The 72,089-nt window shown below is 38.4% G+C and overlaps 3 protein-coding genes across 8 annotated transcripts in view; 2 read left to right on the top strand and 1 right to left on the bottom strand.

Moving 5' to 3' along the window:
- The window catches only part of LOC137049484 (zinc finger protein 568-like), a 10,860-nt gene extending 3,111 nt beyond the window's left edge, over positions 1-7,749 (bottom strand). The window contains exons 1-2 of the mRNA XM_067428006.1: positions 7,709-7,749; positions 6,965-7,112 (exon numbers count right to left, since the gene is read on the bottom strand). Coding sequence (XP_067284107.1) covers positions 6,965-7,049 — 85 coding nt within the window. The 5' untranslated portion in view covers positions 7,050-7,112; positions 7,709-7,749. The remainder of the gene's footprint in view (positions 1-6,964; positions 7,113-7,708) is intronic.
- A 25,574-nt stretch (positions 7,750-33,323) lies between these two features.
- LOC137048846 (zinc finger protein 84-like) lies at positions 33,324-43,068 on the top strand. 5 transcript variants are annotated; one of them, XM_067427159.1, is made up of 4 exons: positions 33,325-33,372; positions 34,631-34,796; positions 35,737-35,981; positions 40,367-43,068. In XM_067427159.1, exons 3-4 carry the CDS (start codon positions 35,903-35,905, stop codon positions 42,037-42,039), a joined length of 1,752 nt encoding a protein of 583 aa, XP_067283260.1. In that variant the 5' UTR covers positions 33,325-33,372; positions 34,631-34,796; positions 35,737-35,902; the 3' UTR covers positions 42,040-43,068. The 5 variants fall into 5 exon arrangements, with proteins under 5 accessions (XP_067283261.1, XP_067283260.1, XP_067283257.1 ...); XM_067427156.1 differs by having other exon boundaries at positions 35,840-35,981; positions 40,367-43,067; XM_067427157.1 differs by lacking the exon at positions 33,325-33,372 and adding an exon at positions 33,472-33,624 and having other exon boundaries at positions 35,840-35,981; positions 40,367-43,067.
- A 6,412-nt stretch (positions 43,069-49,480) lies between these two features.
- LOC137049491 (gastrula zinc finger protein XlCGF8.2DB-like) lies at positions 49,481-65,731 on the top strand. Of its 2 annotated transcripts, none has more exons than XM_067428015.1 (3): positions 49,481-49,568; positions 55,262-55,396; positions 61,845-65,731. In XM_067428015.1, exons 2-3 carry the CDS (start codon positions 55,312-55,314, stop codon positions 62,660-62,662), a joined length of 903 nt encoding a protein of 300 aa, XP_067284116.1. In that variant the 5' UTR covers positions 49,481-49,568; positions 55,262-55,311; the 3' UTR covers positions 62,663-65,731. The 2 variants fall into 2 exon arrangements, with proteins under 2 accessions (XP_067284116.1, XP_067284117.1); XM_067428016.1 differs by lacking the exon at positions 49,481-49,568 and adding an exon at positions 52,887-53,019.
- Positions 65,732-72,089: the final 6,358 nt, after the last annotated feature.

Genomic DNA, 72,089 nt, shown 5'->3' with positions numbered 1-72,089 from the left:
GATAACGATATATATTGCGATATTTACATTTTTTATAATAGAACCATTTCAGAACAGATTATATAGACCCTAAGGAAAGCCAAACTGCTAAATACTTTTTTTTTAAGAAAAAAACGTTGTATGTAGTTTGAGAACATTTATTGCGCAAAACTGTAATTATACAACATAATGAAAAAGCTTAAAGGGATAGCTCACCCAAAAATGAAAATTCTGTCATCATTTACTCACTCACGTTGTTCCAAACCTGTAAGAGTTTCTTTGTTCTGCATGCTGAACACAAAATAAATATTTTGAAGAATGTTTGTAAGAAAGCAGATAGAGCACTCATTCACTGTCATAGTATTTTTTGGTTGCTCTATCTGCTTGGTTACAATCATTTTTCCAAGTTTCTTCTGTGTTCAGCATTAAAAAAAACACATACAGGATTGGAACAACTTAAGGGGGAGTAAATGATGACAGAATTTTCATTTGTGGGTGAACTATCCCTTTAAACTGATAGTTCTCCCTGAAATGAAAATAATAAAGCCATCTTTTACCCTACGTCCTATTGGACATATTTGGCCCTTTTTCGGACCTCAAAAACATCCTGCACTCAAACCTTCCTATAATTGCAGTGATTAGCGACCAGGATAAAACTTTATGAAAAGGATGCTTAAGTATCGCGCAATGATACAGTGAGACGAACGCCACATATGGAAAGTGTTCAGGAGGTATACTATAAGATTTATTATTCAGAGAGAAATATTATTCAGTAAAAACATTGAGCTTCAGATAAATGCGAGCATGTTCATTTATAAGCATTTATGATAAATCATATAGCACGTGTAGGCAGCATTATAACTTGCTCTGCAAGTTACTCTGCAAGGCACCTAGGATAAGCACGCGCGCACACATATACACCATTTGCCCCACACTCTAGTCTACACAGTATAGTTTGCTGCTGCTCGTCAGACCGCTTAAATCCAAATAATGGATGTTTCACCATCTTCTCCGTTTCGCTTTCAGCACTGTTTACTCAAGATGACGAATACGATGATGCGTCAGTTGAAGCTCGTGGCTCTAAATTTCGCGGGAAGATTGTGTAATCAACACGCAATGTTACGCGATTAAAATCTCCATCGTAGGCTCGTAGTTCGTACTTTTTAAGGTTTTAATTTTTCCATAATGGATTATCAACTTTTAATACTTTTTAAGACCCCACGGACATCCTGGTTTAAATATATGACTGTCACAGCAAAGGGTCTGAATACTTGATTATAATACTGATTACTGATTTCCAAATGGATCCAAAATGGATTATCAACTTTTAATACTTTTTAAGACCCCGCGGACATCCGGATTAAATATATGGAAGGCTCCGTGCTAGGATCAATGCCATTAGGAAGCATGGCGTTTGTTTTCATTGTTATGCTGACGATACTCAGCACTATATTTCTTCACGCCCTGACGGAAACTTACCAATTCACAAGATTAATGGAATGCATAGCTTATATAAAAAATAGGATGACTAGTAATTTCCTGCAACTTAATTCAGAAAAAAAAAAAAAGAATTTTTAATTATTGGACAAAAAAGCTCCACAAGTAGTAACCTAGAATACTGTCTAACACTTGATGACTGCTCTGTCAAGCCCTCGTCGTCAGTCAGGAACCTGGGTGTGCTCTTTGATACCAATCTTTCATTTGAAAGCCACGTTTCTAGCATCTGTAAAACTGCATTCTTTCATCTTACAAATGTCTCTAAATTACGCCAGATGCTTTCAATGCAAAATGCAGAAGAGTTAGTTCATGACCTCAAGGCTAGATTTTTGTAATGCTCTACTGGGTGGTTGCCCTGCTCACTTAAAGCAAACTCTGCCGAATTTTTAAGTTTATCTTGATCATTATATCTTTGTCAGTACAGTCTATAGAAAAATATACAAACCGGATTGGTCCTTGCAACACGGAGTTATTACAGTTAATGCCCAGAGCCCCCACTCAGCTAAAACGGCAGTTATGGGGGCATAAACGTAAAGGGTGTCTTTGTGCCTCTTAACAGAGACAAAATGCAATTAAAGTGTCTGTCCAACATAAACAAGGCCCTTACATGACAAGGACATGCGTTTAGCCACTTAGCCATTGTTTAAATTCACCTGGTTTAGATGGCTAGCTGTATCTCGCGCTGAAGAAAATAGTAAAAAAGGCAAATAGTCCAGTTGGGAAGAGCGTTGTGTGTATGAAGTGGCTCTGCTCATCGGCTCTCCGTATTGAATGTGTCCAAAAGAAACGGTTACCGATTCTGTACTGCTGATCCGAGAACCGCTGCTCGTTCAGTTACACGCGCATGCTCAGTATTAGCTGCTCGTGAGTTCATCAGCTCTCTTAGCAAAACATGCTTCATTTCAGTGAACGGTTGGAGTTACAACATATAATTCAAGACATTAGTTTATTTCTATTCGGAGGGACTGTCACTCATGTCAGAAAGTGAGCAACTAAAGTAACTTGTGGGATCAGCGCTGATTTGAGAAGCGAACTGTTTAAAACGCTTCATTCCGATTTGGTGAACTGGTTCGATGGATCATAAAGTGATGATCCGATCGGGCACACAAATGAAGAAGAAATGGTTCACGTTTGTGCCTTTCCGAATTGTGGCAACAGAATGAGAAAATTTGCAGTGAAAACTTGACTAACTTACACAGAAACAAACAAAGCGGGGCCGGTTGAAGAAAAATGCCATTCTGTGGTTGAAGACGGGTGCAATCACTGTGGAGGTAATGTAAACTTTATCCTTCCATTTGGGCACACATGGTTTGAGGAAAGATGTGCAGTAATAAAATAATCATGCTTTACACATACGACGCTCTTCCCAACTGGACTATTTGCCTTTTTTTTCCGGCTACCGCTGAGTTCCCACAGGCCTTCAGCGCGAGATACAGCTAGCCGTCTAAAGCCCTATTCGCACGGGATTATCTAGGGACCTCTGGTGATTTGTAATAATTGCAGAGAATGTCTGTGATCTTAATCCCGTGCGAATTGGCCATGTCTGTAATTTGTAAATTAAAAATTCCCCCGGAAATTACCTACCATATTTCACCGAACACTGTGATAATTATTCCCGTGCGAATCGACATCTCTGTGATTTGGCCAGGATTAGGCGGTTTGTATATCATTTCTTCAAGATTTTTGTTTTCTGTGCGCATTTCTATCTTTATCTTTCACAAAGTATGGAGGCTGCATTCAAAATGCACACCGTTATGAATTCTCGCACGGATACTTTCACTTTAGAATGAGTACAAATTTGTGAGCAAATTGCTTGAATGGTGTGTTTAATATTAATATCAATACTATTCTTAATAAAAAACATAACAACAAAGCAGTACAATGACTAGCTGGCTTAAATGGGCGCTTTTACATTTAGCTTTGAAACTGAATCTTCTGCTGTATATTGTCACCTTCTCACGGATAGATGAAATCTGATTCATGCTGTTTGTGCTCAGTTCAGTTTTTTATTGAAGCATCTTTAAACTGAATGAAATTATTTTCATTAATATAAAACTATCAAAACGATAGATACATATGACTGTGTATGATTTCATACATCTATATCTACAACGAAAAAACATTTACAAGTCTTGACATCATATCTGGGAAATAAGTCAGTAAATTCAAGTAAAATCACAGGAGTAATTCCTAAATCACTGATGTCCCTAAATAATACTAATCCCGTGCAAATAGTGCTTAACACACTGTTTAGGTGAATTTAAACAGCGGCTAAGTGGCTAAACGCATCTCGTTGTCATGCAAGAGCCCTGTTCAGGTTGGACAGACATTTTAATTGCATTTTGTGTCTGTTAAGGCAGGGGACACACTGCAAGCGTGCCGTGAGCGTCTCGGCTGCGTGGCGTGTCCGTTTTTAATTCGGCTCCCATGTTAACCTGTTAGAGCTTGCATACTGCCTACATCTCATGCGCGGTCCGAGCCGCACGGAAAACGCGTGCACCCTTTACGTCTATGCCCCCATAACTGCCGTTTTAGCCGAGTGGGGGCTCTGGGCATTAACTGTAATAACTCTGTGTTGCAAGGACCAATTCGGTTCCTTTTTACTTCTTCTTCTATAGACTGCACTCACAAAGGTATAACTATCAATAAAAACTTAACAATTCCCCAGAGTTGTCCTTTAATGAATAAACTGCAGCAGGTCAAGTTCTTACTAGAAGCAGGAAGTATGACCCATTTCTGTCAACACTGCACTGGCTCCCTATTAAGCATTGTATAAAATTCAAAAATCTTGCTTATAACTTACAAAGCACTAAATGGTTTAGCTCCCCAGTACTTGAGTGAGCTCCTAACACACTCCATCACATCTGTTACAGTCTCAAAACTCCAGCCAGTTGATAATACCTAGAATACCAAAATCAACTGCAGGCGGTCGATCCTTTTCGTATTTAGCAGCTAAACTCTGGAACTTCCTAGCAGTCTTCCTAGCACTAGCTGCGTTTCCATTACAGATTTGCGAAAAACTTTTGCGATATTTCTTAAATGTCGATAAAAAACTGTTGCGAAATGACAGCGTTTCCATAGCTGCAGTTATGCGACTAAAACATATTACTTTCCTCTCGCGATAGGTCATTCCAAAATGATGGCACTTGGTAGGTTTGTATATCCCATCCATCACACTAGCCATTATTTTTATTGGAAGGAAACATATGTGTTATCCAAGCATTAATGGCAAGGAAAGCCCCTTAGGTTACTTAAGCGGCACGGATATGAGGTGTGTGTGTGTGTGTGTGTGTGTGTGTGTGTGTGTGTCAGATCTGCTTCAAGGTCTTCATGATAATGTGGCATTTCTGTGTTTAGCATCCAGTATTACTGTAATCCTATTGTCTTTTATGAGTTTAATAAAAAGCTCCGTCTCGTCTTCTCTCCAAACCGAACCATCATCTGTAAATAATGATCGACTTTTACGCGCGCCAGGTTGACGCGAGTAGAGCGAAATGTTTGAATTTGCATGGTAACTCAAATGTTTGTTGGGTTTTTTTGTTTTTGTTTTTACCACTTTCGTTATTTTGGCTAGATATTTCATTTGATGGGCATGTGAATTGAATTTAGAAATGCTTTGGAAAAGAAAAAAATGGCATTTAATAAACGAAATATTTTTTTTTAAATAGACTTTGGAGTGAGTGCATGCAAAATAATTAATTCCCTGAGTCCACAAATAAAAATAGACAGTTTATAGTTTATAATTATGTCTTGAACTTATCTGTATAGCTAAAAATGACAAGAGTATTGTGAATTGTTTCATCTCTCTTAAAGGAAGAAGGAAAAAATGAGAACGTCGGCGCTTTTATCGGCCGTGGGTTAAAAAAAACATAGCCTAACTACGAAACTAAATAGGCTACGTTTAGGACTAAACATTAGCCTGTTATATTATTATTTTAATTTATATGTTCATTATGAAAAGTGAGCAGCATGAGTAAGAATCGCAATATGTTTGAGACCTAGGGAGTCACATGATTTTGATCACTTCGAGTTTTATTTTCTAGAAAGTCTTTCTTAATTTTTTTTTTTCGTTTTGTATAAATTGCATTTTTATTTTTTATCGATGTTTCATCAATTAATTGCCTGTTTATTAAATAAGAAGCAAACTAAGATCGTCTGGAATGGATTGACGTGCGTAACTGGCCTGTTTCCTCGGCCTTTGAGTAAGGCTGAAAATACAGACTAGCTCTTTCTGTTTTAATACATTTCTTGAATATATGTCTTAATTACAGTATATATAGCCTGTAGTCCTTATTAGGAGAAAATATATGTCCTTTTAACTACATTATCTTTACGGTGTGGAATTGAGTGGAAAATATAATATATTGGCCCTATGTTGCAGCAATGCGTCACCGCAACAGGTGACCTGTAAATGCGAAAAAACCGTTTCCATTGCAGTTTTGCGAAAATGTCCTTTTTCGAATTGCCTGAAAAACCACCTCATGAGAGCGTAAAAACTTTTTTGCGATATATGGGAGTTTTTGCGAAATTGCAGCGTTTCCATTAGGCGTGTTTTCAATTCGCAATTTCAATATGCGCAATTTGAAGGGTAATGGAAACGCGCCTATTGTTTGTTAAGCAGACACACATTGTCGGTTTAAATCTAGACTGAAAACACATCACTATGTCATCTTTACTATGGCATACACATAGAACATTATCAATTTATATTATTCAAATCAGTTAAATGATTGTTAGGCTGCATTAACTAGGTCAGCCGGAACCGAGAGCACTTCCCATAACACCTGATGTACTCGTTACATCATAAGAAACATGCCATCGCCATTCACCTTTTTAGGGGTTGCGGGGGAAAATGCTGTTGCCGTGTGGATGGGGTACAGAACGCATTGAAGGTTTTCTGTTTTAATTGAAGATGGTGTTGTTTAAATGGCACAAAATTAAATAACTAATCAGCTTTTACAATAGAAATCAAAAACTTTTCTTCAAAAACAAAATGCATTACCTATCATCACTGTAAAGCTGCGTTGAAGCAATCTGTTTAGCAAAAAGCACTATATAAATGAAGATGACTTAGTAAAAAAAAAAAAAACCTGATCTGAAGTTTTATAATACTGAATAACCATACGTCAATTGGCTGGTATAAAATATCCCCCAAATATTAGACATAATAAAAGCACACATCATAAATCGTCTTTCTATGAAGACAGTGGCTATAACAAAAAAAAAAAAAAGCAACACACTTTGCTATTGTCAGTGATTTGAGAATTGTAACACTGACATGTCAACTCCAAATTTGCTTTGTAACATGTAAATAATGAATTAATCCCACTCCTACCGCCCAAGAGAATACCCACTAAACATCAAATTAAACTGCTTTAAATAGGACACTCATAAGACATTCTTAAAAAATAAGAATCATTTTTTTATTAATTTCTGTAGACATCAACATTTTAAATGAATTGAGTTCAGCATTGAAAATGAAACTAACCTATTTTTTCCTCAGTATCTTCTTGTTTCAAACTGAATACTTCTTCAATCTTTATTTCTTCATTCTCCTCTTTAATCAACGCCATCTTGTATGTCAACTGGGTCTGAGTCGCTTCACCAGGAGTTTTTCTGTGTTCGGACACACTGTCCTGTTTAAGAAGATAATTTGTCATGAAGAAAAATAAATCCAAACTAAATCTCTGTCTCCATCAGTTTCCAATTCCCTAGTTTTAATATCATTCTGCCTAATTTGTTAAAAGAAAAATTAAGAAAAAAGTGTATATTAAATAATTAGTTACATATGAACTAAATAACTATTATGTGCATTATCATAATTATGATAACATTATCACATTAATGTGCACTGTCACCTTTTGCTGCAAAACTAGTTTTCCCTAAGGGGAACAATACAAGTAAAACAAACAAACGAGCTGTGTTGTGATCCAGATGCACAAAGGAAAAAGTTAAAATGTTATGTTTGAAGACAGAAAAAGTAATTTCCACAATGAAACCCGTTATGCGCATTGCATGTACATTAAATTATTTCACATCAACTGTCTCCCCAGTTATTAACCAAGAAAATGAGACGCATCTTTTCTTTTACTTGTGTGGATGCGCTTTATTACACAATGCATGTTAGATTCAGCATAACAATTTTAAGTAATTTTACAGCGCTTCAAAAACTATAACATTGCCTGAACGGTTTGTATCAACGTAAACACTTTAAACGCTTAAAAACACAAACCTTCTGCCTCAGCAGGATACAGGAGCGCTGCGGCGCAGCCTTATGACGTGTACTTCTTCTACTGTGGATTTACTGGCGAGTTGCAAACCGACATTAAGCTGCAGAGCGCCACCTAATGTGCTGGAGTGTGACAAAGAGGAAGATTTTTTTGATTATATTCTGTTTCATATCATTTATTCTCAGGTAGGAGAGAGTGGAGTAAGATGAGCCAGTGTACGTTGACCCAGCCCTTTTATCTTGGCCACTGTGCACTTTTATTGTCATTTGACTATATATTTTGGAACCACCCATCATTTCTAACACACTGACAGACAGAACAGAGCCTTTTAATCAAACTCCCAGTGAAGGGTGAATTGGTAAGTAAGCTAGTTTTATCCAAAATGGCAGCTATGGGGCAAAGTGACCCAAATGTTGTGGGGTAAATGGAGCCAGTATTTTAATTTACCCCACAATAATAAAGCACTATAGTATATTAAATGTGAGACTTATTGGTTTAATTTATTATTTTCAAAAAAAAAAAAAAAAAAAAAAAGTAAATTAGTTTAAGGGCGGCACTGCTTGCATCTGATTCAACAAATGTCATTTTGCATTTCTCTTTGCATTGCATTGTTTTGCTTGCTTTTTGAACCCTTAGCAATAATGCAAATTTTGCATTTAGTTGTACATTCAAGTTTGTTTGTCTCCCCCCTGTTTTAATGGGCGTGTCAATATTTGCTATGTAACCATAAGAGACTGCATGAAAAATAACCACTTGTAAACGTGTGTTATGTAAATTTGTAATAGTTGATGTATAGCTGTACAATGGTGGACACTTTCACTGCTACATAAATCTGCACTGATATAGACACACATTAAACTGACATTATTCAAAAGTCGTAGTAATGGTGCGGGCAATGATTTATTTTAAACAATTACAAGGTATATATTTTATATTAACTTTAAATGCAGTATTATAGTACAAATATAAACAGGTTTAGTTGGATCTTTGTAATCTAATCAGACAAGGATCAATATCTTGGCCATGTTTTACAGAATATTAAGATAAATAGCCTAATATTAGTAGTAAAAACATAGCCATATATAGCCATGGTTTCTTTTCTTACTATCGTATTTCAATTAAAACCATATAGTAAATCTGAGGGGGAAAAAACATGGTTTCAGCGAACGTTCCAAAGCAGACCAAATGTGGACGTCCTCTAAACGTCCGCCAGCGAACATTACAAAGCAGACTAAGTGCGGACGTCCTCCGAACGCTTAAGATGGTTGGCTGGTTTTAGCTGGATTAAGCTGGAAGTAGCTGGTTTTAGCTGGTCTCCCATCCTGGTCAAGCTGGTCTCCCAGCCTGGTTTAGCTGTTCAAGCGGGTCTCCCAGCCTGGCTTAGCTGGTCAAACTGGTCACCCAGCCTGGCTTAGCTGGTCAAGCTGGTCACCCAGCCTGGTTTAGCTGGTCAAGCTGGTCTCCCAGCCTGGTTTAGCTGGTCAAGCGGGTCTCCCAGCCTGGCTTAGCTGGTTTTAGCTGGTCTCCCAGCCTGGCATAGCTGGTCAAGCTGGTCACCCAGCCTGGCTTAGCTGGTCTCCCAGCCAGGTTTAGCTGGTCTCCCATCCTGTCTTAGCTGGATTAAGATGGAAGTAGCTGGTTTTAGCTGGTCTTCCAGCCTGGCTTAGCTGGTCAAGCTGGTTTTAGTCACTTTAAAGCATTTTAATGGCTAAAGTCTGATTACACTGTATTCAGCACAAACATGGTTACAGTAATATGTGAGTAACATATATATATATAACAATATATATATATATAAATAAAAGTTTGTAGGTTTGAGAAAATAATGTTTATGCTTAGTTTAAAAAAAAAATAAGTCACTGAAATCAGGCCATATAACACACAGTAAACATTTGTTTACAAGGTTTTTTACAACAGGATGCTCACTCTTAAAAATAAAGGTTCTTAAATGGTTCTGTGGTGGGGTGTATGGTTTCAAGAAGAACCTTTAATACCTAAAGAACCAGTTTTCAGCCAACGACCCTGCATCAGTCTGGAAAGGCCTGAGGAACATCACCAACTACAAGTCACCATCCCCCCGAGCTGTAGAGAATCCACAACTGGCTGACGATCTGAATGCATTCTACTGCAGGTTTGAAAAGCCCAGTCTCACACCTCACACCCACCCTGATCTGCACTTCACACCCTCACCATCACCTCCTGCACCCCCTCTCCTCCCCCCTCCTGCCATCCAACCTGAGCTTAAGGTCTGTGTGGAGGACGTGAGCCGAGTCTTCAAAAAACAGAAGACCAAGAAAGCTTCAGGCCCAGAAGGCATCTCATCTGCTTGTTTGAAAGCCTGCGCTGACCAACTGGCCCCAGTCTTCACGCAGATCTTCAACAGATCATTGGAGCAGTGTGAAGTTCCCAGCTGCTTCAAACGCTCCACTATCATTCCCGTCCCCAAAAAAACCAAAATCACTGGACTAAATGACTACAGACCTGTTGCTCTCACGTCTGTTGTCATGAAGTCATTTGAAAGATTGGTATTGGCCCACCTAAAGGACATCACTGGACCCTTGCTGGATCCTCTTCAATTTGCCTACAGAGCAAACAGGTCTGTGGATGATGCAGTCAACATTGGACTGCATTATATCCTGCAACATCTCGACAGACCTGGGACCTATGCAAGGATCCTATTTGTGGACTTCAGTTCGGCCTTTAATACCATCATGCCTGATCTCCTCACAGCCAAACTGACCCAGCTCTCCATACCATCCTCAATCTGTCAATGGATCTCTAGCTTCCTGACAGACCGGCAGCAGCGAGTGAGACTGGGTAAACTCACATCCAGCACTCTTACAATCAGCACTGGTGCCCCCCAGGGGTGCGTTCTCTCCCCACTGCTCTTCTCCCTGTACACCAATGACTGCACTTCTAAAGACTCCTCTGTCAAGCTTCTGAAATTTGCAGATGACACCACTGTCATCGGCCTTATCCAGAACGGTGACGAGTCTGCTTACAGACTGGAGGTTGAACAGCTGGCTGTCTGGTGCAGTTATAACAACCTTGAGCTGAATGCGCTCAAAACGGTGGAGATGATAGTGGACTTCAGGAGGAACATCTCAGCACTCCCCCCACTCACCATCATGAACAGCACTGTGGACGCAGTGGAGTCATTCAGGTTCCTGGGAACTACCATCTCTCAGGACCTGAAGTGGGACAATCACATTGACTCCAATGTGAAAAAGGCTCAGCAGAGACTGTACTTCCTTCGTCAGCTGAGGAAGTTCAACCTGCCACAGGACCTGCTGATTCAGTTCTACTCAGCTGTCATTGAGTCTGTTATATGCACCTCCATCACTGTCTGGTTTGGTTCAGCTACCAAATCAGACATCAGGAGACTGCAACGTACCATCCGGACTGCAGAGAGGATTATTGGTGCCAAACTGCCAACCCTCCAGGACCTGTACTCTTCCAGAGTGAGGAAGAGAGCGGGTAAAATCATCACAGACTCCACTCACCCCGGACACCTCTTGTTTGAACTGTTACCGTCAGGACGGCGACTCCGATCACTAGCCACTAGAACATCTAGGCATAGGAACAGTTTCTTCCCACAGGCCATTTCCCTCTTGAACAGTTACCCCCCCCAAGGCAAATGCCTGTAAGTGCAATTATTCCCACTTTTTAGTGCAATATCTCCTAACCTCAGGTGATTACTTATATTACTTATATTATTTATTATTTATATTTATTCTCTCCACCCAAATACTGTAAATGCTCATAATCTATGTCTTCTGACTAAACGTAACCGTGATCTTATACTGTTCATATTTTTCTTCATATTTTTCTTCTTAGAATTTTTTATTACCGTGTTGTATTGTATTGTTTATGTGCACTGGAAGCTTCAGCACCAAAAAAAATTCCTTGTGTGTGAAAGCACACTTGGCAATAAAGCTCTTTCTGATTCTGATTCTGATCATTTGAGTTATAGTGGTGTTAAATTTAATTGGTAATTTCATGGTTTTCCACAATTTCAGGAACACTTGCTAATTATAAACCAGTGTATTGGAACTGAACTTTTGCACAGAAGGTAGATCTCCAGAAACAGGTTTGGGCACACTTGGTTATTTGTCTTGTATTGCTATATATTGTTATGATAGTGACAGATTTTTCTCTGTATCTGTCTTCCCTATTTAGATTCAGAGATTAAGACATTGAGAGTCTTGGATGCAAATCAGCATCATCCGAACAGCTTTCGCCCCATTTTATGTCATTAACCAGCTCCTCTGACTGCAGACATCGAAGGGCTTTTTGAGATTTGCCCATCACAAAAGGGAAGCAATAAAAGGGTGTAAGAAGAGGTTGTTGTTCCCTTTTGTCGATACCAAAATGACGCCATTTCGTCGTGGTGTGTGTGAATTCAAGATGGAAAAATTGTTTTAGCAAGATCTGCGGAAATTTTACCTGACATTTACCTTTTCATTGTTTCTTTGTTTTCCCCCCGAGAGACTATGTGAGCAGTGAAAATCATTGTTTGTTTAAAAGACTTAAAACACTTTTCTCAAGTTAGCAAGCTAGTTTTCTCACTCGTGCTGTGGACATCACCGCGTGTGAATCCCTAACTGTCGAGTTTAACTGACATTTTGTCATCTTTTCCCTCCTAATATTTCTTTTTCATTCGAGGAGCTGTTGTTTGGAGTATAAACTTTGTTTGAGCCTCCGGCCGCGCTTCCAACTGAGGAGTAAGGATTGCGCGAATATGGTGAGTGCAATAATTTAACGACTGCGTTTTATTTAGACGCGGCTATTTATTAAAAGAGTAAGTTAAAGTCAATTAATGGACGTGCTCCTGTTTTTTCTAGGTTCATAGCCTGATATCTTCAATGGGCAGCAGTCTAGGATGTTGGTGTCTTCACAGTTTGCAAGGTTGTCCCAGACGTGGTGACTGCAATCTGGGAATGTTAACTGGATGAATTCATGGCTATGCCCTCCACAGATGAATGAAGGTCCATTGCAGAGGGTTTCAAGGAGAGGTAAAACTTCCCGCTCAGATGTGGAGCACTAGATGGCAAGCGTGTCACGATAAAAGCACCCCCCCCAACACACCGGATCCCAGTTTTACAACTACAAGGGAACTTTTTCCTTAGTTCGCCCTGCTCCTGTTGTGGATGCAAGGTATTACTTCTGAGTCACCGGGTGCGCTTACATGCACGTTCTTAAGATTATGCCTAATAAGCCGACAATGAACATGGTCATGTAAACGTGGTTACCCGTTTTCTTTTATTGGAGTAAAGTCATAAACGGCGTAAGCATAAACCGGTCGGAACAGGGTTTTTTTTGTTCTGCCTCTTACCTCGGATTTCACGCTGCATGTAAACATATTAACCTGCTTTCTGTCAGCTTATTGAAGTGTGCATGCGCGATAGGTGACAAAAACAGAAACTTAGAGCAGATTTAAATGCTTCCAGACAGAGCGAGCTAGCATTTTGCATGAAATAAGGACATATATCACAAATGCAGGCTGTTTTAAGACCCAGAAAATTGTAAAGATGTGTTCTCTTCTCATGCAGCAGAAGTAGAAGAGGTTCAGTCAAAACGCTGCATATGAGACATAAATCTTCCGCCGATACGGGGCACTTATTTAAAATCACAACTGACGTAACATTTGAAAAACTCAGAGTCAGATACGGGCATTATTGACGTCACTACATGAAAATAACCCAGTTTATTAATAAAGTCATGTAAACGCGGTTTACTTGCATTGTCAGTTTACTGGTTTGCATGTAAACGGGGAAAACTGATTATTTCAATAAGCTGATTTTTTTGAGTTATCAGCTTACTGGTGTGCATGTAAGCACACCTATTGATGTCGGGGGATATGGACGGATGAGTTTTTGGCCAGGCACTCCGTGGTGGCACCCTCCATCTGCCACCTGATCGTACCCACTCCCAGGAGCTGACCACAGGTGACCCATGTCTTTGTGGCAGATGAGGCTTTTCCCCTCAGGAAAAACCTCATGAGGCCATTCCCTGGGTGCACACTTCCCCCGAGAGAGACAGGTGTTTAATTACCGTACTGTCTCTCCAGAGCCCGGCTGGTTGTGGAGGACTCCTCCGGAATCCTGTCCTCAAAGTGGAGGATGTATTGTCGCCTCATAGAGGTTCAGCCTGATTTTGCAGAGCAGTGTGTCCTCCACAACTTTATGAGGAGATCTGCAGAGGCACCTGCTGCAAAAAGAGGCGGTGCAAGGTGCCGAGGACTCGCTGCAGTCTCGGTCGGGTTGCAGCCAACCCAGCCAACACGTGTATGTGGGGCCCACGTGAATTAAACATGGGCTACAGGGGTACAGAGTGGGCATGGGCTCAAAATGGGCATCTTATCTGGGGCCCACTTGGGTGAACCAAGTAGGTCCCACATGGGCAAACCCAGCTGGGCTCCTCATGTGGGACCTAGTTGGTTCACTAATGGGAAATGAGAACATGGGTGGAAAATGGGCTATTCAGTGGTCTAATTCATTCACAGTCAAGACAAGTGCAAACACAGTCAATTCCAAAGGTTGATTACATGGGTAGATAGTACACAAATATGCACCCTTGAAAAAAATGTATTGTTATTTTGAGACTTGAACACAATTAATGTGACTTTAATCTAGTCAAAATTTAAAAATTCCAACACAATAGCAATTTTATTTTGTTTATTTTGTGATCACAGAGCAGTGCCATCCAGGGACCATTTTAGCTTTTATTATAAAAGTGTACACATTAAGTGAAATATTTCCTTTCTCAATGTTTAATTTTGAACAAATCTTTAATAAATTTTATTTAGGCACAGAACCACTAGTTTCTGATTAGTAATGGCTTTAGAATAATGTTCCAAATAAGTTGGAATGTCTTCAGGGTTAGGTAATACTGAGTCATTGTTAATAGGTTACACCAGGGTCTTTACTTTATACTTTATACATCCACTTGTGATTCTTATTAAGTGGGTCATTTTCTTTTTTCTTTTTTAGGATTCTTAAGCTAACTGAAGTCTTTGAGATCCTGACACCTTGCACTTCTGGAGACTCCAGGTAGGTTGCAGTTCTGGAAAATGGTGGAGCTGGAGACTAAAGGGTTTCTGATGTTTTCACACTTAAATCTTCACCTTAATTATTTTGCAGTTTGTGTCATTTCGTCGCCATCTGTTTTTGTCTGACCCTGCTGACCATGTCATCAAGACCAACTAGATGTGGGGCACCAAAAAGCTTTAAATGTGAAAAAGAGAATTTAAAAAAAGTGACACAATGGTTGATTATTTTGAAAAAAAATTCAAAGGGCTGTTGGGTGAGCGATTATGGGGGAGTGAGGAGCTGCACAGTTTTTATATTTTTGTTTGTGAAATACATAAACTTTAAGTGTACAGATGTACATATTTAAACAATACAAGTTTTGTCAAATTATGTCACTAAAAAAATTACTTTTTTTGTGGTACTTTTGTCAAATAAAGTTGTAACTGTAATTTAGTCATTTTCAAATTATTCTAAATAACCCTTGCATTATAAAGTACAGCATGAGCTACCGGTTTCTACATTTTAGTGTAGTTTAGAGCAATGGTTTTCAAACCTGTCCTGGAGGACCATCAGCCCTGTGTCTCTCTCATTTATCACACCTGATTCAACTCATCAGCTCATTAGTAGAGACTGCAAGAACTAAATTGGTGTGTCTGATAAGGGAGACATACAAACTTTGCAGGACTGGCGGTCCTCTAGGACAGGTTTGAAAACCACTGGTTTAAAGGATTACATGTAATGTTTGTATTACGGGGTTCACTATAAGATAACTCACACAGAAACTATGCTAGCCCATCTATATATACCCGTTGTAGCCCATAAGAGCCCTACATAAACCCTATCTGGGTCCAGTCATTAACCCATATGGGCAGACCCATGTAGGCCCCAAATGGCTGCGACCTGGGTTACCCATATCAGCCTGGTATGAGCCCATCAAGAGACCCATCATTAACCCGTATGGGCAGACCCGTGTACGCCCCACATGGGTGCCACCTGGGTTACCCATATGGGCCCAGTATCAACCCATATGGGCAGACCCATGTAGGCCCCAAATGGGTGCGATCTGGGTTACCCATGTGGGCCAAATATAAACCCATATGGGCAGACCCATGTAGGCCCCAAATGGGTGTGACCTGGGTTACCCATATCGGCCTGGTATGAGCCCATCAAGAGACCCATCATTAACCCTTATGGGCAGACCCATGCAGGCCCCAAATGGGTGCTACCTGGGTTACCCATGTGGGCCCAGTATGAGCCCATCAAGAGACCCATCATCAACCCATATGGGCTAACTCATGTAGGGCCTCCATGGAAACTGAGGACAAAATTAGCTGGGTCCCAGTTGGGTAGCTCAGGTGGGCCCCAGATATCAGCCCATGTGCAGCCCCTTTGGGCCCCACATGGGTGTGTTGGCTGGGTATCTGACTAACCTATCTATCTTTACTTCTGCGAGAGGACTTAGACCAGAGGGCAAATTTCTTCTTAAGATCCCCAGTGCTTGCTTAAAGACAAAGGGAAATCGGGCTTTCGAAGTGATTGGACCCACATTATGAACCGCGTCCACTTTACCTGAATTCAAAACTAGCCTACTTGTATTGCAATTGTACTTCTACTGTTGTACAGCACTTTGGTCGCCCTGTGGTCGTTTAAACGTGCTTTACAAAAAAACATAACTTGAACTTGTCATCGTTTTCACAGATTCACTTTTTTGTTTACACCGAGAAAATGTGCACTTTGAAAAAAATGTGCAAGGTTTCAAAAGTTTGTGTTTTCAGGCACCCAAGACGCTATTGTCATGTTAATGAATGGCCAAAACTCATTAAAAGTTTTACGTTTTTAGTTGAAAACTGTGTCACGTAAACAGCCCCTACAAGTCCATGAAAACTAAACACACTGGTGAAAATTATAGACTGTGAATATGTTTATTTGTAGCCCTCATTGTTTATAAATTGGAAATGCTCAATTCTCTATATTCTCATATCATGATCCATCAGTACAACCTGGCACGGGGTTTTATTGCGTAAATATTTTACACATATAATATGAGCAGTCAAGACGTAGCTCAACTATCTTATAGTGTGAACACATAAATTGTGAGCTTTGGTTTTACATTGCATGTAATCTACTTGTACAGTGTGAGTTGGGAACCGTAATGAAATAGCACATGAATCACACAGTGTTTGGCAAGGCTTAACCAAGTGTTTTGTGTCTTGTCCAGGACATTGAGGATGCAGAAAATGTAACTGCAAACACAGTAATGGGGACTACACAACCCAAAGGGTTGATTCTACAAGAAAAGAAGACCTAGGATCACAGTTGAGATCGACGATGGCATTAAGGTTTTGAGCAACCTAGACTGCATGATCTTGGTGTTCATATTAATACAGTTAACCAATAATTGGTATGAATTCAGTCAGGTTCTGGTTTTGGCTGTAGGGCTGAAAAGTTACCAGATGATAATTATGAATATCCAGTTAACACTGAGGAGGACTTTATGGACTGTGAATCATCTTTCCCTGAGGAGTTAGATTCCCTACAGTCTGATGACAGTAGCTCTGTTGAAGAAGAGGAAGCTTGTCTGGAAAGTAGATTGGCAACCTGGGCATTGGAAGAAAATATAACAGTACATTGAATAATTTATTGAAAATTCTAAAGTGACATAATCCATCATTGCCAGCTGATGCAAGAACAATACTTATGACTTCACGGTCAGAGTCAGTGGTTATTCAGGAAAAGGCTAGTGGGACATACCATTACTTCTGAAGTCAATGAAGACCACTTTGGAGGCAAATAAGTGAAGCTTGGCTAGTGTTGTATGCCTAGAACTTAAAGCAAATGTGGATGGTATGCCAGTTTTTAAAGGTTTTTCCATCCAGTTCTGGTCAATTCTTGGAGTCATCAAGAACCTCCCCCAGAATCAGCCATTTGTGATCAGGCTTTTCTGTGGTACCAGCAAGCCAGCACTCATTGCTTACCTGGAAGATTTTGTGGCTGACGTTGTTACAATGTAGGATGGATTTACAATTCAAGGAATTACCATGTGGCTCCAACTGTGCTCTATGATGCTCCAGCCACAGCTTTTGTGAAAAATATTAAAGGACACACAAGCTACTCAGGGTCTGGGAAATGTATGCATGATGAGGAATATGTGAACAGTAGAGTGATATTCCCTCTGCACCGATGCCCGCCTCTGCACTGACAAAGACTTCAAATAATAGGCTGATTGGGCATGGTCGGTAGGTTTCCTTTGGACTACATGCATGGGTGTCATGAGGCGACTCTTGTACTTATGGCTCAAGAGTCCACTGGCTTGCAGGCTCTCAGTTTAACAGGTGAAGATTCTCTCTGAGAAGATCAGAAAACGTGTTCCAGTGGAGTTTGCACAAAGGCCAACACCTTTGAATTAGGTAGACTGCCTCTGAATTCTGCCAGTTCCTGCTATTTACTGGTCATGTGCTCCTTAAAGACTTCCAGCATACAGTATACCAGCACTTCTACAACTGAGGTCTACATGGGTCTACAACTGATGGTATTGCTTTCCGGTGTGCAACATTTTTAACTGTTTTCTTACTATTATGGCATTTTGTTGTAAGGTTAACTATCCATAGCCTGGCCTTACTCACAGTAGCGCTCCCACTGTCTAGTTACCAACTACTAGCTGTCTGTCTCGTACAATAGTTTTGCCAGCATTGCTGCATTTTCAGATTAATTTAAATATTGTCCTGTGCAATAGCAAGTTGTCCCACAATCCTTTATTCCCATCTTCACTGACCTGCTTTTTTCAAAAAGTTATTTAGATACAGAAGTTGACTATTAGCCTCCCCTAACAATGAGGGAGGAAGCACATTTGACAGCTTGTTTAAGGGTCAATGTATTGTGCTGTTATGTAGACATTATGAGGCATAGTTTTGTTTGAAAGTTTTAAAAATGTTATAATGACAAGTGAATACGTTAACATAAAGAATTAAATGGTGTTTGTAAAGGTGTGTAATTTGCAATATGTGTGTTTAGCCTCCACTAACCAAAGTTTTTATTGTGCTAATAATTTTGTATTAGGTGAACATGCACTATTGGAAAAGGAAAGTAAAACTGGCTAGTGGCAAAGGAGTGGTTTTCAGATTACCTTGCTTGGTGGCCCCCGTTTAGGGACAAGTTCCAGATTCTAAGAAGTCCAAAAAGGGTTGTCCCCGATCCATAAATGGACTGGAAACAATTTGCTGCACATGTGCTCTATGAATCAGGTAATTTTCAATGTTGAAATGTGCAATTGAGTACTCCACCATCTGTTGTTGCTTTGTTATTTAGTTGCTCTGTGTGGCCACCTCACCACATTCTGATATTGTCAACTACTAGGGCTGGGTATTGACACAATTTTCAAAATTAGGATAGATTCGATTTTTATTTACAGGCTTGCAATTCAGTTTGTTTTTGATTCGATTCAATATATATAAAGGCACAATACATGGCAAATTTTCTCAAGGAAAACAAATCTCTTAAAGGGGGGGTGAAAAACTCAGTTTCAGTCAATCTCATGTCAATCTTGAGTACCTATAGAGTAGTATTGCATCCTTCATATCTCCGAAAAGTCTTTAGTTTTATTATATTTATAAAATAAATATTGGCTGTACCGAGTCTTTCCGGAAAAAACAGAGCGCGTGAAGGCGTATCATGTGGGCGGAGCTAAAGAATGACGAATGCACACAAAGCGGTGACGTCCTCAAGCGTGGAGAAACCCATGGCTATCAATCTCAGCTAATACAGATATGATCCAGAATCAGATTCGGAGGCTGAAATAAATTGAACAGGAGAAACCGCAACAGCAGGACGTCTGTCTCTGTGGTATGTACTGTATTTAGTGGCCTGTCAACATTTGTGTGTGTTTACTCGCAGTTTATGAGGACATGATTCGGTTTATGCACTATTGTATGCGACTAAACCTTAGCAGTAGCAAGCAAAACGGTTTTGCATGGAGGATGCTATTCAGACTTTAAAACTGCACTTTATTCCTCGACGTAATGTTGTTGCTGAGCGTCATGCATTTAGAAAACAAATTCAAGCATCAGGGGAAACAATTCTGCAGTATGTTGCTTCTCTTCGGGACCTAGCAACCACATGTGAGTTTGCATCTAATGATGATGAGATGTTGCGAGATCAATTAGTGGAGAATGTAAACAGTCATCGTATCAGAGAACGTCTGCTATTAGAACCTGATTTGACTCTTAACAAGGCTATCACTATTGCTACGCAAATGGAGGCTGTTGGTGAACAAGCTAAACTTTTTTCCAATCGGAATTCAGAACCTGTTCAAGCAATACAAGTGACTGGTGTGCCTGCTGTTGATCGTTATAAAAGACAATCACCTTTGAAACCTCTGGCTGTGCCTTCAAAGTCGTCTGCTACTCTCTTGACTTGTGCATGTTACCGCTGTGGATCTACCAGGCATCTTGCAAATGATTCCAGATGCCCTGCAGTTTCTGTAAAGTGCAATAATTGTCAAAAGGTGGGACATTTTTCCAGAGTGTGTCGTTCACAGCAAACACGTTCTGTCCATGAGATTGAATTGCCTGAGCTTCAGATTCTTTACATGCATGATTCAGTATCTAATAAGACAAAGTGCATTACTACTATCATGACTGCATCAGCTTCTGTACCTGTGGAGTTGATTGTGGATTCTGGATCTTCAGTTTCTATTCTGCCAAAATCTTTGTATGAAAAACACTTCAAGCAAGACGCCTTGCTGCCTCCTGCTGTTAAATTGGTGACGTATTCACGAGATCTAATACCAGTGCTTGGCTGTCTACCTTTTACTGTTACCAGAGATGATATGAACTGTAATACGTCAATATTCATTGTTGAATGTGGCACAGCTCTTCTTGGAATGGATTTGATAAATGGATTGCATCTTAAGTTTGAAGGTTCTTCTATTCTTCCAGGACATGTTCAGTCTTCAGTCCCTGTAATACGACTTTCTGCTTCTGTGCCTGTTAGCAAGCTAGGATGTGCAAAAGGCAAAAATTTCTCCAGATGTGAAACCTGTTCGTCAGAAACTCAGAAGGTTACCATTGTCTGTTCGAAATGCTGTCAGTAATGAACTGCAACGTCTTCTTGACCTGGGTGTTATTAAACGAATGGATGCTTCGCAGTGGATTTCTCCAGTTGTAGTTGTTCAGAAGAAGACGGGTGGCATTCGTATGTATGTAGATCTGCGAGAACCAAACAAAGCTGTTGTTGCGGACTGTTATCCGTTGCCCCATATTGAGGAGATGATGTCTACGCTGTGTGGAGCAACTTTCTTTTCTACAATTGATTTAGAGAATGCTTACTTCCAGCTTTTGTTACATGAAGAAAGTCGTGATCTGACTGCATTTATTACCCATGAAGGGTTATTCAGATTCTGTCGAGTACCTTATGGCCTTGCTTCAGCTCCGTCTGCATTTCAGAAAATGCTAGCAACTGTACTGCAAGGGTTGCCAAATCTGGCTAATTATCTGGATGATGTTATTGTCTGGGGACGCACAAAAAGTGAACATGATCACATGCTCAGATTGGTTATTCAGCGTATACATGATGCAGGCTTACAGTTGAATGATTCAAAGTGTCACTTTAACAAAAGCAGTTTGCGCTTTCTTGGTCATACTGTATCTGCTCAGGGTATTTGCCCAGATGAGGATCATCTTAGTGCAATGCTTCATGCTCCTGTTTCTAATGATGTACATCAGCTCCGTTCCCTTCTTGGATTGTTGTCATGGTACAATAAGTTCATTCCAAATTTTGCCACAGTAGTAGAACCATTGCGTGCTTGCATTAGACAAGGTTCTGAGTTCAGTTGGTCAGATGAAGCTCAGAAGAGTTTCAGTACTGTAAAGGAGTTATTGTTTCAAAGCCCTGCTTTAGCATTGTTTGACCCTAACTTGCCCACTGTCGTTTCAACAGATGCATCAGATTATGGACTAGGTGCTGTATTCTCTCAAATCCATGAAAACAACACAGAGCGTATTGTTGCGTTTGCTTCAAGAACCTTGTCTACTTCTGAACGAAAATATTCAACGATTGAAAAGGAAGCTTTAGCATGTGTCTGGGCTGTTGAAAAATGGAGAACTTACCTCTGGGGTCGAAAATTTCTTCTACGTACAGATCATCAGGCCTTGACAGTGCTTCTCTCCTCTAAAGGTACAGATCGCTCTGGAATGAGGATAGCGCGTTGGGCAGAGCGACTCTTGTGTTTTAACTATGAGGTTAATTATTATCCAGGCTCTAAAAACCAGGTTGCTGATTATCTTTCTCGCCTACCCTTGTCGGCTTCTGATGAGGATCTTTCTGATACTGAGCCTGAGTTTGTTTCATCTGCCTCTGCCTCATGCTCAGAAATGACTGCGCTACGTGCTCAGATTGTTCGTGGATGGCCTTTTTCATCAGCGGCTGTGGATGTTGTTTTACGTCAATATTTTCAAGTGCGTGATGAACTTGCTGTGCAAAAGGACTACGTGTTTAGAGGGTCACGTCTGGTTGTTCCTGTTTCATTACGACATGTCTTGATGAGTCTGGCCCACGAAGGTCATCAAGGAATAGTACGTACGAAGCAGCGCATTCGTGAACTTTATTGGTGGCCTGGTATTGACTGTTTGGTTAAGGAGCAGATTAAGAATTGTGAAGTTTGCTTGTTTTCTGATAAGACTACAACTGTCTGTGTTGCACCATTACAACCTGTACCTTTTCCATCTGTGCCATGGGAAAAAGTGGTTGTTGACATTGTCGGCCCATTTGAAACCGCTACTTGGGATTGTCGGTACATTATGACATTAATTGACTATCATAGTAAGTGGCCAGAAGTAGCATTCACTTCTTCAATTACAAGTAAAAATGTGATCAACTTCTTGACATCAGTCTTCAGCAAATTTGGACATCCTCATTACATTGTGTCTGACAATGGATGTCAATTCAAGTCAGTGGAGTTTGCAGCATTTCTGAAAGAGAGAGCTATTCAACATCTACATACGTCAGTGTATCATCCAGCTGCAAATGGAGCTATTGAAAGATTCCATAGAGTACTGAAGAGCTCTATTCAATCAGCGATTCTGTCTGGAAAGCCATGGAAATCAACAGTTACAGCATTTCTTCAAACTTACCGTGCTACTCCCCATTCTGTTACTGGACGGTCTCCTTCTGAGTTGCTCTGTGGCAGGAAAATGCACACTCGCCTTAATGTCCTTCCTCCTCCTATAATTTGTAAGAATGCTGATGTGAGTCAGAAAGTGGGATTGTCCCAAAAGATGAAAACATACACAGACCTCAAACGAAGAGCTTGTACTCCTGAGTTCAAACCAGAAGATTGGGTGCGTATAAAAATTCCAGTTCATGTTCCTAAAGGACATCCTAGATTCTCAAAGCCTCTGAAAATTGTGCGTCAACTTGGTCCATGTACTTATCAGTTGACAGATGGGAAAACTTGGCATGCGTCTCATCTGTCTCCAGCTTGTGCACCTGTGGAAAATGGCAGTGAGAGTGAATTAGTGTCCTTGCCTCTTCAGTCTGTCCCTTCCTCTACTGTGTTGCCTAAAAATGAACTTGTGAACTTGCCTACTCAAATTGCCTCTCCATCTGTTCCTGAAAGATCTTCATCACGAGTAAAACGCCCTCCACGTTGGATGCACGATTATGTCACTTAAAACCTTGATTACCTTGTGCCAAATGAGAAACTATTTATAGTTCTGATATGTATGGTTACAGAATGTAGAATCTATTTCTACACTAATTGAATTTGATGTAACTATTGTATTGGCTTTGCCTATTGCACAAACTTTGTATTTTGGGGGGAATTTACAGTTCTAAGTAATGGGGGAATGTTGTGTTGGTGTATTTGTCTGGAGATGGCGCTATAGTTCACATGTTGTTACCTATAAAAGGTGTAGAGTAAGAATGGAAGGGTGTTACACCCGCTGTCAATCATGTAACCATCTGGCACTGTTGCTTTGTTTGTCCTGCTTGTGGACTGAATAAACACTTGAGAATTGGGAACTTTCTTGTCCTCATGCTTACCTGAAGCTAAACATAACAAAAACGATCAAGATTATACGCTTCTGTTAGTAGTTTGAAACAAATATGTTATTTAAATAATTAAACTACAGAGAGCGATCAAAGAACACTCTTTTATAATGTTCGGATCTGTCCATCAGACTCATCTGCAATGCACACTTGTCCAAACTGCCGTTTGAATGACGCTGCTCTAGTAATTATGCTCAACAGAAGCTCACTGTATTCACGTCGATGTCATGTTTGCTGTTAGCTGTGGTGAAAGCATTTTGTGAGAGAAATAACGTTGCAAAGTTCACTCGTGTTTAATTAGAGCTCTCAGATACAAACAAAAACTCGCCTCGTGCTCTCAACGGAACAATTACACTTCCTCAGCAATCTTTCCCCAGTTTAGTCTCTCTCTCTCTACTGGCAGTGAGAGACGGAGTGCTCCTCCGCGCATGACTAAATCACGCCACCCTCTGCACGTAATCTCATTTCAAATGCAAAGAACTCAGCCAATCACAACAGTGGGTGTTTTCACTGAAGACTCACAGCAGACATGCCCCTTGAAACAGAGCATTCAAGCCAGAGGGCTAATATCAGTATAGAAAAAATGCCTTTATTTCTAAATTAAGATTTTTTTAATATATATAAAAACCATAACAAGATAAGTACACATCAGGAAGCATTATAAAATAATAAAAGAATCCATGTCATGGGACCTTTAAACCATATTTGTTGACATATTTGTATCTTGAAGCAAAGTCCTAACTGCTTTTTCACCATATTTTTCACTGTTACAGGCTGCCAGAAATAAAAATAATACTTCTACTGTGGGTCTACATTGTTGATGTTCCTTTTTGATCCTTTTTCTCCTGGAGCTCTTTTTGTGTTATTAAAGTGTCTGAAGAGGTGAGATGGAAGTTGAAAATAATTTAATAGTCAACTGTTTTACATTAGAAATGTTAAATGACACTGATGCAAACTACTCAACTTTTTTTCTCAAATATGGCCATTTTGAGGGATGAAAACTGTGTGTGTGTGTGTGTGTGTGTGTGTGTGTGTGTGTGTGTGTATTATACTATGCGTCTCTCTCTCTAATTCAAAAACAACGATTTTAACTCCTCATTGAGAAATATAATGTAGCGATTCAGTACAGTATCGAAGCTATTTTATGAATAAAACACATAGCTTTTTTAAAACGCTCTCCAAAGCAAACAAATTTGAAGACGCCGTCTTCGCGTCGTAGTGTGGACTAGAAAACGATGACGCATGTTTAGTCATGTGACGCATATTGTACCAGGATGATTCTCCAACTAGCAGCACTTTTGGCACTGTGAGCTTATGGAAAATTCTCTCTTAAAACACACTTAAGACAATTTTCCTAGCTTCATTAATTTGTCTTCTAACACAATATAACACTGGGCAGTTTTAGAAATCCATGGACTATTATTATTTTTAACAGCTTTTCTGAAGAGCGCTTGATGTAATTTTTTACCACTTTTCAATTTATGTATTTTATTACAATACAATATTGTACAACTAATCATGGACAGTATAGTGTGTGCATACACTTACATACACTCTCGGGACTAAATATAAAATACCTTAAACTGTGTTCCAAAGATGAACGGAGGTGTTGAATGATGAGCGGCAAGGCAAAGATTCGTTTAACAGAGTATATCTTTACTAGAAGAGATGCAGGAGAGATTACATACAGGTGCGTAGCTTCATCACCCTATCACATACCGGCGCATGAGTAGAAGCCAACTTTTACAACTTGGTCTGTTTGGATTTAAAGCTACAGAGTACTATGTTCTACAGGAGGTCTTACGGGTAGGGTTGCCACCCGTCCCGTGAAATACGGAATCGTCCCGTATTTTTAGGAAAAATGATTTGTCCCGTATTTTACATAGGTCCAATCAGAGTCAGCACGGCCAATCAGAGTCAGAAGAGAAGGGGACCCCGCCTCGCCGGTTCTTTTCTATATGGGCAGAATCCATTTGAAACGATGGCGGAGGCAGGTCCAAATAGTTTGTTTTTCATTGTCATAGCTGTGAATTATACTAAGTGCATCTGTTCACACTGATTTCAATAGCAGATATCCTATTATAATGTCCTTTGGTATCAATCTTAATATATATACAAATTATGAAAACATGTTTTAAGTTATGATGTACCACCACTGCACTGGCACACCATCGGGACTGGTCATCGTGGCCCCGAGGGGTGTGGCCACCGCTGCGGCAGGCGTCCCTTATTTTTCTGTATTGAAGGTGGCAACCCTACTTACGGGTGTCAAACGACATTAGGGTGAGTCATTAATGACATAAATTTCATTTTTGGGTGAAATAACCCTTTAATAATGACAATGTATTTGTGCATTTGTTTGTTTGTTTATTTACATAAAAAGGCCAACGACACACAAGTGCCTGTAGTTAATTACCCCCCCCCCCCCCCCCCCCCCGATAGATGTATGTTGATCCCGCTATTGTGCCAGTTATGTGCTGTTCACTTTCACACAGCTGCTAAAACATGTTACTTCGCACACTTCATATCACAGTCCTGCAAGGATGACAGAAAATGTACTTGCATTTGCTGTCCTGCAGCAAAATATGAGTGGAGTTGCGTATTAGACCAAACATATTGATTTTGACCAAGTGCGATCTGGACGCATCAGTGAATGATGAGATATTTTGCTAAATAAAATTTTCCTGCTAGAAAATTGTTTGATAACTCTATCTATCTCTAGCTAATCTATCTATTGTGTGTATATCATCTCAATGAGCTTTTACGCATGCGCAGCAAGTTGAATTTGGTGCTTACTGACATTTCAGTGTGGATGAGAAACCTTTGGAAAACTAGTATGGATGAAGAGCATGTTTTCAAATCTTGAGAAATCCGTTTTTATTTTTCCAAAACACTGTATACCTTATCAATGATTCCCTCAGTTGTATGACAAACAACAAAATATTTTTTACTTATCAGTTATTTAAAGAAATTCAGCATCTAAAGATCATTTAATTACCTTCCAATAGTTACAGATTATAATAAAATGTTATATTGTGAATCTGTGGTGTAACAGTATGAAGCTACAAAAATAAGTAAAATTCTGTATGTTTTTGTACCTGTTCTTGATCAAAAATAGAGATCCGTAGCCTCTGCTAAATTAATTTACACCGTAACTTGAAATTTATATGCTGTACTACTCACTTGTTTCCTGTCTTTTGATAAATGCAGGCTTTTATGTCTTGGGCCATGCAGCTGTCGGCCTCTATTTCATGTTCCTCTCTTTCTCCACTTGCAGTCGGAAAGTCCTGTCCAGTACAGTCCTTTATATGTGTTTATGTCCTTCATTATGTGTGTATTCTGAGTGGCAGATGTTTTTTCTGCAGATGATGAGGTTATGGTTTGTGACAGCATATAAAATACACAATTGAGTTTGTCTGTACATTAGATTATGTAAAAACAATTATGCTTATGAAGGCCAAATAATAAACAGTATAGCCCTTTACTGTGTTAAAAGGAAAAAGTGACAAAGTCATTGGATAGCTTTAAAGGGGTGGTAAAACACGGGGCGCTCTATCAGCTTCCTACTTCAGTAGTAAGGGCACTGATAAGCAAGTCAACCCATTGCCTTATGTCCTAATCAGTGGTCTGACTAGTGGACTAGGAAGCTGATTGAGACGCGCCCATGATTTCATTTTTCTAACCTTATCTAGTGTGTAATGTCGCTGTTGGAGCATAAACAACATCTGTTTATACTCCCCTAATTAAACCCACTAATTATTTCTTGTGGCCTGCGTATTCACAACGAGTATAAATAGCAATGCACATTAAAGGTGCACTATGTAGTATTTTTGCAGTAAAATATCCAAAAACCACTAGGCCAGTGTTATATATTTTGTTCAGTTGAGTACCTACAATATCCCAAATGTTTCCAACTATTTGTAAATTGTGAGAAAATTGGTATTTTACCAAAGGTCCAGCATAGCGTCTGAGGAAGTCGCCTGTCGATTGCGTCATATCTGCGCTACCCTCGGTTTCGGGTTTTATTTGGCAGAAGCGCTTTACTCTTAGCAGTGTGAACAAGTGAACGCATGGAGTAACGTCATAACATCATTTTCAACACACTTAAACGGATACTTCACTGCCTTTTCATATTAAACTATGTTATTCCCTTAACTTAAACGAGTTGATACATACCTCTCTCGTCTCAGTGCGTGCACTTAATCTCTCTGACGCGCGGTGACGATCTGATAGCATTTAGCTTAGCTCCCTAAGCCCAGTTAAATACAGTTACACGAATAGTTGAACGATCAAGTATGGTGACAAAATAAAACGTGGTACTTCTCTAATCGGATTAAAAAGGAGAACTATAATGTATGGCGGATTAGCACTTCTGAGAGTACTTCGGTTCGGCGCAGTAAAAAGTCCCGGCCGAAACATCTTCCCTCACATCTCCCGATAGAGGGAATGCACGTGACGTCATCGTCAGCTGGAGTGACTGTGACAACGCCCCGCTGAGTGGCAGAAAGACTGAGAGGCAGCATTGGTTTACAGCGCAAATGCAGCGAAAACACACAAAACTAGGCCCTGCGCCAGAAGGGGGGTAGGGGGAGGCTTGTCCACGGACCGCATAGTCATCGCCGTTCTGAGCTTGAGACGGACTTGATAATGTGCTTCATAAAGCGTGTAATTTTCTCACTCAAACCACTGCCACCTGCTGCTGCTTCTGCTTTTAGAATGAAAAGCTGCCCATAACTGCTTGTCTGTGATCTGTAATAATCCTCTGTAAGAATTCGCAATAATTGCATATTATCAGCGAAAAGGAGCTAGCAAAAGATCCAGTGTCTATCTGTATTTGCACTCGTCAAATAATTACATTTCCAACGTGTTTTCGCCTCGGTGAGTTATGTAGCCAATCACAGACATGTTTGTAGACTTCTACAACGGAATTGGCCAATCACAGGTGTTGAATTTGGAATCACTCACCGCTCGAGTGTTTGTCCAGGTGCTGTTCAGTTAAACACGCGAGGCAATCCTCTGTAAGTGCAGGCATTGTGAAAATAAGAGATTCATTGTATACCAACGTCACTGCGGAACTTTATGAGATTGCGTTTATTGAATGAGAGACAGCGTTTAGTGAATATAAAGTATATTACCACCACTACACGCTTCAAAACACTGACCCATCCACATATACATGCGGGATTCACTTGAAAAATTTGATGAATGACAGTTACAAACATTCTTGTCGAAATGAGGCTCCTAAAAATGTCATGAAAACACGATTCCTGGCTGCATATCATTATCCATGGATCACTGAATCTTTGTTAAGTTGTAAGGATCATTTGCTCTACTCGTGTTTTCCTCCATTAACTCCAGTCACGCAGCTGCTTCTGCCACTCAACCCCACATGCATGAACCTGATTTGTGCCCGAGTCCTATTTCCACAGGCTGTGAGGTGAAGACCACATATCCCAAGGTGCTACGCTCAAACTTTGCATCATCAAACTATGCATTTGTTTTGAATAGGCGACCTCTAGTGGACGGAAAGTTGCATAGTGCACCTTTAAGACTGAGCGATTTCCTAGGCAGATATTATCTTAGGACTATATTATGGGGAAGCACATGAAATCCCACAACTTCTGTCAACATACTGTGAATAGTAGCTGGCTATTTTTTCATACAGTACATGAATGGCGAAGAACATGGATGATTTTGTGAGAGACGTAGAGGGTTACTTCTTAGACATCACGATCCAGAACCATACCTCAATGAACCAGAGTTTTCAGAAGAGGAGCTTACAAAAATATTAATATAAAAACATGTATGTAATTAAAGTTAAAATGCTTGATAAACAGGTCTTCCGAATGGCCTTGTTCATCATATTTATTTTCATATAAAAGCAACCCCAGATAGCATGGTGACATTGATTCAATGTTGAAATTCAATCAGAATCATCATTTTGGTTGAGGTTGAAATTTCAATGCTAAGTAATATTGGATCAATGTTGAAAATTCACTGCTAAATAATATTGGATCAATGTTGATAATTCCATGCTTTTCAGTGTTGAAAAGACAAACATTGAATCAATGCTGATGTTTGGTCATCTTAATTCTCCACCGGTGAGGCTTACGGTCAATCTATCTGTCACATTATTCAACATGTTAAGGCAAGTCCAAATCAATTGGCTACATTTGTGTGAATGTGAGCACATTTCTTATCCTCAAAGGATACGATGAGTACACCAAAGAGTGTGTGGATTAACAAAGAATACATAAATGTAAATTTTGTAATTGTAAGCCTTTCTTTAAATTTTTCTGAAAGAGTTAAAATTGTATGCGTGTTTGATTTCTGACTCTTCCAATAAGAAAGCTGTAAAAACTATTAATCTTTTTAAAAGGTATATTATTTTCCTGCTTACTGGCATGTAATGTTGTCATTCTGTGTTTCATGTTATTATAATAAAAAATGTAAAAAAATAAAAACAAAAACAAAGAACTTCTACCATAAATTTAGTCTATCAGTTTTAAATAAATAAAAATGTAGGCTATTATTATGATTAATCATGTAGAATGTACATGTATTTCATTATTTATCTAAAGAATACAGAGTTAATAAAGAATTAGAATATGTGTCCCTATCGAATATCGAATGCGCCACAATCCAATCCAGCAGGTGGCGGTAATGCACCTTCAAGACAACCACCAATCAACCAAAGCAAGCGCAGCTGAACAGACTTCAATCGCGAAAAAGAGACACAGGACAATGACCATGTTTTTTAGAGGTAAATGGCCTACAAAAATATAATTATAAAATGCATCTCAATTTTAATTTAGTGTTTTTATTCATCTTTATGTTTTACAACTTGTGTTCTTCTCCTGAGCGAATCAGAGTGAACTGCAATGTTAATAATAGTCACATGAACGCCCTCGTACACAACCAACGGCCAGGATAATCTTAATACATTGAGTTTCAGTTTGTTTTTCACCAAACCATATCATATTTGTATTCATTTTTGATTATTTGTTGATATTTTTGATTATTTGTATTCAAGATTGGCATATACACTGTGAATTGCGTCCGAATTCTGACTCGTGCAACTTTTTTTTTTTTTTTTTTTCGTGCGTCGTTTGTTGTGAGGTGTTCATCTATTTTATGAGATGATTTTAGTATTAAGATGATTAATCTGTGCGTGCAACGAGTAAAATGTGCATTTGTGGAAACGGTGCTGCACATGCATTCATTGACTTGTGAGTCGATCCTATTTGATTCATTTGAATTTTGAGACCATATAGGATCGACTCACAAGTCAATGAATGCATGCGCGGCGCGGATCCACAAACGTATCTTACTCGTTGCACACACAGATGAATCATTTTGAATCATCCTATATTCGTCCAGTGTATAAACGAGAGGCGATCGGAAGGTTAGATGAATTTCTGGCTTGTCAGTAATTGTGTTCACCACTCGTGAGAGTATCTCACAGCTGAAGCAGAACTAGAACTGATTGACCTGTGAGGGGAAATACAATCAGCTCGTAGCTCTGCTTCAGTTGCGAGATATCACGGACTACAGAAATTTAGTAAACAGTTGTGCCTCCAGTTCGTGTTGTAAATGGAAAAAAAATATATCTTCCAAACCACCATGTAGCCTATTATACAGCTCCTCTTTTATTTTCTTGATTTAGCTATTTGGTCATTCATTTACTTGTTCCATTTTCACACTTTATTTATTTACTATTACATACAATAATATTATTAGATAAAACACTGTATATATTCACTTTGCTTTTTCATTCATTGTGTGTCTGCAGGTCCTTTAAAGTCTATAGTAAAATGCATTAATAGTCCTGAATTTAATGTTACCGTTTTAACTGGGATATCAAGATTTTGATAAAATTTCAAGTTTCACTTCATTTTGTAGTAGGCTATATTTGTAATGCATAATTAATCACATTTCCAAATATTTACTAACTTCTTGTTGTTTTAGATGCCGTGAATGCTGATAATAAGAGGCATCAGAGTTTATCTTTGCTGGGACGATGCAGAACTGGCTCCATTACAACCTGAAAGGCTTCGGGACATTGCTCATGGTGGAAACCCCTGAGTTTGGAGTATTATTCTTTCTTCTACCTTCTTTCTTTCAGTAGTACTGTGTCATTTCTGTATTTATTGGCAAGTTTACATTTGTATTTACTTCCATTTTACAGATGCACGTTGTCATGTTTTTTCAGGCTCTTCTCATTTGTGTCATAAATTCAGATGTAATTGTTTTAAGTCAATGTGAGATTTCCTGTTGTAACTGTGGGGGCCTAAATAAATATATTTGCATGTAAACTGAAGGATGTTGTTTACTTTGAGTGACTTTTTGATGCAAAATCATATCGACTGCAGCCACACATGGTCTCTGATTAAAATGAATAAAATAGAGACAAATTAACTGGCATAGAATCCTGCTGTAGATAAAGCAAGATTGATCTATTTTTCATTGTTGAAATAACATTATTTCACGGTGCAAACCTGATGAAAAATCAATGTTATATTTCAATATTGATTCAATGATATTTTGATTGATGCATTAACATTGATTCACTTAAATAAGTGGTTTAATTTTAGTTGTTAAACTATTGATTTTAAGCCCATCTTGATCTATTTTTCATCGTTGAAATAACATTATTTCAGGGTGCAAACCTGATGAAAAATCAACAGTCTCAACATTGACATCTCAACATTGATTCAATGATATTTTAGTTGATGCATTAACATTGATTCAACGCAGATTCACTGTTTGTCTGCTATCTGGGACAGAACTTAAATTACATCCAGTTTATCAGCAACACAGCGTATGAGGGAGAATCCCGCAATATCTGCAACTGATCTTGTTAGGTGTCTGGTCCACTACAAGAAGAGAGAACTGTCCGTCTTGCCTGCACTTTTTTCACTCCTCTCCTCACTGCAGCTGCCTCGTCTTGCCTATATTTCAGGCGAGATGAGGCGCATCTCAAACAAGCCTATCCTTATTATTTATTTGCCATAAATAAAACATAAATATCACACACAATTCAACTATGGAAAGACTTTACAGTTCTGATTTGATCTTTGATGTAAATCCTTAATTTGGGACACCCCTACATATGGTGTGTAATGGCAAGCCATGCTTATGGCCTAAATAAATAAATGTACTAGAAAGCCCATGCAGAGCATCCACAATTTACAGCTTTGCATCATCCAAACATCAGCATTTGTAATCAGATGCCAACGTCTCTGCGACACATTCCTGAGTTGTTTGTGTAAAAAATAAAAATAAAACGCATCAAACCATTTTTAAAGGGCTTGTTATTGAACAAAAAAAAAGATCCTGAATGTTTTTCTTGACATAATTTCAGGTGTTACTCTTTCACTAGTAGTTATTTTCAGCACATTTTTGGACATGTTTTTAAAGAATTACTCTCGAAATAGCTCGGACAATTGTCGTTATATGTGTTTTCTTACATTTTCATTTCTCACTTAAATTTCTATGCACTGTAGGTTTCTATGAACTATATTTGGGACCTTTATTATGGTCTCGTCCTGTGATGTCATATGTCTGCGCCGCGCTCCTGCGTCTGAAGAAAGGTTTGTGTTTTTAAGAATTTAAAAAGTGCTTTAATCGATACAAACTATTCATGCATTTTAATAGTTTTGTAAAATTAATTAATGTTTATTGCATCTAACTATGCTAAATTTAACATTTATGAACGTTATTTGTTGGGTACGTAAAGCGTATTCACATGAGTAACAGAGAAGCTGGCTTGACACTGAAAGTCTACACATATCTAATCTTTTGAGCATATCTGATATTTTTTGCATTCACTTGAGACACGACTGGTATACGATATCTGTGTTTACATAATCATTGTCTTTTACATAATCTATATCCAAAACTATTCTGTTGCCGATCGATTTGTAAGTGGCTGTAACATTTTTTGTTATAATTCACGTCGGGTGGCCTTGTTTATTTGACAGTATGGACACGTTAAAAACTGCCATGGATATTTGTAGATATAATAACGGTCATTTCCGTTTGTTATTTTAGTAGCTCGGAATAATTCATATTTAAATTAATGAGAGAGAGAGAAAGATAATTACCTGCGTGCGTCTGTATCAGTGAAACTTGTTTGCAAAAACAGTACGTTATCCCCTCAATGGTGAGAATTAGTCAGTCGAGGGACGATGAAAACCAACCAGGGGCTGCCAACCTTTTGAGTTTAGTTTGGAGTGAGAATTATGGAAAGTGGCTGGGGGGTGTAACAAAAAAAAAAAAACAACAACCAAAAAACCTTGCCTCCGAATAATAAGTGTATGATTGTCAAAACATTTGGTAACTAAACAGAATAGTGATTTAGTTTACTGCCTTATGCTGCCGGTTTTATTAATACTTGACAGTTTCACAATTAAATTCATGATATATCGGTTAATTTGGATAAATATTAAGTTTGTGTTCATTTTCCCTCATCTAATGCTGTAAGAATGCAGAGCCCTGTCAGCTGATATTATTATTAAAAGGTAAAATTAACAACTCAAATTAAATATGGATTTTTAATTATAATTACAATCTTGTAATATTTTTGATTTATAAATGGTGCACATATTTAGCAAACTGCTCATCAATAGCTAATTTTTCTAGCCAACTATATGGTCATTAAATGGCTTTCCTGAGGTAACTGTAACGTTTTGAGACATTGTTCTGTTTTATTGACCTCTTCCCATTGTTGAAAAACACTTATTTGGTTGATTATGTATGAGGCATATACATTTCGGTAAGTTGACTTTCAGTAAATCTTAAACATGCCTTCTGATGTACATTTTTGTGTCTATTTATGCTGCATTCCAGGCAACCCGTAACCTGTGTTTTTCCAACCTTCAACCCGTGAAATTGCACTGGAATGGCAGTCAAACCTGTGACGTCACATAACCCGCGAAACAACAATGGCACACCCTATGGATGCCGTGATTATGGAAGTCGTACATTAAAAAAACGAATCGTTTATTAAAATAAGGTATTGCTCTAATGTTATTTATCCGCAAATATTATGCATTATCAGCAGCTTTTCTAGCGTTAGCTAGTTTTCAGTCCATTGAGTGATATTAAAAGAATATATTAATATCAAATACACAAATAACATAAATAAAAGGTATAATAGCTTCTTTAGTCTCTTTTTCTCCTGTTTCCCTCAAAATAAATAAGGAGTAAGCACCTTTGCCGATATAATTGGTTGTAAAAGAGCAAAGAGTTATGCTTTGTTTACATCTAGCTACCACAATTTCTTGCTCTCAGGCAGTTTGGTGTGACTTTGCCTGGAATGCCTCAAAGTCGTGGTTTGGAGTTGTAAATTGCGGGCTAAAAAAACCTGCCTGGAACGCAGCATTAGTTAATATTGAGGTGAATATTAAGTTACACCCCTTGAAACAGATAATTCATGCCAGAGGGGTAATATCAGTATAGGAAAAAATGCTTTCATTTCTAAATTATGACATTTTTGATGTAGAAACCATACTAACAATATAAGTACACCTCAGAAAATAAAATAAAAAAATCCATGCCATGGGACCTTTTAAAGGGGCAAATATAGACGTGATCAGAAAGTGCTCCTAAATTTTTGATAGTGCTCCTAAATATTTTGTATTATAAAAAAATGTTAGCATAGAGCCCTGTGTGTGCTGAGTGCAAGTGACGTGAAGACAAGACCTTCTGTTTCGAGGCTTTGGAAGTAAATCATTTAATAACTTTTGAGGCCTTTTTTTTTGCTAAAAATCTTTATAAGAACTAGTTTCCTCTTGCAGTTAAAATGTGGACATTGTCTTTTATGAAGCGTAACTCATACTTCTGTTAAAGCTCTGTCAAGATAGTTTAGTTAACCTTTTAAAGCTATTTGTTTTAATGAAAGTGTAATTATTAAATATGTATCCAATAACTATGACTTGTGACTCTCTTACCAGTCTGCTGACTACTGAACTAGGGAGCTGATTGAGATGCACCCAGAGATTTAGGTAGGGTTTTGTCTTTTCTTTCTGTTAATTATTCTCATCTTCAACATGACAGTGTTCGGACACACAAAAAAACTCCTGGTGAAGCAGCTGAGATCCACGCAACACTATTATAAAGATGGCGCTTATTAAAGTGGAGAGTGAAGAAATGAGGATTGAAGAAGTATTCAGTTTGAAAGATACTGAGGAACAAACAGGTTGGTTTCATTCTCAAAACTGAACTCAAGTCATTTGATCCGCATTAAAATGTCCAGCTCTACAGAAATGAATGATATTTTTAAAGAACATCATACAAGTGTCCTAATTATTTTATTTGCTATAATATTTTTCTTGTTAATTCAGTTTCGTTATCTGTGTCGGCAGTGTGCATTATGCACACCCACATCAACTATTTCAACATGAGACTTCTCTTCGAAAAGACCATAACCATTACAGATAAAATCTGTAACTATTAATTTACATACATATATCGTAAAACTAATCCTGTGAGACTGAGATGCTGCAAAAAGTGTTTTACATTTTTTAAAATTTTTTATTATTATTATTTTATTTTAATTTTTTAGGTCAATGTTTTGGCTTTGTTTCTTCAAACAAATGTTCCACTGACGGTAGTGAGATGGCCACTCAAACACTTCTGCTGGCTTCCCCGCCTGATGGCAGTTTAGAACACGATGAGCAATCCAGTCATTTATATATTTATCAGTGGTCTTAACCACTGCTACATAATTACAATAACCAGGGGCAATAAGTTTTAAATGGGTTGGTTCCGTGTTTTTTTTTCTAGGCTTGTTTGCGTTTATTGTTATTATTTACATGCCTTAATACCTCTCTTTTATTTTTTTTAAACGCCATGTTTTTCTTATATTTGACCTTTATTCCACCCCACGGTCTCCACTGTCCTTTGAACGGCATAGAAGCAGGTTTGCTTCCTGCCTCTATGAAGCCCATCCCTCTGAAAAACGCAATGGTCTTAGATTGGTTAGATGGCCAAATGTAGTTTCATGTATTTTTATTGGCTGAAGTCCCAAGCACAAGTTGTCCGGAAACGCCACGCCCATTAGGGGCATAAGTCACATCTGCGGTGACGGGTTTATGATGTCACCAACCCAGAAAGAAGCTTGTTGTAGTCCAAACCGGCAGTTTTTGTAGTCAATAAACTGCCATAACTTTAAAAGACAATATCTCCGTTTGCATTGAACTTTCAGCGTTGTAACTCTGCAGATAATGTTCATGCTCCAGCAGCAACATTACACACTAACTAAAGTTAAAAATGTGAAATCGCATGCAACCACCCCCTTTAAATAATAATAATAATATAAAAAGTTAATTTGAAAATAATATTTATATAGATCAGTGGTGGTAACAGATATTATGGAAGTTGCTTGATGCAGTGCATGACATGCAGATAACTTGATACTTTAGAAGATAGATTTTTGAGATACGTGATAGAGTATTGACATCACGTAACAAATCAGCTTCAAATGTAAAATTAAATTAAAAAAAGTTATTTTTTAGTTACATGTCACTACATTTCTGTCTTGCCACCAGCCAATCGCTGCATTGCTGATCGGGATTGAGTATTTATGCATCTGCCGTTTTCAGGGAACTCAGGAACACACAGTAATCTCAGACAACTTAATCCAGATATTTTAATCAAATTCACAAATTCATTTGAAGAAAAAGTAAAAAAAAAAAAAAAAAAATAGTTTAAAGGCCTGGAATTTCATTAAACAATATCTGCATGAACCCTTTTAATATCAGATTTTAAATTTTTGGGTGAACTAATCCATCAAGACCCTCAACGTGAGGAACATACTCTTAAAGGAACTTTTGAAACCGATGGATTTTTACAGAAAGACAAAGATTAGCTTGTGCATGATTGTGCAAGTTATCTCTGTTAATTCTAGCTAAATAATATAATTGTCTTAATAAAAAATACATATATTTACCGAAAAGAGATATTTTGGCACATACATTTTCTTAGTTACCTCACCGTTGGCAAGTGTCAGTGTAACCTGACCGTTTTTGTAACCCTGACTTCATTTTTGTAACAATTTAAATGAATTATTAAATGTATATTAAATATTCGGTACTAGCTCTGAACCCTTGTCTGACACCCCTGAGAGAAATCTCTTAAGGTCCTAAGCTTGTCCTAATAATTTAAACTGCCCACTAGGGCTGTGCAATTAATGGCAATCGCGAAACTATCGCGGCTGTGGTTTTATTTATTTATTTATATTTTAATTCAGAATACTATAGCTTTATTGTGTGGATGTTTAAGATGTTAAACCATCAGAGCTCACTCAGCACGTAGTTCTCTCACTGCAGCGAGCAGACACAGCGTAACAAATATGGTGGTGAGTGAATTAGGCTGTTAATGAATTATATGCATCATGCGTTTGGAGCTTTGATAAGCACTACGTTCCCATACGAACTGAAAAGACAGATTATCAGTGCAACATGGCTGAAGCCCAGTTTATTAGTGCCACGCAAATCGATGTAGAATACTCCAAAAGGTGATGAGATTTGCGCAAGCCGTTCATATCGTGCTATAGTAAACACATTTAAATAGTGTTTTGATAAAAATGTTAAGTAAAAAAAAAAATGTTGCGTAAAGTTAGAGTTTGACTTATTGAAGTAGAAAGTAAGCAACATGCCGTGCAGGTTTCTTTGTGGAAAAAACTAAGAGGTTTTACTACCCTTTACCCTTTGAGATGGCTGAAAAAAATTAATCTATATGAATTAAAGTAGGAGTGAATTCTGTTAATGTATCTCTTAAGGGAAATGACTGACTGCCTTGAGAAGAGTTGATGTCATCTTTTCTTCTTCCCTCAGTGTAACATTTTTCTAAATTTAACGTTACTGGGGAAATGGCTCTATTTCTCTTGTTCTATATACTCCACCTACTGACAGGGTTTTCATTTGGTCTGCAGTTTTGTTTGTGAAACTCAGACCTCGTTTATTTTTGCTGTTGTCATTTTTTTGCAAGCTAATACGAATAAGCTAATGTTCAAACATAGACTGTACCAAAACTACGCTCTTCAAAAATTAGATTTTATATTACCACTAATGGCAAATCAAATTTTAGAAAATTATCTTGTGATTTTTATATATATATATATATATATATATATATATATATATATATATATATATATATATATATATATATATATATATATATATATTTGACCACCCACTTGCATAATAATTCATTTAAGATGTATTACATTTCACAATGAATATAATTTCAAAGCAACGTATTTAAATTATATTCATAACTTTAATGCTGTCAAAAATAATCTGTCAACCAATTTTAGAATCAGCGCACAGTATTTATTTGTTTTTAATGAAACAAATGTTACTAGTGAATAAAAACACATTTACTACACCACAACCACAGAAGATTGAGCCGTATACAAGTTTAACGGTTAAGTTTATTGATTGTTATTAAGTTTATTGACCAGCAGCCATATCACTCTGTAGCCCAAGACCGGTGTCCCACAGAAGCTAAGCAGGGCAAAGCCTGGTCAGTACCTGGATAGGAGACCAACTGGGAAAATCTAGGTTTCTGCTGGTAGAGGTGTTATTGAGGCCAGTAGGGAGTGGTCTGTGTGGGTCCTAACGCTCCACTATAGTGATGGGGACACTATAATGTCAAAGAGTACTGTCCTTCAGATGAGATGTTAAACCCGAGGTCCTGACTCTCTGTGGTCAATAAAAATCCCAGGATGTCCTTCTGAAAAAAGAGTAGGGGTGTAACCCCGGCATCCTGGCCAAATTTGCCCATTGGCCCCTGTCCATCATGGCCTCCTAATCATCCCCCTCTCCTGATTGGCTTATTCACTCGGTCTCCTCTCCACCAATGAGCTTGTGTGGTGGGCATTCTGGCGCAATATGGCTACCGTCGCATCATCCAGGTGGATGCTGCACATTGGTGGTGGTTGAGGAGATTCCCCCCTTCCATGTAAAGCGCTTTGAGCGCCTTGAAAAGCGTTATATAAATGTAACAAATTAATTAATAATTAAGTTATGCCTGGAATTTAGGTTAGTAAACTATATTTTTTTTTATCTTGTCTGTTTTAAAGATTGTTTACAGTTGTGTTTATGAAGCTGTCAATACTATGTTATTTCATTGTAAAATACATTATGCACTTCTTGTGCACTGGCATGTTTGAAAAAAGCAAAAACAATTGCCAAAATCACAAATAAAATCGCAATTGCAATATTCATTAAAAAAAAAATGCAATATGATTATTCTGTCCATATTGCACAGCCCTACTGCCCACGGTTTAACAAAAAATTCTCAAGGTCTTGCACATTCTTTGGTCCACAATAAACCAGTTCTGGGTCAAGCTCTTATTGATAAAGGATTTGATAACTGCATTTTTGGATGGGTCCTTAAGAAAGCAAGTAGTTCAAAGTATGAGAAGAGTTTCTGAGATTTCAAGTAACCCCTCTTTCAGTTACTTAGTGCATATATGATCAATCATATGTGTTGGTTTTGATGCTTTATGCTGGTATTGATTTCTGTTGCTTGGTGCCTTTAAACTGGGGTTATCTTTTTTGTTTTTTACTTCAGACCTGATGGCACTGAAAGAGGAGAGTCAAGAATTGAATGAAGTGGAAGAAAAAAAAACGTGTGAGAAACTTCAAGATTTTATAATTGGAGAGAACTCGCAGTGCTCTCAAAATGAAAAGACTGCCTCACAAAAAAGAGCTCGGAAGACGAGAACTAAAAGTGATTTCACCTGCTTTCACTGTGGTAAAAGTTTTACTCAAAAAGGAAACCTCAATGTCCACATGAGACTTCACACCAGTGAGAAGCCTTTCACATGTCTTCAGTGTGGAAAGAGTTTCACACTCAAAGGAAACCTTAAAACCCACATGAGAAGCCACACTGGAGAGAGCCCTTTCACCTGCAAACTTTGTGGTAACAAATTTTCACGAAAAGACAGTCTTAAGACTCACATGAGAGGTCACACTGGAGAGAAGCCATACATATGCATTCAGTGTGGAAAGAGTTTTACACGTAAAGGAACCCTTAATACCCACATGAGAAGCCACACTGGAGAAAGCCCTTTCATCTGTAAACTGTGTGGGAAGAGCTTTACACGAAAAGAAAGTCTTAAGACTCACATGAGAAGTCACACCAAAGAGAAGCCTTACACATGTGATCAGTGTGGAAAGAGTTTCACACGTAAAGGATCCCTTAATTGTCACATGAGAAGTCACACCGAGGAGATCCCTTACACCTGCGAACTGAATGAAAAGAGTTTCTTACAAAAAGAAAGTCTTGAGACTCCTGTCAGAATTCACACTGGAGAGAATTGGTTCACATGTGTTCAGTGTGGAAAGCGTTTCGAGTGTAAAGAAAATCTTGATCAGCACTTAAAGATTCACTTAAGAGAGAACTGTTTTAAGTGTCATGAGTGTGGAAGGAGTTTCACTAACAGGAATCACCTTAAGAATCATTTAGTAACTCACACCGGAGAGAAGCCTTTCATATGCCATCACTGTGGAAAGAGTTTCGCTCTTAAAGGGAATTTCAAGGTTCACATGAGAATTCACACTGGAGAGAAGCCTTACACATGTGATCAGTGTGGAAAAAAATTCAGACATAAAGTAACCTTTAATTACCACATGAGAGTTCACTCAAGAGAGAACTGTTTTCTCTGTCATCAATGCGGAAGGAGTTTCACAGACAGTACAGAACTTGAGAATCATGTAATGAGTCACATTAAAGAGAAGCCTTTTATGTGCCATCTTTGTGGAAGGACTTTCATAAACAAAGCAAACCTAGATATTCACATAAGAGTTCACACTGGAGAGAAGCCTTTCATTTGCCCTCTGTGTGGAAGGAGTTTCACACGTAAAGGAAACCTTGAAGTTCATACGAGAGTTCACACTGGAGAGAGGCCCTTTATATGTCTAAAGTGTGGAAAGAGTTTCACGTATAAAAGAGACTTGAAACGTCATTCACAATGTCATTCTGGAAAGAAACTGCAGTGTCCCGAGTGTGGTAAGCGATTTAGAAAAAATAGCCATTTCAAAAATCACCTCTGCATCCACTCTGGAGAAAGGAGATTTAATTGTGATCAGTGTAATAAAAAGTTTCTTTTGCCATCACACTTAGAGATACACCAGAAAAGTCATGCATATGTGAGACCCTATTTGTGTTCCTTGTGTGGAAAGAGATTTAAATGGCTTGGCAATTTAAAATGGCACCAAAAAATATGCACAGTACAAAATTAAATTCTATTGTAATGTGCCGTCGCTCATTTATTTGATTCAGTTAAATACCTTGGAAACAATCATCAGATAAATAAACTTTATTCTTGCTGTGAAATGCCACAATGGAAATAAACGGTCAGAATAAAGAGTCAAACTGAACGAAACAAGATAATTGCACTGCATTATCTGATTCAACTTTCATTGAGTGAATCCACAGATAAATGTTAGAGGTCTGGGGGGAATTCAGTAATGCGTAGTATTGCAATATTTTGTTTGAGGATATTGTGTCCTTTTACCTCAGCGCTTATGAAAAAAAATCTGACTAAAGACTAATCTCTCAGACTAAAGCACAGTAACTTTCTCCAGGAACTAGTAGGGACTTTGGGGCAGTACTCTGTGTGTTTAGACTGCAGGGACCAATGTCTAAAAAGTTCCAGGTAAAAATGTCCCCCCTAGAAAGTCCCTGCTTGTGAGGTAGTACTTTTTAAAAAGTTCAATAACTTTTGAGGGGTGGGACCTGGGCGTTGACCATGGTGATTAGTTGTTCATGCAGCATTTTCATTGACTGCACACAGTTTTTTATTTCAACCACCATTTTTAAAAGTCTGTTGCGGTGCGTGCAGTAAGAGTTGTTTGCTATTTAAGCAGAAAAAATACGACCAATGGACTGGATAGCATAACAACAACGTTTCTTTCTGCGTTTTTTGTAATACTATGTTGAAGATAACTCTGTATTTGTTGTGGAAATCCTAAATACTCTGGAAAGCCAAACGACAATGTTCACAACACCATTCAGAAGTGCACACAATTCCATGAATTTCATCATCATCTCCAGGAACTGCGCCTGGATGAGTCGCTTCCAGCGCTACTTGATGAAGATGGTTGTCCAGTTTGATAACATGTCAATAAACTCTTCATTGATTGGCTTGTTGCCAATTTCTGAAAATTCAAAATTCTGTGTTGGGTGGGGAAAGAGATAAGAAGTGCATCAATTTTTGGTCCAGATCTTGTATTGACAATGCAAGAGTCCAACACTTTGGAAAGTCTCCTCCCGCACATCTTAAAGGATAATTTCGGTGAGAAATGAACCTAGGGGTAATTAACAGATGGTTACAGAGTAGATCGTTCTCTGGGATGCGTTTTCATGAATATCGAATGTAAAGAGTTTTATCTCTAAAAACAGATTAGCTTATCACGCTTATATAATAATTTAATCGCTAGTTAATACCACTAACAAAGCTCAAAATAGCCTCACACTAACACGGTAGCATAATGAGGGTCCCTACATGCAAATCGAAGCATGGAGAACTTTGTAAGTGTACAAACAGTTTAATAAGAATATACTTTATAAACACAGTACATTACGCATTTATGGACAGGCGCTATCTTGGAAATCAGTCTCAACCAGTCGAGCCATGAAAGATTAACAAGCGATTTAATTTCACTACTCTGTGCCCCATAGACAAGCGTTATAAGCAAATCTGTTTTTAGAGATAAAACACTTTACATTCGATTTTCAGGAAAACGCATCCCAGAGAACAATCTACTCTGTAACCATCTGTTAATTACCTGTTAATTATTTGAGTTTAAAGTCTGGACTCAGAGGTGCCAATTCATACGTAAAAATTATCCTTCATGCTCCCTCCCAACCATTATTTCACTTATTTCCATTATAACCTATACAATCTTGACATTGTCATCCTGGAATATGGTCATAATGTGTTATCCTACATGGTTTAAGAAATGAAAAGCTACACACACCATCAATTAGGGTTGGAAGAACTATTGCCAAACGTATTACATGCTAGAAACACAAAAATCACTGCAATAATGATTAAATCATTGACTCTTAAGCAGTTGCCAATTTAAATCCAAACAGCGCCTTTTTTCTTATTCTTTTATTTCTGGGCAGTGTATTGCTGTTTCACTTGCTATCGATGTGCTGAGCAGCCATTTTGAATTCTGAAGTCAGGGTTGTTGCAGTTCATCCTAGGGCTGCTCATTTATGCCAAAAATCCCAATCCCAATTATTTTGATCTATATTGAAATCACAATTACTTAACACAATAATTGTTGGGGGATTTGATCAATGTCTTATTTCATGATAGGAGTCATTTAAAGTAAAATTTCACAATTACCGTTACAAAAACGAATATTAGGTTAATTATAGGGATACTTCACCGCTGGAAAGATGAATGTGTATTTAAATTGGGTAATTTATGTATTAGAAATGTGAAATTATTTTAGAAGTTGGTGCATTCTAGACAGAGAAGCCAGCAAATGTATTTTTGGCTCATGTGGATGAAAGACAACAACTCCCAGCACTTGCTTCGCGGCCTTACAAGGCTACTCCGAAGCCACACCTTTCGGTTACATCACTTACCCGCCACAGCACCACCCCACAGTCATTTTCATTGTTATAGTAATACAATAATTTAGTTTGGTTAGAGAACAAATACTACAATTAAAAACTGAATGTGTCTGCTTAATACAGTGTGAGCCGAATCAGAGTCGCCGCACAGACCTGCAGGAGTCCGATTTTGTCCGAATGAGCAAGGCCACATAGTCGTTCACTCATTTATGGCCACATAGGAATTCACTGAAAACCCTTGCGTTGCGCTGACTGCTCCGTTATGTAGCTCAGGGGATGTAGCTCAGTGGGAGAGTGCATACTTTATCTGTTGCTTGAGTAAAAGGCACATGAAACGCAGCACCAGCTTCAAAAAGGAATTTAGGTAAGTGGTACAGCGCATGCTTCGCATTTATGAGGTCCTGGGTTTGGTCCCCAGCATCTCCAAGTAAAGTTATTGTTCAGTTCAAAGCTTTATCTGTTGCAAATTTCTCTGAGCCTAATTTATATTTCAAAAATAGCAACTAGCTGTAGTTCAAGGCACATGTGACTCAGCACAAACATCAGAAGGGGATGTAGTTTAGTGGCAGAGTGCATGATTTGCTTGGAAGAGGACTTGCGTTCAATCCCCAGCATATCCATGTAAAGTTGTAGAACTCTCAAGTAAATATATATTTTAAGCAATTTAAAACATCTTGTATAATATGACTAGCCGTTTTGTTTTTTATTGTATTTATATGATATTTGAATTGTTGCCATGAAAATAGCTTTGAATGCTCACATGGCATTAAATAAAATAATCTGAATCTGAATATATTTTTAGCAACTAAGGTCCTGGGTTCAATCCCAAGCATTTAAAAGCAACATGGAACTTTCCACTAGCCTGCAAGAAAACTTTCTTCAGTAAATCAGGGGATGTAGCTCAGTGGTAGAGGCCCTGATTTGCATGTATGAGGCCCTGGGTTCAATCCCCAACATCTGCAAGGATAGTTATCCTTCATCTCAAAGCTTTATCTGTTGCGCATTTCTCTCTTCCTAGTTTATATTTGAAAAATAGCCACTAGCTTGATTGCAGCTTGATTTCCGAATGACATGCAAAATTAGCTTTCATTCGAAAAAAGTACTTTGGACCAATGAGCAACAGTCCAGTGCTGCTTCTTTGTAGCCCAAAGTGGCTTGACCTGGGAAATGTGGCACCTGTAGCCCATTTCCTGCACACGCCTGTGCACGGTGGCTCTGGATGTTTCTACTCCAGACTCAGTCCACTGCTTCCATAGGTCCCCCAAGGTCTGGAATCGGTCCTTCTCCACAATCTTCCTCAGGGTCCGGTCACCTCTTCTCTTTGTGCAGTGTTTTTTGCCACACTTTTTCCTTCCCACAGACTTCCCATTAAGGTGCCTTGATACAGCACTCTGGGAACAGCCTATTCGTTCAGAAATTTCTTTCTGTGTCTTACCCTCTTGCTTGAGGGTGTCAATGATGGCCTTCTGGACAGCAGTCAGGTCGGCAGTCTTACCCATGATTGCGGTTTTGAGTAATGAACCAGGCTGGGAGTTTTTAAAAGCCTCAGGAATCTTTTGCAGGTGTTTAGAGTTAATTAGTTGATTCAGATGATTAGGTTAATAGCTTGTTTAGAGAACCTTTTGATCTAAAATATATGAAAGTTTAATTTGTATCATTACATTATGGAAAATAATGAACTTTATGACAATATGCTAATTTTTTGAGAAGGACCTGTATTTGTATCTTTCATTTTCTTGTGCTTTGATATAATTCTGCAACTGTCAGGTGTTGTTATTTGACAAAAATGTGTTTCTTGTATATGTAAACATAATAATAATGATTAATAAACTGTGGCACAATGTGAAGGGGGAGTAGAATTAATGCTTGCATCACGTTTAGTCGATAAAACACTTCCGCAAAGGATACTCCAGTGTATCCTCGCTCATGACTCCTCAGGAAGCCTCCTCCATCCTCGCCTCCTCGCGGTGCAATTAGAGAATTGAGATCTCCTACAAGATGATTGAGCACCATCGGTTTCCGGGTCATAGGATGGAGGACGGAGGAGCAAGGAAACGAGGAGGGATATTGAGAAGCACCCCAGCAGTCAAACTAAGTGTAAAACAACACCTGACAGTTGCAGAATTATAGCCTATCAAAGCACAAGAAAATGAAAGAAACAAATAGAAACTAATACTATACAACGAATAAAAAGCAGTTAATAACCGGAATTCGTTGTTAATAATAGCTGGTAATATTGATTAAAATATGGACAAATGTGGTATTTTGTGGAGCCTAAAGCTTATAATATAAATAGTTCTCTAATGTTCAAGAATCCCGACTAAATCCATCATTAATTGACGCCGCTTTGAAGTGACGTTAAAGGGAGCTAGGATATATCATTTCACTTGATTCAATTCCTCCGTCCTCGTGTCTTTTCCACGCGTCTTTCCCAAGGCGCAAGGAAAGGAAGCTAGGAAAGGAAATGAGGATGCACAAATAAGAATTGGGAAGCACCCCTTGTCGACTGAGGAAGCATTCTTCCTTTCTTTTGGACACCGGAATCTTGGATGGTCAGGTGAAAAACACTGAGCGTTTTGTCTCTACAGTAAGTAAAAGCAGAATGTGAGGCGTCCTTGCACACTAAGCATGGTGTATCATTCAAGCCTGGAATTCTAGACATGGTGCTTCTCTTTCTGTACTCCTTGCTCGCGTTCACATTACCATTTATTCATTAAAACTCTCTTCCAGCATATCGATCACTTTTTCCAGAGCAGTGTTGTGCAAGTTACTTCCAAACTGTTGTTTTGCAAGTTACTTCCAAACTGATGTTTTATAAAATATATCTATTTTGCTTCAAATGCTTGATTTAACATTTAAACCTTTGTAACAGTGTTTAATAAAACATAATTTGCTGCAAAAAAATGTGATCTTGTTTTATGCATCATAAAGTTTCTTTTCAGTTAAACTCTTGAAGGTCATTTATACTGACTAAAAGCAGCTATTTGTTATTAAATAAATCATTCAACAATGTGAAATTATACCCACAAATAAAACAGAATTTAGATTTCTTAATTATGGGAGAAAAAATTATTTATACACACAGACATCAAGAATCATATGCAGCAATCAACACAGCATATGAATCTCAACAATGGTGACATGTTTTATGTCACAATGCATTCTGGGAGCCACCCAATTATAAAACTCAGTATAAATCATGTCACCATTGTTGCGAATCATATGTTGAATCTTGATGTCTGTCTAAAATACTTGATTCTGTAGTTTTGAAAAAATCTAAATTCAAAATCTGATCTGTGGGCAAAAAATAAACAAAAAAATACTAATTACCACATTTGGTCAGTGATGAAATTAATTAGTAATTCATTCAGTTTCATTATGAAAATTATAACACCTGAATTGCTTTCATCCGAAAAAAGTAATTTGGACCAATGAGCAACAGTCCAGTGCTGCTTCTTTGTAGCCCAAAGTGACTTGATCTGGGGAATTGCTTCCATTGTAACTAAGTTTGTTTTAGGAAACACTGTTAGAAGCATCACTGCTCTTCAAAAAGCCAAGTCAAACTGCCCAACTAAAGGAAACACTGATCACCATAATGGCGACCAAACATTTTCCATAAAACATCAACATCTAAACCTGTTAATTCTAAACAAGAGCTTATGTAGACGAAAAGTATGACAGGAATAACTGTGAAGATGTTTAATCCTCTACTGAGATCTTCAGAGATTTAATGTCTTCTTTTATATACAGTTGATCTCATCAAAGGCTGTGGCTAAAGTCAGTTGTAGTTCTTGTGTTTCTTTTTCCTTCAGTGATTTTGCTCGTTATCATCAGGTGTGCATCACTAATGGTAAATCATCACTTAATTAATCTCTTAATTATCCCATTAACATTAACACCGCTTCAGTGTTATTTTAACTCTCTGTGGAGTGGGATCAAATACACTTTGAGCAGTGTTGATTTAACACCGGGGATTTTGCTGTGTACCTACAGAGAAAAGGCTCTTTTTGTGCCTCATGTGGGTTGCCATGAAAGTGGCGTTTGTGTACAGACGAGCATGTTTGCTTACGGGGTCGTTGACTGTGAATATAATGTTTCCAGCTGCCTGATTGCAGGTAGCTGGGGAACATGGATGAGAGCGAGGTGGTAACAGGCCGAGTAGGGAATTATCCAATCCAATGGCTCAGTAAGGCCTTTATTGACACCAATGTCATTTCCTCTCTCAAGACCCATAAAAGGCACTAAAGACGTCGTTACATAGCCCATCTCATTAAAGTTGTTCTACAATAATTTTATGAAGTGTTTCGTATCATATGTCAAACCACCAAACTGCTGAAATCACGTGACTTTGGCGATCTGAATCATGAATCGATACACTCATTAAATATCCAAAGTTATTTGGAAAGTCACGGCTAGCCGTGAATTATCTCTTACATATTTGCTTAAAATTTAAAAACCAAAACCAATCCTTGATCTTTTTTGTCATTTGACAGTATTGATAACATCAAAAGGTTCAAATGTTTCTCTTTAGCCCCTACAAACAATGTGATAGGAGAAATAAGATATATGTCTGTCTATAGCAATAGTGACACATGCTGGCTATGGTAAAAGATCGCTGAGATTTGGACATTTTGGATTTATTGACAAGAAAATAATTGTGCACATATTTGTTTCTTGAGTAATGTGGCACTAATAATTGTTTAATGTTATTGTGTGTATATATATATATATATATATATATATATATATATATATATATATATATAGATATATATATATATATATATATATATATATATATATGTATGTATGTATATATATATATGTGTATGTATATATATATATATATATATATGTGTATGTATATATATGTGTATGTATATATATATATATATATATATATACACATATGTATATATGTGCGTGCGGGTGGTGGTGGTGGTGGGGGGGTGTAACTGTTGATGGAAATAATTGAACAGAAAATAAGGTGTGTGGTCACTTATACACTGTGGCACTAAAAATGAATCAAACAATGGCTGGTTATTGTAAAAGTTTCCGACCCATGTGGGCTTTTGAGCTTTATTTTATAACTAAAATAGTTATAATACTTTTATTTTGACGTATCGATGTGACGTCACAAGGCGGCGCCGCGCTCCTCCTGCGATTCAGCAGACGAAAGGTTTGTGTTTTTAAACGTTTAAAGTGTTTACATTTATGGGTTTCAGCCATTCAGTTATAATGTATAGTTTTAACATGCGATGTAATTGAGATGTTTGCTTTATCTAGCGTGAATTACCATTATTTTTGAGAGTCAACACACCCACACATGAGTATCAGAAAAGGTGCGTCTAATTGTACGAATTCGTGCACTAGCCAAAGGTGAGCTTACTAGCGTGGAAGAAACACAATGCAACTCAGATGAAAGTGAAACTAACTTAACCAAAATGTACCTTTATAATCTACAATAGATTGTGTTATATAAAAATGAATATTTTACTTGATACATTCAGGTTGCCATGTTTCTTTCCACAATACACGTCGTTTCAAAGTATAGAAAATGTACTTTTTGTTTGTAATGGTTTAACTATTTAACATAGAGCAGTTTTAGGGATGATGGTCACCATTTCGGACCATTACAATCTGCACCATCAAACAGAGATTGCTAGAAATGTACTTAAACGTTAGGAATACGCTAAACGTTCAGAACAACAGATAACACATTGTGTTCAATTAAACTGAATGTTAGCAAAACAAATGACACGCATTTGGATAGCTGTTTAGCCTTATACAACTCTATCTACTGTTAAATCCAAAAAACTCACAACAAATCACTAGTGAAGCCTAAAAACATATTTAAAGGGATAGTTCACCCAAACATTTATTTTAGCCCATGATTTACTCACCCTCAAGTCATCCTAGGTGTATATGACATTCTTCTTTCCCATTACAATTTAAGTTATATTAAGTAATAAAAGTGCATATATCCATCAAAAAAGTGCTGCATCCTACATTAGTTGGCGGAAGTAAGACATTAAAGTTTGTACATTTTTAAATATGGATATTTTTCTTTTACAAATGCATTGCTTCGCTTCAGAAGGTCTGGAGCTGCGTGGAGTACATTTTATGATGGATGGATGCACTTTTATGGACTTGAAACAGCCATTCACTGTCATTATGAAGCTTGGAAGAGCCAGGACATTTTTTTTATGACTCTTTTTAATCTAACTCAATTGTATTCGTCTGAAAGAAGAATGCCATGTAAAGTTAGAATGACTTAAGAGTAGGTAAATCATGGGCTAATTTAAATTTTTGGTGGAACTGTCCCATTAAATGTATGAGTAACCACACACATACATGCACACACCTAACCATAACAGTAGGTGCAGCGTGTAGTATTTATGTGGATCTATTGACATAAATGCAATATAAATGCAATATATAAAGTTTTCAGTGGTGTATAAAAACCTTACATAATGAACCGTTCTGTTTTGTTGTTGCTTTTTTTAACCTTAGAATGAGTCATTTCTATCTACATACACCACTAGGGTTGGGTACCGTTCACATTTTATTCGGTAGCGGTACAGGTATCTGCAATTCATTACTGGTAGTGTTCATTTCATCAGACGAGACAAAATTTGTTCGTCAACAACTTTTTTTCAATGACTAAGACAAGATGATAAAGGGGCTGCACCAATGTCCAAAAACGCTGACTAAGGGTGCTTTCACACCTGCCTCATTTAGTTTGGTTGAATCGTACTAGAGTTCGTTTCCCTCTTTGGTGCGGTTCGTTTGGTCAGGTCTGAAAGCAGCAATCGCACTCGGTGCGCACCAAAAGCGGAACAAACAAGCGAGGTGGTCTCGGTACGATTTCAAACGAACTCTGGAGCGGTTTGTTTGTGGTGAGAACGTGATCCGACCTCAAACAGAACCAACTGCAAAAGTACTGATCATTTTTGGACTGAACCAGCTGCCGTAGTTAGCTGCGCTGACATTGTGTGCATGATATCATTACCTGATAGATCGTTGGCAATATTTTCGGAAGATGGAAGCATTTCAAGTGTTAATAATTAATGTACGCCCCCTCTTGAAGTGACGAGCGATGCGCGCTCGCCGTCTGCAGTGCATTAGAACGTTGTTTTCATGTCGCATCCGCGCTTCATTATAGAAATGCATACTGTGGTAAATACACACCGTGTAGTAGATTATGGCCAGGGACAAAACTGGCCCCGTCTCTCCATAGTGTTATTATAGTTTGCTGGCTTTGCCTCTCCTGTTGGAATTTTCCCACACGTAAATTCTGACCAATCGAAAAGCAGTTTAGGAAATACGCCATGGCCAATGAGTGATGTGGATGTTGTCACGTGCCTGCATTTTGGTTCGTTTCAACTGGTTCGGACCAAAGCAATCAGTGTGGTGTGAAAAGGAACCAAAAAATCTGAAAAATGCAACAATGTATAATTGTTTGCCCTTGGTTCGGACCAAATGAACCGAACTAGAGATGTGAAAGCACCCTAATGCCCCATTCGCACGGGACTAGTATTATCTAGGGACCTCTGGTGATTTGTAATAATTGCAGAGAATGTCTGTGGTCTTAATCCCGTGCGAATCGGCCATGTCTGTAATTTGTAAAGTAAAAATTCCCCGGCAAATTACCTACCATATTTCGCCGCACACCGAGGTCCTGTGATAATAGTAGTCCCATGCGAATCGACATCTCTGTGATTTGGCCAGGATTAGGCAGATCGTATATAATTTTTGCAAGTTTTTTTTCTTCCTGTGAGCATTTCTATCTTTATCTTTCACAAAGAATAAAGTCTGCATTCATAATGTGCACCGTTATGAATTCCCGTGCAGCCGCACGGATTATACTTTCACTTTAGAATGAGTATTATACATTTTGGAGTAAACTGATTGCATGGTGTGTTTAATATTAACATCAATACTGTTCTTAATGAAAAACAGAACAGTACAGTGTTAAAGTAACAATGAAGTAGTGTTAGAGTTAATAAGATACTTAAGTGATTAATTGAGTGATGATTGTTTGATTATTGATGACACCTGATGATAATGAGCAGAATCACTGAAGGAAAGACGCTGCTGTTTTTTTGAAATGTTTGGTTGAATTGCTTGAAATGTTTGGCTTCAGTGTTACTTTAACCCCCTGCTGGTGGTTCCCATATGAACACCGACCGGTGTTAATTCAACACCGGGGAATTTACTGTGTAATATTTTTTAATGATACTTATATACGCATTACGCACACAAGTGAATATTAATGAATGCGAGCAAATATAATTTAACCCAAGAAAATGTAAAATAGTGCTTAAAAGGTTCTTTTAAGTAACTAGTACTTAATTTTCCTTATATGTACAGTAGGCAATTTATATGAATTGATATTGATCGAAATAGATACATTTTTCAAATTGTATTTTGTCTGGTAATTTTGAGATGTGTGAAACTCTATTTCATATCCTTTACATATTACATATCCTGAATGGCTTCATCACTCGGTCTCCTCTCCACCAATCAGCTGGTGTGTGTGGTGAGCGTTCTGGCGCAATATGGCTGCCGTCGCATCATCCAGGTGGATGCTGCACATTGGTGGTGGTTGAGGAGATTCCCCATTCTATGTAAAGTGCTTTGATTGCCTAGAAATAAATGTAATGAATTATTATTATTTGATTGAAATGGTATTAGAAATAATCTCAGAAATAATTTCTTTTTAAAAAAGACAAAAAAAGTAACTAAAACTTGACTATTGAGTTGTCTTTTGACTAAAACTAGACTCAAATGACAAGACTTTTAGTCGACTAAAACTTGACTAACTAAAAAAGATATGTGTGTCTAAATATGACTAAAACTAAAAGGACATTTAGCACAAGACTAAGACTAAATTAAAAATAGATGACAAAATTAACACAAATTACTGGTACTCAATGGTACCTTTTTTCGGTACAAGTAGAGATGCATTAATAACTGTAAAGAAACTGTAAGTCATTTATAGAAGTGTTATTGACATTATGCCACAGCTGCCTTTCCTTTTCTTTTTCTCAAATGAAACAGTAAAATGCTGATGAAGTGACTCTCAGAGCGGCTCTGGAGATGAAGGACATGCGTTGTGTGTGTGAGGGTTAAAATAAACTGCGGGTCATTGCCATTCATTCACACAAACACGCAGGACATTCAGGATTCATAAAAGTATTTTTGCTGTTTAATATTCACAGACACTACACTAGCCTATATCACCAGATGGGTTCTCAGGTACTGAAATGTGGTACCGGTTGATTTAATGTGAATTGGTACTCGGTAGTACCAACATAATTCGTTCGGTACCCAACCCTATACACCACGGGTCCCCTTACAGTGAAGTAACCATTTTGCGGCGTCATGTTTCTACAGTAGCCCTAAACTGACAAACTGCTCTACAGAACGCTAGCTACTCTCTGCTATCTCAGACGACAACATCTTTGTCCTGTGTTGGCCACTGTAGATTCTCTATGTGCTTTAAAAGGGAGGGGTGAGCGGTAGACTGTTGCAGTTCAGCAATTCAAAATTATTGAGATAATTGAAAAACTATTGTCCAGCAATTATGTTCTCAAATGTCAGTGTGGCACAACTGCAAACAGGGTTCTTATTACGAATTGACACGGTAATAACAGTAAACATGAGTGAAACGGTTTGTAGATCTCTCAAATACTGGTATAAACTGCTCATTTCAGTTATAGGTAGCTTGGGTACAGTTTCCATCTCAGGGGGTAAAACTAAAGTAAATATACATACAACTATGTGGTTGTACCACCTGACATAAACAGTCAAGAAAGGAATTTAAACACTTAACCTGTTGCACAGGTTAGGTGCAACAATGTTTTAAGGGATAGTTCACCAAAAATGAAAATATACTCACCCTCAACTTGTTCCAAACTTGTATGGAATTCTTTCTTTTTTTAGGTTAATCATGACAATTAGAGACCATTATTGCCGAGTTCACACTGCGTGATTTTAGGCCTGATTTTCTCTCACCGACAGGTTTCGCGAAATCGCAGACAAATGATGAAATCATAGGCAAATCAGTGCTCATTCACACGAGTGACAATCACACAGTGTGAATTATCAAAGATGTGATCCAAGATAATATTTGGCATGCTAAATATCAGGTCCTGTTAGCAATTCAAAATCCTGCTGTGTGAAATATTCTGCCTGAAAATTTAATTGGCGATGTCCTACAGCCAATGGGGGGGACAAACAGGTCACCGGGAAGTTTGGGGAGGAGTTATGAAGTTATGATTTTAATATATTTTTATTTACTATTCTATCAAAGAAAAACAAAAGCACAAACATTTGCTGACCAGCCACAACAGCAGCACATTGCAAAAGGATTTATTTACCTTTAGACTCTCTTTGCAGAACACAATCCCCGCTTCCCATGTCTTCTTTTTCCCCCCTTTTTACTGCAAATCAGGACACAGATTATTTGGATTGTCCAAAAGCGTTAAGATTCTTGCGGGCTATAATTTGTTATAACAATTCCAGTCTTTTTTAAACGTGATCTTGCATTATTTCCTTATCACTTCTTACATGTGTATGTGAAATGTAGTTTGTGGACCAGACAAGAGTTATCGCCAAGTAAAGTCATGAAACCCAGTCAACGATTCATCATGCAGTTTGAGTACAGCAGCGACTGAATGCCACCCCAGATAGTCGTGCAGTGTGAAAAGATCCGTGATCTGACAATTTTGAAAATCGTGCAGTGTGATGTTGGCATTACTCTCAGCACTTTGACAACTGAACTAGGGAGCTAAATGAGATGCACTTTGAGATTTAGTTTTCATTTATTTTTCTTTCTGTTAATTATTCTCATCTTAAACACGACAGAGAGCCCAACACGGAAAAGCAGCTGAGACCCACGTGACACTATTATAAAGATGGCTCTTATTAAAGTGGAGAATGAAGACATGAAGATTGAAGAAATACTCATAGTGACACATGAGGATTCTGAGGAACAAACAGGTTGGTTTCTTTCTCAAAACTGAACTCAGTCATTTGATCCTTATTAAAATGTCCGAATCTACAGATATTAATATTTTTGAAGGATATAATGAGTAGTGTAACTAAACTCGGAATCGTAAACACCTCTTGACTGGCTGTTGTGCTCACTCTCATCAAATATGTCTGTGATTGGCTACAACGATCAGCGATTCACAAACATGTTGTAAATATACATCAATGATGCTTTTCACAGAGCGCTTGCACACGTCTATGCGGGCGTCTATTAGCCTACTGGTCTGCTGATCGACGCCTGCTTGTGCCTGCTTCAAATGCTCCCGCTTTCAGAACACTTTCAAACACTTCCGTGTGATCTTTGTAGCCAATCACAGGCACATCCGATTAGGGCTGGGTATTGTTCAAAATCTTTCGATCCGGTGCCAATTTCGATACCTCAGTTTTGTGACCGGTTCCTAAAGATACTTTTATCAATACCAAGCTAACATAAAGTAGTAGTCAATGTTATGGGGATGCATTCAGTTTAAGTAGAGAAATTACCATTTCCTGTCAAGTATTTCCCCTAGTACGATTGTCCCCCCCTCCCTTCTCCCTTGCTGGCCTGCACTCATACTTGCACTTAACGTACCATGCTAGATGGTTGGGTCATTCATGATGCAACTTTTTGTTTTGAAGAACAGAAGAAAAGCGCTTTTACTAATAGACTGCTTAATAGATTCATCATTTATGCCACGCAGCAGAGGTGGACAGTAACTAAGTACATTTACTTGAGTATTCTACTTAAGTACACTTTTTGAGTATCTGTACTTTACTGGAGTATTATTTTTTCTGGAAACTTATGACTTTTACTTCACTACATTTGGAAGACAAATATCATACTTTTTACTCCACTACATTTCTATCTAGGTCAAAAGTCGTTTCTGTTGCAGCTCTGAAAGTCCGAGGATGATTTTTTCCTTCTTTAAAAGGTTTTTTGTTGTTGTTGTTTCAGACAGTCTATCAGGAATCACTCTTATAGTCATAAACATTTCCCCAACTTTTTTTGAACACTGATCTGTTCATAGCAAAACGGAAGAAGACAGTTCTTAGGCACAGTGGCCCTCATTTATCAATCTTGCGTAGAAACTGGTGTATATGTTGGCGTAAGATTATGCTTACACTCCTCTCACCGCCTGATTTATGAAGCTGTGCGTACCTCTGCAATCCAGGTGTACGCAATACTTGCCCTTGATAAATGCGGCGGCTGAAAACGATCGTCATTAGAATAACACGCCCCTATATATTCAAGTCTCCGCCTCCTCCACGCCCTCATTTTACGCCATGGACAAACAGAAGACGGCAAAGAAGCGAAACTTCTCCGACGTGGAGATCGGGCGCGCTCAATCATCTCACTAGTCCACTAGTCAGGGCACTGATTAGAACATAAGTCAATGGGCTGACTCCCTGATCACTGCGATATTGAGATGATTGAGAAGCGCGCCCATCGAGATCACCAGGGAAGTGGAAAAAAAACCCGAAATTGTTTTATTTGGGAGTTTAAAGAGTGGAATTAAAGGCACCTACAAAAACAAAATATGGACACAAATAACGAGTACTGTTAATAGTGTGGAGGTTGAGAAGCGCACTCCAGCAGTTTAAAGCTGTTTGGATGATAAATTACCATCACTGCATTATTTTACAGCACGTTTTGAAAAAATTAGAATTTAATTTCGTATCACGGCACATGTATTGGGGTGTACAATAGTGATGATGATGTGATGTGGAGTAAGATTCATTCACATTAATAATTACTTGACAATTTGTAAAATTCTTCTTTTTATTATTATGATTATTATTCTTAATGACGCTTGTTATTTAGAAGAAGAATACCGTTTTTATTGATTTTATTATTATTTAAAAGAAGAAGGTCATTTTTATTATTTTGTCAGTCTGAATTATTCCCAGTCCGTGCGCAGCTGCCGGGCCAGGCGGGCCTGAAACGTCAGATAAAGCGCACAGGCTCGCGACTGGAGGAATACATATGCCTACAAATCAAACACTTTGGTAAAGTCACAAAAATTAAACATTGACGTTCATGTTGCACAAAAATAAACTATGAATGTTGTTTTTGTGGTTTTTAACAGTGGGCCATATACCATATCTTGTCAGTGCGTTTTGTGGTGTTAGGAATTGCTTTTCTGCGCGTTTTCCCACTAACTCAAACGTGCGTACACCACCTCCTGAGCTGGCGTAGGATTTGAGCGTGCCGTACGCCAACGTCCATATTGATAAATCTCAAAGTCACCGTGGGTTTGGGTGTACGCAAGGTGTACGCTGGAAATTTGGTGTACGCACTTTTGATAAATGAGGGCCAGTGTGTGCACCCACATAGCCATACATTGAAAGTATGTTTCAGTGGAAAAAAAAATCACGATTAGTTTAGTTGGCATACACTTGGTGCATGTCTTATAAAATATTAAAAATATAAACGTCTGGGAGAAAGAGAATGGTAAAGTTGGGAGAATCTCAGATGTGTATCAGTGTATTGGATCCGTGCATTCGGCCTTAAAGTGACAGCAGCTTTGTAAAGAGCTTTGTAACTTATATGCAAGTATTTAAATGAGTTTAAGTTAGTCGTACGGTAGTATGTCAGATGGAGCATCACTGAATGGCTTAAACCATGATGGCTGTGTGCATTTATACAACAATAATAAAATAATGCATTGGCAGGAAATTTACTTTTATGCTTAAGTACTTTTGAAAACAAATACTTCTGTACTTTTACTTGAGTAAAAATCTGTTTTTACAACTTTCACTTGTAACGGAGTAATATTTTACCAGTAGTACTTTTACTTTTACTCAAGTAATAGAGTTGTGTACTTTGTCCACCTCTGCCACGCAGCGATTTTCACTTGACTGCACTGCACGTATCAGAAGAGCTGACTTTGATGGAGGAATATACAGCCTTACTCTTAAACTACAATTCATGTTAATCAATAAGGTGATAACCAGGACCGTTATAAACCTAAATACTTGATTTAATCACAAAGTGTATCCAAGTAGTAATAATTTGGTGTTTGCTGTTGTAATGATGACAGTCGTCATGGTGCGGTTAGCGCTCACACTGCATGCAAACTCAAGCCCAACTGAACTGCGCAATGGCCCACCTCTTCCAAGCGTGCCAGGACCGGCCAAACGAACCACGCCAGGGCACGGAACGGAGCACTCACACTTGTCAAGTGAACCGGGCTTTGGGGCTCAAACGCGCTCGGGCACAGTTCAGAGTGCCTAGTGTGAGTACACTGTCGCCTCTTATCGCATATGTTGCACTTTGCTGACTTTTATAAAGTGTAGCCACACTTTAGACCTTTTTGGCATTGTAAAACTATGTGATAGAACACATAGGCTCTATTCTGCCCTACCAAGGCCAAAGACCCGCTAAAAAACGCTAGAGCGTGGAACTGAGAAAAATGCCATTGAAAGATTTTTAGTTGTCCAGCCAAATTAATTATAGCTAGGGCACTGAAAATCTGAATATTCTGAATATCTGAAAATCACTAAAATATTGATTAGATATTTTAGTAATGTAAAATATCTACATAACATTTTTAGCTCAATCTTGACTTTTGACCCCTATTTTGAAGTTTCTATTCTCTGCCTTTGAATTGTCTGCAAAAAATGGAAAAGTCATGCCAAGGCAAATAGCAGTAACTTCCACATTTATCAATTTGGTTGATGATGACTGTTTACAAAATCATTAAAGTAACACCTGTATAAAATCTAATGATCATGGCTTTTATTTTGGATGATTTACAATTACTTATAGCCATCTTACTACTATCATGTGCTCTGGTTGCATTCTGATGGCATTATTACTACATTAGATATGACACAATACCTCGAGTAAAATGTATCTTCAATTGGTGTGCAGCAAAACAGGTTGACTTCTAGGTGACACTGAATTATATGAATACATACAAGATTAGCAAATTTCTAATGAGTAAACATTAATTTTATAATATATTCCAAAGATGAAACGGATAGAAAAAATTGTGTACAAATTTAAAATGCACAATATTTTAATGAGAGAGAAATCATGTTTCAAGTGAACTTGGAATCCTGTTTGTTTTATGTTGCTTCCTGATGTTCTTACTCCTTATCGTCTTCAACATTGTTCACATGCAGTGAAGACCAGAAATCTCTGTTTGAAGGCATAAAAGAATATAGTTTTTTGATGATGTCATTCTTCTTTGCCTCTTCAATCCCCGGTCATGTGGTCTCAGGAGAGAAGGCATCTTCAGCTGAAACTTAGATCAGGCTCCTGGAGCCATGCCACAGTTGAATTACTGACATCTTTCCCAACTTTGGTGCCTTGTTAATCTTAACAGTGGAGTGGCCATCCTTCCAGTTCAGCACATCCACATTCTTTATTTCGACCACTTCTGGAGATTGAGCTTGACACAACACTCACTAATTCTTTAAAGTCATACACCACTCCTTCAGGAGTTGAATTACTGACATCTTTCCCAACTTTGGTGCCTTGTTAATCTTATCAGTGGAGTGGCCATCCTTCCAGTTCAGCACATCCACATTCTTTATTTCGACCACTTCTGGAGATTGAGCTTGACACAACACTCACTAATTCTTTAAAGTCATACACCACTCCTTCAGGATGATTTTTCATCTCCTGCTTGACACCATGGTGAAAATTGTCAGCACTCAAGAAAGTGTGTCCCTTCTCAAAGTATTTTAGAGTGATATCCTTCATGGAGGTGGCATCACCGTTAACATGGCAGACCAGGGAGGATAGCAGGTACCAATTATTGTTTTGAGCAGAGCAGTTGTCCACACAGATGATGCTGTGGCATATGTCCCTTCCTTTCTCTAGTGCAGTCACATAGGCCGAGGTGATCTCCACTGCACTTTGCCCTGGCATGCCCTAATGCCAGACCAGAGTTTTTTTTTTCTTGCCTACAAAGGTAAAGGTCATGTGGAATGCCACAATCAATACGCTTTGTGACGATCCATGTTTTCAGATGAGGCATACGAGTGGACATGATTACTTTTTGAAGGTCCACACTCTTCACTAATGTGTCCTCTGGCCAGTCCTTCTCCACGTTATCCTGGTATGATATCTTGCTCTGCAAGGCAGACTCTTTATGCCCACGCCACCTCTGGCACTGCAAGCAGTCCATGTCATGACCATCCCATTCCCATCATGATCATTTTTTATGTGCTGATCCTGCTTGCGTTCCTCCTCTTCAAACTTTGCAAAGCTGATGTTCTTATGCTTTATAGCTTTGTGTTCGCTTTCATAGAAGCAACTGTTGCCTTTTTCAAAATAATCAGCATACATGAGCTTGATATTAACTTCGCTGGGGAAGATGTGGGGCTCCATTCGATAGCTCATTGATGGGTGGAAGGATTCAATATGATCATATACAGGCTGCATGCCCAGCTTGTTTGCCGGTGTATGCCTTCCTCTTTGGTCTCTTTTGATCACCTCATTTCCTATCCCCTTCCCCATCACAGAGAGGACTAGGTTGTCATTTGTTGGGTAGTACCCCAAAGTGGCCAAGAAGAGAGTTTTACTTCTCGACCAGCCTTTATGCTATAGGCTGCTAAATAGCTAAATAAAATCAATTGTGATCTTTCAAATTCTTCGTCTAATACCTCTTTTGTGTTTCACAATTTCTTATCTTCACCTCGACGTCTGCTTTTCTAGAGCATAATTTTTCACTCAAGAGCAATATGCCATCCTTAAATGGTAGATTAAAAGCAACCACTCAACAATATTTGTTTACCTACAGTTTTTTTCAGGTGTTAATGGACGGTAAAACAAAAGGCAAATTACCGCAATTGCAGGCCGGCCCAGTAACTTCTTTTTGACGCAAAAACAAAGGCAGAGTATCTTAACTCTTTTAACATTCCAAAATAAAGGTAAAGAGCGGTAACTTGTGTTACAGTGTTCTGTCTGGGTTTCTCCTGGATATTTGGAAGTTACTATAAAGACCAATTATTTTCTTTAAAAAAAATGCAATTGACTAAAGGTATTTATGTTACACATGATAAAGAAGGTCTTGAATGTACTAAAAATATCTAACTCATTTTCGACCAAAAACAAAGTTATGCCCTTTTGCCTTTGCACGACTATATTGCCTTAATGGTGTACAGTGTTTTTGGGCGGATTGAGGCGAATTGCTGGTAACAGCCATTTAAGGATTGTTTGTGGTTTGGGCTTAGTGACACAGAGGTCTTCTTAATTACCCATAACTTCACAGATTTAGGTGCTGCTTTAACTATAAAATGATTTTGTGAAATACTCTCATCACAAAATGTAGGAGTAAAAAAATTAGGATTGGCACGCCCATGAGTTTCTCCTAAATCGGCAATTTAGGAGCTTCTTTTAGTTTCTAAAACCCTATTGCTTTGTGCTGCGGTTAACTTGTATCTGTATTTTTCTATCCCACTTTAGACCTAATGAGACTGAAAGAGGAGAGTCTAGTACTGAACGAAATGCAAGAGAAACATGTTGATTTCATGACTGGAGAAAAAGCCACAGAGACTGAAATGACTTCCTCACAAAAAAGCGATCAGAAGATGGAATCTAGCGGTTACTTTACCTGCTTCCAGTGTGGAAGGAGTTTAAATTCAAAACAAAACCTTGAAGTCCACATGAGAATTCACACTGGAGAGAAGCCTTTCACCTGCCTTCAGTGTGGAAAGAGTTTCACTCAAAACCAAAACCTTAAAGCCCACATGAGGGTTCACACTGGAGAGAAGCCTTACACATGCAGTCAATGTGGACAGAGTTTCACACATAAAGGAAACCTAAATGCCCACATAAGAATTCACACCGGAGAAAACCCTTTCACTTGCAATGTGTGTCGGAAGAGCTTTTCACGAAAAGAAAGTCTTAATACTCATATGAACATTCACACTGGAGAGAAGCCTTGCATTTGTAATCAGTGTGGAAAGAGATTCAGTTGTAAAGAAACCCTTCATTGCCACATGAGAATTCACTCAGGAGAGTATTGTTTTGTATGTCCTCAATGTGGAAAGAGTTTCAGTCATAAAAGAAGCCTAAACACACACATTAAACTTCACAATGGAGAAAAACCTTTCATCTGCCCTCATTGTGGAAAGAGTTTCACACTTAAAGGAAATCTTCAGACTCACATGAGGCTTCATACTGGAGAGAAGCCTTTCAAATGTCTTCAGTGCGAGAAGAGTTTCACATATCAAAGAGACCTAAAAAGTCATTTGCAAACACATGAAATTTTGACTTTCTGAATGTGATGAGTTGATAGTTTCTATTTTGTTTATGTACACATAACACTACTGACTCCCTATAATTTTGATTATATAGAGGCATCATTTCATTCTTTTTCTGCTTCCTCAGATTCAAAATATTACCATATTGTTCAGAATATAAATCTGTGTTTTTTTTGGCCCCACTTTATATTAGGTGGCCTTAAGTACTATGTACTTACATCAAAAAATAAGTACAATGTACTTACTGTGCAGTGTTGCCAGCTTGGGTTGACGATTTCCAGCCCAAAAGCTCACTAAAACCCGCCCAATCCAAGAAAAAAACGCCCAAAATTGTAACTAATAAAATAATGTAAAATAATTGCATTGCCATGTCAGTCAAGATTGATTAGCACCAATTTATTCCCTTAAAACAAAATAATGATGACAAAAATAAATAAATAAATAAATAAATAGGCCTAATCCATTTCCCAGGAAAACGGATCAAAACGGCAAATTCATGTATGACTAAAATTTCCAAGTGGAAACTGTAAAAATCTTGAAATTAACCAATGATGACATATGTAGGCTATCATTTTCAAATGTCAACAGTAAGTATAAACTAATTTAAGTGCAAAAAAGTGCCCAATATAAGTGATTTAAATGAACAACGTAATTAGCAGGCATTACACACACATTAATGTGTGTGTAACACGCACGGCCAAAATGTGACATTCACTGACAAGCCAGACCCCCATTAAGATGTTTGGTCTGGAAACTCACCATAGACAGGGCTCAATCCGAGGGGCGGGATAAACGGTTGCCTTTCAAACTCCCTCTGCATGCGATAGGATAGCGCTACACCAACCAGAGCAACGAAGGTGAAGCAGAGCTCGCTGACTGATTAAACATTTGCCGTATCCGGTCGGCTAAACTACGAACACATCTTCCCTTTTTAAGAATGACTTCAGTGCCGCTCTTTGTTCTTTTCTCGGAGAAAAGCTTAACTCCAAGTCTTCCAGAGTCGCGGACCGAGCTGATTCGAAAGACCGCCGCCGTTCGCCAGTTTCTGTGTTTACTAGAAGCACGCAAACGCAACTCGGCCGTCGTCATTATGGCCCCGCCCACCGACTCTATACATGATGTGATTGGGCCCTCCAGATTTTGAGGAATACAGCTCAGAATGGTATTGAGAGTTCCTAGATGACACCTGCGGGCAAATTAAATTTGCTGCCGCTAGGGTGCGTCTAGATTTCTAGGCTAACATACTGTATGATAATCCTACAACCAAGAATGAACAAGAACAAGTTTATCTTTGTGTTGTGCTTAGACAGAACTACAGTAATGTTATGCATTTCATGAAGTACATATTTATAGAACATAAAGCAGTACAAATTGATTAATCCTTGATTCAAACCTCTTTCAGCAGCTGTCGGGATGAGTAGAACGCAGTCAGGTTTAAAAGGTGCATGTCCTGATCAGTGTGCACATGATGGACAGGATACAGTATATTTGAGTCATTCATCGGTGCTCTTAGAGTTGGTTAAAGAATCTTCGAGTCACAGGTGTAATCCATGTTTTGAGAGTTGGTTCACGCTCCCACTCATTACTGTATATTTATGTCACTTTTGCATAGCGATCACTTGAATATCCAGCTACAATTTTGCGCTGAAAACCTTTCATGAATGAGCGTGTCTCCCTGCTGATCGCTGATTGGTTGAAAGTACGTGCTCGTTGGCGACGTCAACACCTGCCAGCTGACTCTACGCTGGCCCTGTGTGTGTCATGATGACTGATTTTATGGAGTACATGCACATTTGAGTTTGTTATTAACCCATTAGACTATAAAATGTAGATGTTTGAAAACCGCCAAACCCATTTGTAACCAGCCCAAATTTTGTCCACCCGCCCAAACCCATTTTAACCGCACAATCAAATTCAAAACCGACCAATCTGGCAACACTGTTACTGTGTTCAAATTGTATTGCAAAGCACTTTTGCTGATATTGAGGTGGGATAGTAGTTAGGCACAGGTGTGGTGAAAGGGGTCAATTTAAGGGTAAGGTTTAGGTGTAAGAGAGGTGCCAACTGTGTAATTACACATGTAACTACAGAAATTAATTACAGAAATAATTACATGCAGGTATTTTTAAAATGTAAGTACAATGTAAAAACATGTATGTACACAATAAGTGCATTGTATCGGATGTTAAATGTTAGTACATAGTAGTTAAGGCCCCCTAATATGAAGTGGGTCCTGTTTTTTTTCTCTTGGAAATAAATCTGGAAAAAACGGGGTTGTCTTCTATTCAGGGTCTAAACCTTTGTATGTCAATAATACTCCCCCAACAACAGGGAGCACCAAATATGTGTAAAACAAGTGTTTCCTCCAAGGCTGATAAACACAGCGGAATCATCAAGCAACTTATTAAATAGCCAATAAAATTGTGTTTTTAAAGTGTGTGTCAAAGTGTGATGTTAAGAAGATGGTGACCCCAGAAAAGAGGTGGTCTTAGAAAATGCCAAAGAAAGCTTACTGCAGTCCTAAAAGCGGCCTGCTGATTTAAAGAAATGGACAGGCAAGTGTGTCCGTACGTAGCTGCAAAAAAGAAATTAAGGGCTGCCCTTAACCAGAGCCGTCATCCAGCTGAAGGGACTGGATATCATTAAAGAGCTGAACATGCCTACCAGCGAGGCTCCTCATTTTTATTTCGGCTACGTACTAACACACTTGCCTGAAATAGCTACCTGTTCTCCTCACATCATGTAACAGTGTAGGTCAAAAACACATGAACGAAGTTCTACATTTCACTGCCTCCCCATATTTATTGTGATTTATCATCTAATTTGTTTTTGTATACATTTTGATATTTCTTTGAGTTTAGATATGTTTAAGGTCTACAATAGTGAAAGGGAGAGCTTGCGGTTTATCAGTTGTTTTGCAGATACAAAGTTGACAGTTTATTAGCACCCCTGAAAAAGCATAAGGTCTGTAGATGTTTTGTTTACTGTTAGTTGTATGAGTGTTTTTGTGTAATTTGCTGTGTATGTTAATGATAATGCAACGGAGAGTTTGTGAATGACATGTTAATGTGCACTTAATGCTTTGTTTTTTTCAGCTCTTACAGTGATTTTTATTTTATTTAAAATGAAAAAGGACGTAATAAACATCATGAACCATCAGTGAAGTTTGGCCATCATTCAGACGGGTAAGGTTTTCACACTGATAACTGTCATTGTAAGACAGCAACTCCATTTGTTTGTCTGAGTTAGCAACAGTAACTAAGGAGGACAGGGCTTAACGATAGGTCACTTAGCATTATGCCACAGCTGTCTTTTCAGTGCTACGTGATAGGCCTAAGAAAAAATATCTGATTCAGGAGATATGAATGTTTTGAGATCAAACACCTGCATTTTTACATGCTGCCAACATGTCAGTACACACACACACACACAAAGGATTATTCTGAAATCTATAAGAACTGCAGGTTATTTTTATATGCCATAAAGTGTTCATTTTTAAAGGTGATTGTTGGTAGCCTGGTTTTACCAGACTCTCGTACATTTCATTTGTACATAGAGTCTGGCCACTCTCCATTGACAAGGGTTTATTTCTGCAAAGGCGGGCACCCTGTTGAGGTTTAAAACTATTGGATCTGCCCTGAGCCACTCTGGATCTGCCATAACCAATCGCTAACGTTTGTTTGTGACGTATGTCATGCGCCCTTTGCCTGTTTCACTCATGGAAATCCGACAAAATAAAAGTGCACATGTGCATGCCACCTCAGTGATAAAACTATAGGATAAAACCTAAAACTCGTGCATTCGGATTGTGATTTATTCACGCCACGGTGGACAGGAGAGCTTTGTGATCGGGAAAGCAGCGCTCACGTGGTCCATAACATCATTGTATGCTGTAAATAAAATGTCATATGCTTGGTATGATAATAAATGCTGCTATAATTATTTAAATAACGGACCGATTCAAATGTTTAAGTGCTTTTATTTTAATTTGTTTGAGCGGTGATGAAATATATTGCTCTTCTAAATACTTGCCAGCATTTTAAGGAAATACAAGTCTAGAAATGCATCCTAATAACAGCAAAGCAACCGTATGGTGTTCTGCAGTGGTCAAAAATGATTACAAACAGTGAATTTTGAAGTGATATATTGTTGAAAACTCAAGAGATGTGGATTCGGACAGCTGTTACATCAACACGACCTTGCGTTTGTCAAAAGCAGTAACTCGGCCGGGGATTTTTCCGTGGGTGGTGAGAGACGGACGGCAATAAAATAATTGACCAGTCCCTGTAAATTAAATGATGGCAATACCTTCCGACCCCACGAGAAACAGTTACCGTCCGAATAGCTTCAGCCAACTCCTTCATCACTAACGAAGCGATCTGGAAAATCAAACTTTTCCAGAGTTTACCCTGTCGGAGGGCCACCAACAAACCCCAGCAAAGACTGTTATTGCTCCGGCTTTAACTTCTGGATATTCGGCAGCGGTGCCACAATGCAAGGAATGGTTTAGTTTGCATCTTTCTCCGCCTCCATTACTGAACTACATCTCAAACTAGCGCTCAACATCAACGTCATCGTTCTCAGCCACTCCCTCTGTTCGCTGATAGGACCAGTAAAAATTTGTTCGGAGAACCTAAGACTACACAACAGTCCCAGACGTAGTACTGAATGAAAATGAAAATTGAGCGGAAGTACGTAGGAGGGCAGAGCCAGGCTAGATTGTTGGTACATTTCACCAGTATTTACCATACTTTCAATTGTAAAAAATAAATCAAAAGTTATTTCCAGTTATTTTCCTTCCAAAAGGGGTGTCGACACGTCTTATATTCGAAACTGAAATGCCACAATGCAAATTAAAGATTATAAATAAAAGGACACAAACTATACATAAATAATGAACATTGCGCTGCATTATGTGATTTATCTCTAGTAAAAGAATGTACAAGTAATGTCAATTTGAATATGGTGACACAGCAAAGACTCCAGTGTTAAATTAACTCTCCTCAGAGTTTGTTTGACTCCACACTCAAGAATGTTTGAAGTAACTCTGAAGAAGTAAAGATAATGAGATAATTAAGAGATTAATTAAGTGATGATTGTCCATTAGTGATGACACCTGATGATAACAAGCAGAATCACTGAAGGAAAGAGTCACCATTTTTAAGTCACCATTATGGAGTGAAGGGGGGATTCTGAAATCCACTGCCGCTTCAATATACCTGTATATATTTATATCCTAATTAACTTTATAATCAAAACTTTAATCAATATTTATCCTGTATTATAATGATTCTATCCAGTTATGATTTTGTTTTAGTTTCTTGTTTTCTAAAGTGTGTATTTGGTCTCTGAGGAGTGACTGAGGGTCTGGCCTAGAGATGTGTGATGTGTCACTAAACACTGGCAACAAGGTCGTGTGTTTGGATTTGAGGTATCACACACCCCTAACATGTCAGGAGTGCAGTAACAGCGTTTGCTCACTTAGCCCGGCTTCCAGATATGAAATATGGATTTGTCTTTCATTTAATTTATTATGTTTTATTCCTTTTATATTTCCTTTTACTGAAACACTAAAGACTCAAGATGAATATTGCCTGTGCTATTGTGTGTCCCTCTCACTGAAAGAAAGCAAATGCTATCAGTATGTTTTGGTAAGAACTGGTTAGAACTGGAGCTTAATCAGCTCCAACCTTGGAGAGACTGTGTATCTGTGTATGTGCGCAATATTCTGTGTTACAGATCAGAATGGTGTTCAATGGGCACCCTAAGAGATGGGTGGACTTGTTGTTCTGGGCAGATCTGGAAGGTCACTACAGGCCTAATTCCAGGGTGAAAGCATCAACAAGTGACACGTCAGTGGAAACGTGCATCAGATTAACTGACTCGAGTGGAAATTTACCATGACTCTGCATTGTCTCTGAGCCAATCAGAACCATCCACATCGCAGTAATGACGTGGATAAGACCTTGAAAATGGTATAACTGTTGGGACAATTGTATGTACGATAGGGCGAGGCAACGAGACGGTGAGAGAGGGAGTGCGGCCTACGAACTCCTTGTGAGACTTGAAGCTGGCTTCTGCTTTTGAAACTGCAAACTATTCTTAAGTAAATTTTTCTTTTAATTAATTGCAATCCTGACTCTGTCTTCATTTCTTCACTACTGGTCCTGGGTCATAAGCTGTTAACCCCTAACAGGAGATCAGTGTTTGCTTTAGTAGGGCTCTTGACCCTTGACTTTTTAGCATTAAGTTTTGTCTGGCTGTTTTAAAACATCCATACAAGTCCAGAGAAAATGTGACCAAGTGTTGATGGTTATGTTTTGACATAATCATCATGAGCTGAATCACTGATGTTGTTTATAGTCTAATCTTTGAGTTAGGTTTACTTTATTGACTATTCTACAGCATGCGATCTGGTGTTTACAATAATAATCAGAGGGATTTTTAAAAGTTATTCTGTTCTAAAAATGTTTGATTCTCTCTGTCATTTAGCCACACAGAAACATCAATAATCAGCGTATGAAGCTCAACAATGGTGGCCATTAAAAAGCTTTTTGCAGTGCATTCTGTGCTCCATTCAAAACTCGACCATGGCTCCCAGCATGCATTGCAGTATGAATAAATTATAAGATGAACTGATTTAGTGATTTCTTTCTATTCTCACCATTTTCTTTTCTTTTTGCTGTTTTATGTGACTTATTAATTGCTTGTTTTGTGGTGTTCCGAGTTGATCTGTGTATCTGATATGCTGTTTGTCACCATTGTTGAGATTCATACACTGATTCTTGATGTCTGTGAGTGTCTAAAGCAACAAAGTAGTTTGAAATCTTTTTTGTGCAGAATCCCATCCTATAAACTTCACAAAACTGTTGAAATTAATAATGTAAAATCAACACATGCCCCATATAGTTTGAAATTTCTCTAAGAATGATATTAGTTGATCCAGTCACTAAATGATTATGTTAATAATGTTAAGCAAAACATTACCAACACCTGAACAGATTTTCTCTGTGCTTTCTTTGCCAAAATGTGTGTTCTAAGCACACACAGTTAAAGCAGCAAGAAAAAGAAAACATTTTAAAAAGCCAAGTGTCAAGAGCCCTACTCAAGTAAATACTGATCTCCATAATGGTGACTTAAAAATGGTGACTCTGTCCTTCAGCGATTCTGCTTGTTATCATCAGGTGTCTTCACTAATGGCCAATCATCACTTAATTCATCTCTTAATTATCTCATTACCTTTAACACTTCTTCAGAGTTAATTTTAACACTCTTAAGTGTGGAGCCAAATAAACTCTGAGGAGAGTTAATTTAACACTGGAGTTTTTGCTGTGTACCGTTGGGGCTAGTTCCAACTGCGGATTGAGTAATAGCGTAACATTCAAGCAAAATCATAACTGATTTGAAGTGCTTTTAGTTTACTTTGTGTGATCACAACGGTGTGACATGATGTGACCAACTGCTAAATTCAAATCTGCTTTTGCCCTTTGGCTGACAATAAGCCAGAGAGATATTCTCTCAGTGCTTGTCATATATAACATATATGACAGTTGTTAGATTTGACTGATATTTAGATTCCGATCTTGATTCCATGGAGATAACAGTTGATCTTATCCCTTCTTGCTGACTACTCCAAAAATGTTAGCTCATGCTGCTTTCTTGCTGTCCACGCTAATATGTTTTAGTTTGAAAACACACCCTTTGCTCTCCGTTTTGGACTTCTCTCCACACTGAGACTGCGTTTTAATTTTATTTAAAAATAATAATTAAAAAAGCAGTTTTAGCATTGTAGTGTGGATTGTGAAAACATAGGAATTTGAAACTGATGATGCATGTTTAGTCATGTGATGCATATTGTACCTATAGATATTCATGTTTAAATTGGTATTGTTCCTTTTTTGTTATTCACTTTCACACAGTTGCTAATATGTTACTTTGCACACTGCAAAGATGACAGAAATGTACTCTCATTTGTTGTCCTGCAGCAAAACATGAGAGCAGTTGCGCTTGACTAACACATAATGGTGAGTGACAACTGGCATATTTTTGCTCTCACCCGAATAGGGGCAAATTTGACACGCTATAATAAATTATCTGAGGGTATTTTGTGAAAAGGAGTATATGTCCCCTTTAAAGTCACAGTAAAACTAAGCATTGAAATGGCTTTTTTTATTAAACAGTGGTTTACTATTATAATAATTTTAGCTAATGCTGTTAACTATATAGGGAACCCTTATTTGCATATTACAAAAATGTTAAAGGTTAGAACAACAGAGCCCAAACTATTAAATTCAGTTGTTATTTATTTTAAGATAACACACAAATAAGTAATTGTATGTAAACATGTTATTTGCATACAAGGCAGTTTTTCCCATCCATAACAGACCATTTAGATTTTACAAAAGTACATTTTTATATTTCTGGTGTACATGAATCATGCTCAGCAGGCAGATGATAGGCTTGTTTGAGATGAGTAAAAGCTGCGCAGAACCGATCACCGGTGATCAGCGCGAGATGTATGCCGGTTAGAAATGTGTCCGAGGGCGGTCCGCCTTGCTGTGACGTCATGCTGACGTATGTCAAAAATAGGGTTGGGCATCGAGAACCGGTTCCAACTTGGAACCGTTTAAAAAATAACGATTCCATCGGAATCGTTTAGAAAATTTGTTTTCGGTTCCGATCTTCGGTTCCAAACGCGCAAGTTTTGGTTTCCATGGCCACCTGATTTCCGGTGCGCGCCCGCTTGTTCTTTTAGCCATGGAAGTCCGGTAAACGGCGCGCTGAAGTGTGGATTTATTTCACTTTTAAAAAGCCTGGGTCGAAACAGTGCAACTAGTGTTGTCAAAAATATAGATACTGAAATATCTGAAAAGATACGATAGCCTGCTCAGTTTCTACAGTAGCCTATCGATCCCAGCCGCGCCCTCCTCTCCTCTCCTCTCTGACTGACAGCGAGTTGACGCGCAGCCGCATATTCTCACTCAGCCCGGTTAACCCTCTGAACTTTTACGGTCTATGCTCTGAACATGACGGACGCGTGTTCTGCTGGACTTTTCCTTACGACAGCGTGTTAGTGTTAGTGTGTGTGATCGGTCTGAATTTCGCGCGGGATTGCACATAATTCTACGAATCCCTCAGATTTCAAGCTCACATCTGAAGCGCACACACACACATAGCGTAATAAAGCCGCCTCTGACATACAAGTGCAAATATTCGCTTCTTTTTCCAGCTTATTATTGGTCAAATACAATCAACCAAATTCTCAGTGCACATTTAGAAGAGTATTAATGTAAACACAGTCGTGAACAATTCAGGAAGAAATGAAGAATGAGTAACAGGAACAGTGTTCAGGATCCATGAGTGCCGCAGTTCTTAAAGGGACAGCAGTCATTTGTTATTCAAAGTCAAACTACAAAAAACATTATCCAATGTTATTTTAAATTTA

This window comes from Pseudorasbora parva, chromosome 20 (assembly GCF_024679245.1).
Source record: "Pseudorasbora parva isolate DD20220531a chromosome 20, ASM2467924v1, whole genome shotgun sequence".
In the NCBI taxonomy this organism is placed as follows: domain Eukaryota; kingdom Metazoa; phylum Chordata; class Actinopteri; order Cypriniformes; family Gobionidae; genus Pseudorasbora; species Pseudorasbora parva.
The sequence above is the reverse complement of the archived record's forward strand: the minus strand, read 5'-3'. Positions and strand labels throughout refer to the sequence as shown.

Excerpts from the sequence above, each read along its gene's own strand:
- LOC137048846 (XM_067427160.1), top strand. The coding sequence starts at position 35,903 with ATGGCGCTTATTAAAGTGGAGAGTGAAGAAATGAGGATTGAAGAAGTA. Across the intron at positions 35,982-40,366 it reads AGATACTGAGGAACAAACAG|ACCTGATGGCACTGAAAGAG; the intron begins GTTGGTTTCATT and ends TTTTTACTTCAG.
- LOC137049491 (XM_067428015.1), top strand. The coding sequence starts at position 55,312 with ATGGCTCTTATTAAAGTGGAGAATGAAGACATGAAGATTGAAGAAATA. Across the intron at positions 55,397-61,844 it reads GGATTCTGAGGAACAAACAG|ACCTAATGAGACTGAAAGAG; the intron begins GTTGGTTTCTTT and ends ATCCCACTTTAG.